Genomic DNA, 72,089 nt, shown 5'->3' with positions numbered 1-72,089 from the left:
GTGAGGAGAGCTCGTTTCCTATTGGTCTGGCTTTGCTATTGGCACACGGGGAAGAGGGAGAGGAGGGAGGGGCGAAATTTATGTGACTGACCTTGATCAGTTACCAGTGGTTTACTTGGGCGGGGGAAGGGGAGGGATAGAGGGGAGTGGAGGGTGTCCTTCATTATAACTTGGCCTATTTGAAGAGAGTGAGTCGAAACATTGCAAGATCACCTATCTTCATTCTCATATTCAATTCGCAAGTCTTGCCCAGTCACATTAAGGCTGGTATCCTACGCTTAACTGTTTGCCCACATTTCCCAAATCAATTGCAGTGTTTCAAGTGCCAAAGCTTTGGTCGTTCTACTGTGTGTCTAACGGTCATGCTACTTGTAGGAAGTGCGCCCAAGCAGCACGTAAGGCAGGTCGATAATGCACGTCTCCACCACTATGCTCTAGCACCTCCCAGTCACGACCGCTTTGGAGCAGGAAGCGTCCCGCCGGCAGGGTCGAAAAAAGAATTCCATAAATTACCACGGAGCGAAGATATTGTTTAAAGCCGTGCATCCCCCATCATGCGTTATCTAATTTGCTTCAGCAATGAAACAGCGCACAGTTAAAGTTAGCATGTCAGTACAGACGGAAGTGATAATGCTGCCACCAATATCTGCTCCCGTTGCTGCACATACCAAATACCAGGCTCGACTAAAGAAGCGCCTCCCACAGAACCAGTTTGGCAAACGTCTAAGACAATGAGCTGCCATTGCCCCCAACACATAAGACACCACCTGCACTGTCTGCTACACTCATTCACGGACCTTCCCGTGTATCTATCCCGAAAGCGGAAGTTACCACGAAGCCCAAGAAAGTGTACAATGGAATGGAACGTAAAGCAACTGTGTCGAAAACAGCAGCCTTCACTGCTGGTTTGGCTATGGAAGTGGTCCCTTCCGACCACACCAAGTCCCACTACTTCACTTCAAACGACCTTGCGCTAAACACACAGGAAATGGGAACGCAAATCTCACAAACAGTCTACAGTGAAAGATAAATAACTTCACAAATTACGTGGACGAACTAAAGCTCCCAACACAGTCTAGACTAGCGCGCCTATGCGTTTAGGGCTCTGGCACCACTGTACTAAGGGGCTATCGTCTATGTAGAAAAGATTACCTAGGTGGCGAAAGGGTTAAGGGAGGAGAGGGAGTGTTAGTCATTGGCACACTTGCCTCCTTAACAGTCACCCTCACCACCACACTACGAGCAGGTACCACTGCCTTCTATTTATCTCCTACCACAGGAGTCACTTTATAGGGAGGCACTTTAAGGCTAATCAGCCAGCGCCCCAGCCATTCCTCCTCCTTGGAGATTACACTCTAGAGGTATAATAGTTGAAAGTGTATTAAGACCTGAAACCATTTCCCTTTTGAATAAGGGCACAATGACACAATTTTGAACAGGAACGGGCTTATTATCTGCCATTTTCTGACTGTTTGCGTTTCAGCTCTCGTGGATTGTATCTGATGGGAGTTGGTGTATGACCTTCACTCTGGCGACCAATTCTCTATTTCCGTCCGCCTTTTTCTAACAACAGGGCCTCAGAGAGAACCACCCAAGCAGATTCTCTGCAGCTTTATAGCTAGTTGCCTGTACTTGAGCACAAGGACGCCGTCCGAAATTGGGTGCATCACATTACCGATGTTATCCATTCTGCTATTGTTGTATGTCTACTAAAATCGTTAGACCATCAAAGGAGGCTATCTGTTCCTCGGTGAAACGATCAGTGCTGTTTTGCTGTACGGGACAGGAAGATGCGCTGCCCATATTCGAGCACAATCCATCGGCAGAGAACCTTGTAATTTTTCAGCTAACGGGATCGAAAGCCCGAAGGACAGCGAAGGCGAGCAAGGATCGATCATATCACGAGTTTATGAAATACATTATCCAGTCATCCCCCTTCATTGCAGTATGAATATCAGTGAGGAAGGTATCTGGGAAAAATACGTCGCGTCCAATAGCTGCCATACAGGACAATGGAGTCGGTGGAGATCATACACACTTTGTAGCAGTACTTTTGCGCTGTAACATCATCCATGAGTCTTGTTCCTGGTTTTCACAACTGTCGCAATGTTGGGGTGCAGAAACGACTTAATTTCGATTCCAACAATGATATACGTGGGAACTGGACAAAGCATTAACTGCAGTTTGCAAGATTGTCCTCTCGCCAGACTTGTTTCATTACGGTATCCTACGACATCTTAACTCTCAATCTAAATAAATCCAACTTTTATTTTTAATAGGATGTGGAGTAATGACGTTTTCAGCGAATTCTACACTGAAGAGCCAAAGAAATTGGTACACCTGCCTAATATCGTGTGAAGCCACCACGAAAACTCGGAAGTGCCGTAACATGACGTGGCATGGACTCGACTAATGTCTGAAGTAGTGCTGGAGGGAACTCACACCTTGAGTCCCGCACGGCTGTCCATAAATCCTTAAGAGTAAGAGAGGGTGAAAATCTCTTCTGAGCAGCGCGTTGCAAGGAATGTCAGATATGTGCGAGTTTGGTGGCCATTGGAAGTGTTTACGCTCAGAAAAGTGTTCCTGGAGTCACTCTGTAGCAATTCTGGGCGTGTGGGGTGTCGTATTCTCCTGCTGGAATTCGCCGAGTCCGTCGGAATGCACAACGGGTATGAATGAATGCAGGTGATCAGACAGGATGCTTACGCAGTCACCTGTCGGACGTAGATATATCAGGAGTCCCATATCACTCCAACTGCAAACGCCCACATCATTACAGAGCCTCCAGCAGCCTTAACAGTCCCCTGCTGACATGCAGGGTCCATGGGCTCAAGAGATTGTCTTCATATCCGTACAAGTCCATCCGCTCGATACAGATTGGAACGAGACTCGTCCGACCAGGTAACATGCTTCCAGTCATCAACAGTCCACTGTCGGTGGTGACCAGCTCAGGCGAGTTGTAAGGCTCTGTGTGGTCCTTCGACTCTGAAAGCCCATGTCGACGATGTTTCGTTGAACGGCTCCCACGCTGCCACTTGTTGATGGCCCAGCATTGAAATCTGCAGCAATTTGCGGAAAGGTTGCACTTCTGTCAGGTTGAACGATTCCCTTCAGTCGTCGTTGTACCAGTTCTTGCTGGAGTTTTTTCCTTCCACTGCGATGTCGGAGATTTGATGTTTCACCGAATTCCTGACATTCACGGTACACTGGTGAAATGGTCGTACGGTAAAATCCCCACTTCTTCGCCACCTCGGAGATGCAATGTCTCATCGCTCGTGCGCCGACTTCAACACAACTTCGAACTCACTTAAATCTTCATAACCTGCCATTGTAGCAGCACTAACTGACCTAACTACTGCGCTAGACACTTTTTGGCACTTTTTGTCTTATATAAACTTTGCCGACCACAGCGTCGTATACCGCCTGTTTACATATCTCTATAATTTAAAAAGCATGGCTATACTGGTTTCTTTGGCGCTTTAGTGTATGATACGAGTGGAGTGCTGGATATTAATTCTGACGAGGTTAGTTTAATCATGATTTTTTAAATTAAAGCTCGAACGGAACATTTGACGCTCTCAAAGGCGACTGACTTTTGTGTGTCCCCTTGTTGCTCCGGATATGGGAAAGCATCTTTACCATACTGGTTGTGGAGGATCGGACACGTCAGAATCTCAATCTACCTCCCCCTGGGAAGCCTGAAAAATCTCCATAAATCGCTGCCACAGTCTTGACGATAACTGAGGATAGTCCCCGGAGCCCACTGCTACAGTTAAAGAAAATCATATTTGGCACTTTAATTTGTCTTTAAACGCGCTCGTATTAAAAGCCCAGAACATTTAACGAAATCCATCCCTCGGGCAAAACAGATAGTAAATACACCAACTGAGACTGTACAACAAGCCATCAAATTAATACCGCTATTTTTCCCACCACAAATAAAATAATTTCCCTAAAAATTACAAATGCAAAGGGGACATTATAACTCAGCAATAAGTTAAATCAGCCAGATTAGAGCTGTGGTAATAACTTTATCAAACAATTGATAAAATAATAACTTAGCTGGTAATAATAAAATAACTTCTAAAATTCCTAAGGTAACCTTGACAAACTAGTAACAAATAATAAATGAAAACTTGCGAGAAGACGATAAGATAGGCACTTGGACTAAAATACCGTTCAAATAAAATCGCTAGGTCTATTAAAAACACGATGAATATCAAGCTGGCAATGGTAACTTTCATCGAGTAATGCCCTTAAGCCTGGCGTGCACGGAACTGTGCGGTTTACAGCTCACAGTGCTAACGCAATATGGTCGTACACAGAGCCCGAAGATAACAGGACGGTTTCGCCACCTAACTACCTCGCGCCGTAATAAATTTGCCCATCTACGGCCCCTGTCTCTTGTTGCGTGCTGTCGAACACTCAGAACAACTATGTGGTGCAGGTTAAGCATCCTTCAGCGAGACCGTAAGCAGAATAACAATTATGGTCAAACCAGTAACTTAAATTTAATGTCTAATGCCTGTTCGGCGTCACTACTAGTTAAACCACGGATTAGAATAAGTACCACGCAGAATAACCGCTAAAGGAGAAGCTGTACGACCGCAGATCCTTTGAAATGAACAAATAGGGCGGATTCCACTCTATAACGACCAGCCCCAACTCATTTAGACGTACAGTTCCACTCCCGATATTATCTGACCATTCTGCAGCATAATTCAGACTGGCAACGATCCTTCCGCACTACAAGATCGGCTGATTCATAACCAACCTGACACCGAGTGATGACACTCTGCAGACATACTAAAATAGTCAGTTACAGAAAACGACCAAATAGATGATGTTAGAAGGTCGTTTTAACTTGTAGGTGTTATCAACGCCCTGAAACTCGGTTCCATAGCTCAACTACGTTGCTCATCACTCAGTCACAAGCAAAACCAATTAGACGCCAACTAACCTAGTTACTACAATCAGATATAGTAACACATAACATCAACGCAAAGCCAAATTTGTTCTTCGCGGCGGTGTAACCTACGGCACTTGTCTGCTTCTAAATTGATGTAAGCTGTGGCTGAGCCGTGAGTCAGTAAATTACAAACACCACTAACTACTCCGCCAGCAACGGTGTGAGGCAAATTCAAACACACCAGCGAACACTCACAACAACAGCACTATCCAGCAACTGATTACACTGCCCTGTAATTTCACTGTGGTCTGCAGACTAACTTGCCAAGCGGTGACGGTTAACCAATACACGCAATACAGTCTTTTTTCAAACTGCAAAATGCTGAAACGTCATTACGTCCTGATGACCCAGACGGTTACCAGTTCTACGGCAAACGCCAACTCATCATCGCTACCGCTGAGCCCCTAGACAACGCTGTTATTGTAGTCACCCATAGTAAGCCACTGGGAGCCTCCCGGGCGGCACTTAATGTCCATTGACCACTCCGGACGTCGACAGCGCCACGCGATAGCTGCACTCGCAACACCGATAATAACAGAACTCTTTCAGCTGGCGAAGAGTTCTCGGGCTTCCAGTATGTCACTCGTCGAAGCGTCGCAGTTTGAAGACACCGCCACCCGGCTGGAAGCCCGAGAACTCTTCGCCAGCTGTATACGCCGGGAAGGCATACATTCACATTTACGACACCTCTACGGGGAGGAGATTCTCTGTAGCTTCAAGCTGCTGCAGAAAGAACGCAACAGGAAAGCCAAATTGCTCAGCTCATTGGCTTTCCTCCAACGTTGCCGAGACAAGAACATCTTGCCACGATTTGCGGAAATAAGACATCCTGTGAAAACGAAGAAAACCGAACGTATTTTACGGCGAGCAGGGATGGCCATTGTAAGGGAACGCATTCACTACACACGGCAAGAACTGGACAAGAATGCATGCATCCTGATCGCATGTCACCTGAAAATGGCAGAAGCATTACCGGCACACACTTGGGAGTGGGTTGACTGCAGCTCTCACGCCGACAGTGAGGTGCAGAAACGGCATGTTGCCGCAAAACAGGTCGACGAATTCGGCAGACTCTCGGGAGCTCAGTCGACCCAGAAGGTGACAAATAGCACCAGAGCTATTGTAAATTTGACAGATAAGGTGCTAGATGCAGCCACAACTTCTGTCCTCACGAAAGGGTTGAACTTCGCACCTGTACCAAGGACCATACCGAAACGGGACATCATCGGCAGCGTAGAGGAAGCAATCCGGGGCCTACCCAAGGAGGAAGCTGAGCAGATCCGAATAGAGACCTGCAGGATCATCGACACGTCACGACTCCCTAAAGCCAACATTACTGCGCCGGAGCGAGAGGCTATCCGCGCACTGAGGGATCATGCTGACATCATGGTCCTCCCAGCAGACAAGGGAAACGCGACGGTGCTGATTCGCACAGTTGACTACCAACAGAAAATCTGCTCTCTGCTGCAAGACACAGCCTACAGGAAACTCAACAAGGACCCTACATCGACGATGACCAGGAAAACCGTGGCGCTACTGAAGGACTCAGATCTACCAGAGGCAGTGCAGAAACGGCTGTATTCCAGAGCGCTAACGACACCGCGCCTGTATGTATTGCCCAAGATTCACAAAGATGGGGTACCTCTACGGCCGATTCTGGACACTATCAACTCGCACAGTTATGGACTGGCCAAATACCTGGCGACACTATTGAAACCACTGGTGGGACACTGCAGTCATCACGTGAAAACTCCTCAGATTTCGTCAGAATACTGAAGGACATCTGAATACAGAGTGATGACCTACTCGTGAGTTTCGACGTCACCTCCTTGTTCACGAAAGTACCGCTACAAGACGCCTTGGCGCTCCTTAATCAGCACTTCGAGCCTGAAACAGTGAAGCTCTTTGAATATGCACTTACGACCACCTACCTCAAGTGCAATGGAGAGCATTATGAACAAGTGGATGGAGTGGCCATGGGATCTCCCCTTGCCCCAGGGATCGCGAATCTTTATATGGAACACTTTGAGGAGGGGGCACTACAAACTGCTCACCGTAAACCCAGGCACTTCTTCCGCTATGTGGACGACACTTTCGTGATTTGGCAGCATGGCAGGCAGGCACTGGAGGAGTTTATGGACCACCTAAACGGCATACATGAGAATATCACCTTCACGATGGAAGTAGAAGAGAATGGCTGTATTCCATTCCTGGACATACTGATCAGGAAGAAAGCGGATGGCACGCTGGGACATTCACTATATAGAAAAAAGACGCACACAGACCTGTCCTCCATGCAACAAGCTGCCACCATCCGGCGCAACGCCAGTCAGTACTGACCACCTTGGTACATAGGGCGCACGTCATTTGTCACAAAGAAAGCCTCTCAGACGAATTACACTACGTAAGAGAGGTATTTCGGAAAAACGGGTACAGTGAAACACAGATTGGCAGGGCCTTCAAGAGTAGACAGGCTGACAAATTTCAGGAAGAGGAAGAGGAAATTAACAAGAGACTCGCCTTTCTTCCATATTTGGGGCCCACATCAGCCAAAATCGGGAGGCTATTAAGAAAATCAAACATCGTCTTCCGACCACCGCCGACGAAAGAGCTGCTGGGCTCAGCTAAAGACCCACTCAAACTAAACAAACCTGGTATATACAGCATTGCCTGCGAATGTGGTGTGCAGTACATTGGTCAAACGCAGCGCTGCATCTCTAAAAGGTGCGAAGAACACACCAGGCATGTTCGACTTGGACAGATAGAGAAATCTGCTATAGCTGAACATAGCATCAAAGAAAACCACACCTTTGATTTCGAAAACACCAGGGTGCTGTGCCGAGCCGGGAGCGATTGGGATAGCGTCATTAAAGAATCAATAGAAATACGGGTCCACGAGAATCTTGTGAACAGGGACGAAGGCTGTCAACTGAGCGCGGCCTGGAATCCAGCATTAGCCGCAATACGCCAGGAACGCAACAAGAGCCGTCCAGCTCACGAGACGCGATCAGAATGCTCTGACGGAGACACGAACGGCACACCCCTCCCGCCGGCTCCTATGGACCCAGCCTCCCGCGGCCAGGTGGTGGGGGGCACACCGCAGGTATAAAGGGACCGGCATCCGCAAAGTCTCGGCACTTCGCCAGAAGATGATGAGTATGTCACTCGTCGAAACGTCGCAGTTTGAAGACACCGCCACCCGGCTGGAAGCCCGAGAACTCTTCGCCAGCTGTATACGCCAGGAAAGCATACATTCACAAAACTCTTTCAGTTTACAAACTCAGATCAAATCCTCTGTCCAGTAAGCAGTTTAGGTGGAAGTAGCTGGTGACATTTGGCAGAGTCGGGCGGAGTGGTCGTGCGGTTTGAGGAGCCACGTCATGTATTGCGCGGCCACTCCCGCCGGAGGTCCGAGTCCTCCCTGTTCCATGGGTGTGTGAGTTGTTCTTAGCATAAGTTAGTTTAAGTAGTGTGTAAGTCTAGGGACCGATGACCTCAGCAGTTTGGTCCCTTAAGAATACACACACATTTGAACGTTTTTGAACATTTGGAAGATGTTGCTCGTGAGACCATTTAGAAGTGAGCAATTTCCAAATGACTGTTCAGCACCTAGTGAGCACGTGAGTAGTACGAAAGTTCCTTACGACTGAATCATAAACATTAACAGACTAGGATTTCAATAACAATAAAACAGATTCAATTCTGACGTATAATCTTGGCTATTACTGCAATTTTTTAAAATATCTCATGGCCACTGGTGCACTTCGTAGTATTCAGTAGGATTTTAGTCGCAGTATAAATCCATCTCTCCGAGTTTTGAATCGATCTTTGTGCGTCGTTACTCCTAAGGTCAATGCAAGTAATTGAGAGGGCACGGTAAAAGATGCGAATTTCGAAATACTTACTAGGTCATCCAAACCCGCTTTAAAGTGCTGTAGTAGCATTGTGTTAGTGTGTGCTGGAACTTACTCTTAAGTTTGATGATATGTCTCTCTTAAGAATGACATGCTGTGTTCTGTTTACTAGGAACAGTTCAAGCCCATAACACTGGTAATCTGAAATTCCGTACGTTGATATTTCGTTCATTAAATGACTGTGCCAAATTGTATCATACGCCTTCGGGGAGTTAAGGAGTACTGCAACAACCTGGGTGCCGGCACCACGGACTTTTCGGTTGTGTGAACTAACAGTACGAGCTAGATTTCTCACGGTCGTTCATATCGGAATGCATGCTGGTTCCTGCGGAGGAGATTTTCCAGTCTCCAGAAATGTAACAATACTCCAGCATACAAAATACAATCGTTCTCCAGCAGCCGTACGTCAGCTATACAAGCCTATAGTTGTGCGCGACAACCTTTCCGCAAACTGAAACAGGAACAAGTTCTTTCGCATACACTGTGTAAAATCGTATTCTATCACATCGAGCAGCCTCTCCTGTGTTGAGCGATTTCAGTTGATGAACTTTCTCATGATCGTTTACTTCGACATATATATACCATTTTGGCGCCCTTGCAAATTAAAATAGGAACCGCAATATGATTTTCTTCAGTAAACGGTTCTGGAAGAAAAGGCTTTTGTATTTCAACCTTTGTGCAGTCCTCTGTTTTATTGACATTATGGCTAGGGGGTGAGCAGATGGCTTTGATCCCTTTACTTAAGACGTTAACTTCTCAGGATTTTCTTTCAGATTGGATGGTTTTCTCTTGGAATTCGTTGAGTGCTTCACGCATGGCTTTCCTTACAATCACTTTGGTATTGTTAAGTTTTTGTGAGCAAGATGTATGAGACTGGCGAAATACCGTCAGACGCCAAGAAGAATATAATAATTCCAATACCAAAGAAAGCAGGTGTTGACAGATGTGAAAATTACCGAACATCAGTTTAATAAGTCACAGCTGCAAAATACTAACGCGAATTCGTTACAGACGAATGGCAAACTGGTGTAAACAGACCTCGGGGAAGATCGGTTCGGATTCCGTAGAAATACTGGAACACGTGAGGCAATACTGACCTTACGACTCACCTTAGAAGATAGATTAAGGAAAGGCAAACCTACGTTCCTAGCATTTGTAGACTTAGAAAAAGCTTTTGACAATGTTGACTGGAATACTCTCTTTTAAATTCTAAAGATGGCAGGGGTAAAATACAAAGAGTGAAAGTCTACTTACAATTTGTACAGAAACCAGATGGCAGTTATAAGAGTCGAGGAGCATGAAAGGGAAACAGTGGTTGGGAAGGGAGTGAGACAGGGTTGTTGCCTCTCCCCGATGTTATTCAATCTGTATATTGAGCAAGCAGTAAAGGAAACAAAAGAAAAATTCGGAGTAGGTATTAGAATCCATAGAGAAGAAATAAAAACTTCGATGTTCGCCTATGACATTGTAATTCTCTCAGAGACAGCAGAGGACTTGGAAGAGCAGTTGAACGGAATGGACAGTGTCTTGAAAGGAGTATATGAGATGAACATCAACAAAAGCAAAACGAGGATAATGGAATGGTGATGCTGAGGGAATTAGATTAGGAAATGAGACACTTAAAGTAGTAAAGGAGTTTTTCTATTTGGGGAGCAAAATACCTGATGATGGTCGAAGTAGAGAGGATATAAAATGTAGACTGGCAATGGCAAGGAAAGCGTTTCTGAAGAAGAGGAATTTGTTAACATCGAGTATAGATTTAAGTGTCAGGAAGTCGTTTCCGAAAGTATTTGTATGGAGTGTAGCCATGTATGGAAGTGAAGCGTGGACGATAAATAGTTTGGACAAGAAGAGAATCGAAGCTTTCGAAATGTGGTGCTACAGAAGAATGCTGAAGATTAGATGGGTAGATCACATAACTAATGAGGAGGTATTGAATAGGATTGGGGAGAAGAGGAATTTGTGGCACAACTTGACTAGAAGAAGGGATCAGTTGGTAGGACATGTTCTGAGGCATGAAGGGATCACCAATTTAGAATTGGAGGCCAGTGTGGACGGTAAAAATCATAGAGGGAGACTAAGAGAGGAATACACTAAGCAGATTGAGAAGGATGTAGGTTGCAGTAGGTATTGGGAGATGAAGCTTGCACAGGATAGAGTAGCATGGAGAGCTGCATCGAACCAGTCTCAGGACTGAATACCACGACGACAACAACAAGTTTTTGTTGGTGAGCTTTTTACACCTTTAAATCAGGAGTGAAGCTGGCTTTAATTTTGAAACAGCTTTCTCATATGGCTGTCGATCCATAATGTGTCCTCGCCATCCCTCACAACTTTGCTCCGCACATACCTTTCTGAGGTATTCCAGTATTGTACAAACTCATGAACTTTGTGCTCAATATTTCAGTCCTGGAGATGAACCTCACATGAAGACCACTCAGATAATCTGAACTCTGATTTTCATCGCAGTTGCTAAGGAAAAATATCAGGGGTGTTCAAAGGAAAAGATACAGAACAACACTGGGGGTATAAATGAAGTATTTATTCAGAGTAATCACCAGAGGCCTCAGAGTAATCACCAGAGGCCTATGCTACTGTTTTACGAGCTGAATTATTCACGATTCCCAAAATTACTGTTGTTAACCACTAAGTCTTCGTTTCGCAGTCCAAGTTGCCGCGTTTCTCTTACAGATGCTTTTTTACGCAGTAAACAGAAGTCGCAGAACAACGTATCCGGGCTGTAGGGCGGATGCTGAAGCTGCTATCACTTAAACTTGGCTATTACACTTGGTGCGACCGTGTAGGTGTGTGGACGCGAGTCGTTGTAGAGCATAATCCCTCTCTCCGTGAGCAGCCCATGCCGTTTGCTCTTGATGGACTAGTGTAGACTACATAGTGTTTCACAGCACACGACAGTGTTAATGGTTTTTCCGATGACTATCACACATCGGACGTCGAAAAAAACGGTGAGTACAACCTTTGTCTGCAGAGAGCACAGCTTTGAAATTTTAAGGGGCACACTAGACACTTCCATTAATTTTAAACACAGGTTTGAGTCAATGCCCACTGCTGGAAGTACATCGGAGCCAACAGGGGACCGCTCGTCTTTTGGGAACGAGGTTATCCTCCTGAAAGGTCCCGAGAAGTGCTTCGATTCTCTTCTGTTCCGGTTTTACGACAGCCGATGTTTAATTATCACGCACTGCTGTGCTCCAAACGTACATCCTCAGAAATTTGTTCCTCAAATTAAGGCATATGTTTCATACCAGTAGACTCATCAGGAATGCCATTTTCGCCAGTGCTAGTCGTCTTTTTACGTCCTCCTTGCTGTGTCTAAGCTACTTTGGCGCCGAGGTATCAAAATTCAATGACTTGATCTACTTCGTGATCATCAGTTTTAATATTTTTATATATTCGGCTCGCGGTATCCGATGTCTCGATACAGATCAACGCAATTGTGGTTTATTCTGTTTCTTACATCCGTTACCTTTGTTTTTGTGGGAAAAACCTTCACCAGAGTGAGAGTGGCTGTGATATGGAATCACAAAACGTGCGACACAGAGTACAGAATAATGTAACAACGCCGGCCGCGGTTGTCTAGCGGTTCTAGGTGCTCAGTCCGGATCCGCGCAACTGCTACGGTCGCAGGTTCGAATCCTGCCTCGGGCATGGATGTATGTGATGTCCTTAGGTTAGTTAGGTTTAAGTAGTTCTAAGTTCTAGGGGACTGATGACCACAAGTTGTTAAGTCCCATAGTGCTCAGAGCCATTTGAACCATTTTTGATGTAACAACACTCGAACGATACACGCACATTGGGCTGTGGTTGCCGTCGTTGCGATGTCAGCTCTACATGCGTCACTGTCTCACTCTCCTACAGGATTCAGTGAAAGTTCACCCGAGGTGGATATTAGCGAGCTCTTCATCAGTAAATCTACCCGTACTGACGTACAACTAACACAGTCTGACAGGCAAACATGCGAGAGAGAACCGAGCAGTACTGAAAGCCAGTTCCAGAGCGAAGAGTAAAGCCGACGTCGTTGCTGCCAGTACCAAGTGACGTGAATGAACGGAACAAGTTTATTTCCACACAAGGTAGCGGCTCATAGCATCGATATTTGCGTAGGTATAATACAGATACTTTCAGTACCGCACAGATGCAAAGATAAATGAGAATAAGAAATCGAACGAAATGCGATCACTCTATAACGGAACTCTAGAGAAAACGAGTCTCTGTATGTATACCTCTTTAAACAGATGGTTTGGGGACCTCCGCTGTACAGTACAGAATGTCGAACCAATACTACTTTAATCGTCTAATTTTTCAATTATTATTTTATTGAGTAACCAGTATCGGCGGTATGTTACGTCATCTTCAGGCCCCTGATCGACGTGTAGAAAGATTCCCATCTCCAGTCCAGTGGAGATACGGACCAGCAGTCACTGATTGGTATACGTAGATTTTCTAACGGTGCGTCAAAACTCTGCAGACGCCAGTCACTGAATGCTGGCTCCTATTTTGACTGGACCAGAGGTGGGAATCTTCCTAAAGTCGGTGGGGTGACCTGAGGATGGTGTAACATATCGCCGACATTGGTTGCTCAAGAAAATAACGATTGGAAATTTACATGGCTGCAAGGTGTTTTGATTCGACATTCTCACTATTTACAACCTATCACTTTTATAAAATTACTCGTAAAGCTCCAAAATACTGTCGGTGGATTCAGGGTAATAACTGTAAGCAGTATGTAGGTGGTATTACTTCCAGCTAATTTGTGCGCTTGTCCCAAAATGTGAATTATTTGCATATTATAGCACGTAGAACACTCCATGCTAATTTGACATTTTCTGCATGCTGTCTACTTGATGTTGCAATTTTAATGGCCATCAGAGGACTTGTGCCATGAGATGTAGCAAAGGCGGCAGTTCGCTCTCCGTAAAGTTTCTCCAGAGGCCTCGTTCTTCATCTGCTACTCCCTACTTCATTTTTCTACGTCCGATTATATTCGCATGCATTATTCAACCATCACAGGTCAATTAATTTCAATGTTTTCTTCTGTGGGGTTGCAGTGGTAATTTTTTTTTATTTCCACGCACTGCACGCCACATACACATACATTAAGGCATCCTTCGCAACTTTGATGTCAATAACGTAACCAGTAGCGCCTAGTTATTACTGTAATCTTTGCCCATGCACTATAATCTAAAATTTTTCTTTCATCAGTTGTAATATGAGATTTTGCTCCCTAGCAGACTGCTTGCAGCATCTGCAGTAATATCATTCTCTGACTTCCTATTGTTTTCATTTTACTTCTCTTTTCCTGGAGGCCACATTCCACACCAGTACGTCATCCGTTTCATTCAACAGATATCATAGCTCAGCGTTATTGAATCAGAGGAGTTATGTTGCCTTTATACCTTAGTGTTTATATTTCTTACTCGTCAACTATTGCTCACTTCTTTATCTTCCGTTTCCTTAATTACTGCTTCGCCGTACAACAGTGGCGATGTTCGTTACTAACATGTCTTCCTCCATCTTCTAATTTTATATCCCATGATTATTATATCTTGATAGAGTGGCTTACTAGATACAGTTTATACCCATATGTCACAGAGTATCGAACAACTTTGTAGGTCATACAAAGTATGACAGTCCCAAATCTCTATTATACACTTCTCCAACATGAAAAGTACGGTAAGCAATAACATCTCTTGCATTAAATGCTTCCAAACCAGTAACATTCTTCACTTTATTACCATCAAAACGAACAACAGCAACTGTAATCCAACCATTGCCAGCTTGAGCTGCGTCTAATTGCGTAAGTGTAAAATTAATACTACACCCACAAAACACTGATGGACCTTGCAAAATAACTTGTGATCCTTTGTTAGCAACTCTTACTTCCAGATCTTCTATCGCCTTATAAACAGTTTGACGGGAACGTCGATATCTTCTGCTGTAGCGAGGCATCTCGGAACATGCAGTTGCACGCGCTGCTGCTCGCCGACTGACGTCGGCTATGACTGTAACTACTTATATACACGCGAAGCTCGTGACCTTGAACGGGACTTAGAAAATTCTGCACATTCGCAGACTGGCGGCTTATCCCGTACGCGCGCGGTAGTCATATTGAAAGATTGTTACTCTAATTTGCTTTGCTGAATAGCGTAAGATTGTGACTTGAATTTGGTATGCTGAAATCGGGTGCTAATTAGACCATGAAAGCGGTTTAAAACTGTGAGCTGTCTTGGGAGGTTAACCGAGCGTTTACTGAGCCACTGTTTCAGCAGGTAACTAGTCTAGGTTTACCACCTTACCAATCAGACTAACATTGATTATAATCTTTTACAGTCATACAACAACCGGTAATATATCTATATAAAAGGAGAATTTAAATAAAAAGAAAGAAATCAGTTTATATTTGCAAATTTATTTTAAAGATTGTTCATTGAAATTTCAGCATATTATACGTGAGTTATAACTGAGCTGGTGCCTTATTTACGATTGTGAGACTGTGAGATTGGAATATTACGGAACACATAAAATATGGAGTCAAGATTGGGAGACTGGATACAACACTGCATTCATAAAACAACACACAAAGAACATTGAAACGCATGCAAGAGAAAGTTAATCACTACAAACAGATTCAAATTTTTACCCAAAGAATTTCCGTTCGAAGCACAATCCTGTCCGTCATGTAATTACCACACACTGGTATACTAAATTCACATTAAATCTTTGTGAAATCTTCCCAAGAAGAATAGCTGATGGCTACTTTGGTGATTACACCACATGCTCCACGTGGTCAACTTGGTTTACAGAAAGCGTATAACTCCACAATAATTTAGATAATAAAAATACATTCGATCGAAAAGCAAATTACAAAAGAAAAACCTCGAACTGGTTACTAACGTCTTACTACTAACCTGATGGGTCAAACAGTTATATAAGCACGTGGTACTGGTCTCACAAAGTACACGCCACGTGGGTTGAACATAAAGAAAAGTTGGTATATTCAAAATCTTTTCAAGACGATACGTTATAATCACACAAGCATTTGCCTTTAAGACTGATCTTACTTAGAGTTACTGACCAACACGTGGTTCCACTTTACTCACAAAGTAGTAACAAAGCAACTACCGCAAATTAATCTGAACTGGACACGAGAATTACACTCCGCTGCAATTAAAGATAACCTTAGCTATTTTAAAGCTAACCCGAAATAAAATGATTAAATTCTCAGTTAACCTGAACTTAACAAATCCATTGTCCTATGGACTTAACAGACACGCGCTTGGCCGGAGATCTTACCACTTCAGACGCTCGCACCGCCAGACTGCAACTGCTGGACTGCCCTGCGCTACTACTGGACTCCAACTTCTTACTCTCCAGCTGCCAGACTCCCACCGAACTACCCAGCGTGCTCCCGAGAGTCGCTCACAAAGACCAACGGAAGGAGCCAGAGGGGCAGCTTCCTATACCAACATGACAGGGGACGGACCGGACCATACTAAGAATGGAAACCTCTCTGCTTTTAGGAACCGTAGCTACCTGTTTCAACGTTGGTCCTACTGTTCTCTAGCAGACAGCCTTGTCTGCTACCCTCAAGCATGCAGCTACAAACACATTTGATCATTCATCCTCTCACACAGAAGGGAAGGGGGATGACAGTATCTTATCATACACAGTATATAAAAGAAAGCGGATGTAGGTTCCGTATGAGACTGTGTGACATGAATTACATATAAGAATTACATATAAACTGTGCTTTAAAGTGTAGTAGTGTGAGAGATCGTTCTTGTTTACGTGTAAAAGTAACACGTTCCACTACTCAGTCTCCTCCCAGATAGTCAGAAACGCCACAGTAAATTTAGAAGAGGAATTTATTCCTTAAAAGACAACAAATTTGAGAAATTAAACATGAAAGGAATCCAACAGAGACCTTTCATAACCCCAACGCTCCGGGAAAAGACTGTGCAGGGAATTTTCTGGCCATGCTAGGACATTCCCAAGCAGGCTTCTCACACCCTACTTAAACCAAAAGTGTAAAGAAAAAGGCAAAAGGTCACCAGCTACTTGCTAAAACACAATAATTTCAAACAACTTTACAATCTACCAATTTCAAAGAGAGAAAAAAAAACACACAATCTGTGACATCTATTTAAAAGGTCGTGTAGACCTAAATCGGTCAGCAAGTAAAAACAATGGTTCCTGTGTCATTAATATGAAAACAATTTCTGGTTGTTACCCTTATGGAGTTCACCAGTATTTGCTCATTGCAAGAGCCAACTGATCACAGGCAAATTTATGACTGTTTATTAACAGGCAAAATTTATGAAAATAGCAAAGGTGCCACAGCAATTAAAAAAAAGAACATGAAATAACATCAGTATTATAAAGCAGAACTTTACAATGCACAATGCGCAAAAGCAAAAAAAATTGATAAGAGAAAAAACATGTTTTACAAAGCGGTTATCGCAAAAAAAATTCTATATCTTACAAAACTAATAATCTGTAGAATTAACCTAACTATGTGGCACTAATTTAATCACTCTACAATATTTCAGTTAGTTAGCAAACAATGAGCACTGTGTCATTATACTGAAACTACAATAATTGTGTGATTGTTACCCTTAAGGGGTTCCTCACAATAAATATGCCCCATGCAAAGGCTAATCGATCACAGCCCAATGAGAATGAATAGCAATCTGACTGATAAAGGAAGCAGTGCCACAGTAATGAATTTATGAAACAAAATATCACAAATCTAATACCTAACACAAGAACAAACATTGATCAATAAAACAGTACAATAGTCAACATCTAAAACAAAATACCAATAAATAAAACACCTGCAAAATACAATAGTCAAAGTTTTAAAAAAAATATAGAACACCTGCAAAATACATGAGTCAAAGTTTAATAAAGACCAATAAATCGAGTCCCTGCAAAACACACGAGTCAAAGTTTCTGTGACAGAAACACACGTATATGCATTGAACTAAGAACCGTATAATCACTGTTCACTAATACACTCACTAGTTCCACTGTTCCGCGGCACAATATAAGTGGAGGGGGAGGGGGTTCGTCGCCGCAGCTGTCAGTAGGGATTTTTGTCCATCTGTTGCGTGCGATCCCGCCGTCTCTGCCCTCTCATGAAGTTTCTCTTGTGTCACGTACATCTCGATTTTGTTCCATGTTTGTATTGTCAAATTCGTGTGGTATCCTCTATTGACATGCCAGGTTGATATTCTTGGGCAAGGATGACACTTCAATGGCTCTTCTTTTGTGTCACCCTTAGCGACCAGAGAACATCTAACCATGAATTACTGTCGCTTGACAGTAGGCATCCGTCAGGAAATGTCGATAGGCGTCGTTGACGTCTGCAAGTTTCTTTGGACAGTACCTGTCAAAAGGCTCCACGCCCTTTGTGTTGTTACACCGCAGCCGTCTCGTCACGGTCGCGTGCGTGAGGTGCGTTGCCAGGAGATGGATTTCCGCGCGGTGGACCGCTCGCCCATCTCAGGTCATTCCCTTCAGCTAGGGTCGCGCGGGCGGCCGCCCATTAGCTGCAGGTATACGGGAAAGTGTTTGCGGCGTAGGGTCTTTTGTTGTCGGCCGCGCTGTCGGCCTGGCTGACAGCGTGTCCCGCTGGGAAACCCGCCAGTTTACAACTAGCTGGCTGCTCCCGCTGTCTCTTAAGAGTTTTGCCGGTTCGCTTTCACGTTCTCAACTGCATTCACAGAAATTTTTCATCATCCTTATGTGATTACACAATGTCATACATAATACCACTTAGTATTGTCTTTCACAATTTTTAAGAACAAAGTTATATGAATCGACAATATAAAATTAAAAGTTAAATCACTTGACAATATAAAAAAATAAAAGTGAAATGACTTTACATTGTAAAAAAAATTAAAATTAAATGAACTGACAATATCATATTTAAATCCACATCACTAATGTGGTTCACTTGTTTTTTAATAAATCAAATGCCACTTATTAATTCACTAAAATGAATAGGGTTATGCCTTGCGCAAGTATAGGTTAGGAGAGCATGGGGTTCACATGTTATTTACACACACACATGCACACCTGTTGTCTATTCTACAAATTAACTACCCATAAACATGCATTACTCAAAATTCTACTTCTATCCACTACTAATTAATCCCACAAGCCACTTCAATGCTACTTCAACAAAGTGTTTACACTACTACAGCAATATTCTAATTCGTCCTCTTCTTGACGCTCGCGGCATACGTCTTGTCACATGATAAATGGAGAAACTTTCCTTAAACATACACAGTAAAAAGAACAATGGTTATTTACACGCAAAAACATTTATACCAGTTCGCACACCTGAAAAGAGACTCGCAATTATACATTTATCATACTCATAGATTCACACATAAAACAGTAAGAAAATTTCATCTAAAATTATGTTATGACAAGAATTAATCACACAGATGGCTCTGAGAAGGTAAAATATTTTAATTATACAGGTTATATTACATTTTCTTACCCATTTTGCTTCGATTTCGTTCCTTCTTTACGTTACCTTTCGCCTTCAAATCAGTTATTTCGCCTGTGGTGGTTATTCTGGATTCATTTCTCATGAATGGCAAAATTGTGGTCACCTCTATTCTGTAAAACAGTTTCATCTTTACATATTTGAACTTACAACAGACACAAAAGATCCGAATCCTCCTGTAGTTTAAATGACAAATGTTTTGCTTCATCCTTATTACCTTAAACCAAGCTTTCCTTCGTTCCCATAATCAAAATTATTTAATCCTCCTCTACCTTCAAGAGGGAAATTTCCTCAGTACAAACCATATAAGCTGCAGTGCATCCCGCACCAGCGAAAACAGTAGGCTGTAATGCTCACAGCATCAGCAAAACACATAAACGTCGCTTTTCTAGGACAAGTATTCACGCAGAATAATTTTTCAGGCTTTGGCTCAACATCAATTAAGACTACAAAAAGGATCCATATTTCCGTTCCATTCTCCATTTGCTGAAAAACTGCTCGTATTTGACTACCACAATAATATTTCAGAGCCACGTAAATTACACAAACCACAATTCTTCTTTCACCTTAAAGGGAATCAATATACTTACGAAATCCACAGACAGCACTTTACGTACTCAGCTATAAAGAACAAAAAAGACATATATCATCAATATTAACATATCATCTCATATTGGGAAGCCAATGGTTAAACAATCGTATTATCGCATCCTGTTTTCAAGATTCCAGATTTACTCATTCCTTTCTCAGAGTTCTCCTATCGTAAAATATTCATACAGCACGCATACTATAGTAAGAGATCCTCATTTATACTGACAGATATAGAATAGTAATAGAAAGATAGTAGCACTGAAAGCAGAAAATCGGAAACACGGCTACTAACAGCTGGGGACCTGGGTTTGCCAGACCCATAATACCCACAGATCGGATATTCCCCTGAGTTTTTGCAATTTCAGCAACGATCTTGCTTCTCTCAGGAGCGACTCTTTTCAATTGACACAAAAAAAAGCATTTCACTTGTTCACAAGGAAACCTTTTATCTTTACGTTTGAATCAAACTAAATCCTAATTGCACAAGGAAAGAAAACAATTAAAACATCACTTCAATCAATCACATAAAAATATCTTTATCACTATATTTACCATCATATTATTCAAAATGCCTACGCCATAAATTTAAACAATTCATTCTCCTCTCTATAAACCCTATGTACTCATTTGCCATGTCGCTCATTTGTTCCGATTTGGCGCCTTCTGGGCTGATCATTTGTCATTGCCGGTTTCGTTCATTCCCATTTGTTGGATTATGTCTGGGGTTGGCCGGCCGAATTTCGACATCATGTGGGGCTCCGCCTACAATTCTACTCCCACCGTGTTCATCGTAGTAACGATGCTGGTTGCCGTACCTGTTGCGTTCACGATCTTGTCCCCATCCTCTATCATTTCTGTTGCTCCATCTGTGTTCGCGACTGTTACCCCAGTTTCTATACGGCCTGTCTCGATTATTGTTTCGTTCGCGTCGCGACGACCAGTCACGCCGTTGATTAGCAATACGGCCACGACTGCGATCGCGCTGCTGAGCCCCGTAATAACTTTGTGCCTGATTAGGCGGGCATTCTGGTGTATTGTATTCCAACTCTTGGAGAAGCGTTTTAAACGTTTCCACGTCCTCTTTGCATCGTCCCGCAAGAATGACGTGCCGCAAGTGCATCGGCAATTTGGTGATGCATATCCTAATTAGTTCCGCAGGTCCGTATGGGTCGTATAAAAATTGATTTGCCTGCAGCATGTGGTCGAATAGGCGTGCAGGGCTGCCGAAACCAGACTGGTTCAAATTTGGCAGCATAATTATGCCATGTTTGACCCTATCTTGTGCCGCTTCCGACCAATAGGCGGACAGAAAGGCTTGTCGAAACTCCCGAGTGGAGTTGCAGTGACGCGCTGCCGACCTCATACGACTCGCCGGTTCGCCTTCCAAATAGCCACACATATACTCTATTTTATGTGAACTTGCCCAGTCGGGAGGAAGACAGAACTCAAATTGCTCGAGCCATGCTCGTGGATGTATGCCTTTTTGAGAATTTCGGAATATCTCAAACTTTCTTACCGTAAGGAAATGTTTGAAATCAAATCCCCGCATTTCCTCCTGGCGAGGCCCTTGAACGTTTCTATTTGTCTCATGTCTGCCCCTTAAATTACATTCTTCCCTGTCGTCACAATCTCCCTCGTGGCCGGAGTCCCTCTCTGCACTGTTCGTACGGCTATTTTTATTGCTATTGGCGAGTTCGGAATCACACGCCATGCGGTTTTCCAGATGCGCCACGCGTTCTTGTAAATCGCCTGTTACAGCTTTGTGCTGTCTGTTTACTTCAAACTGTCCCTTCTGGAATTTAAGAAGCGAACGCACTTCTTCGGTCTCTGCGGCCGCTACCTGTGTGATATTGTTCTCGCTTTCCGTCAGCTTCATCGTGCCTACAATGTCCGCTAATGCCGCGATCTTCTCATCTATTTGTCTCTTGTCCTCCGCCCCAGTCTGTTTCAATTGTTCGACCTGCTGTTCCAACGCGTGGATCGCTAAACTGTTGTCCGCTATTGTGTTGCTAACGGCCGTGGGACAATGCGTTTCAGCCTCTTGGACCCTCGACAGTACCTGCTGACGATCTCTTTGGCATTGTTCTCTCAGCTCTTGGAAATTCCTAAGTAGCCGTTCTTGGCTTTCTTTAGATTCGGCCTCGCCACACCGCTTGCTCTGTTCTAGGGCTTGCAGACGGTCGTCGATTTGTTCAAATGTACGGCCTAATTCTTTCATAATGTCACTTTTTATTTCACTTGCCAGATTGTTTATTCTTTGTGAGATATCATCGGACACTCTCTGCATCGACTTGTCAACTTTATTTGTCTGCTGGATTAATTTTTTGTCTATTTGTTCGCCTAGCTCGCGGATCGATTTTTCAGATTTCTCTGCGTTTTCTTTATTTTGTTGCAATAAGGCTTTCATGAATTCTGCCAAATCAATTTGTTTAGTTGGAGGCGAATTAATTTCTGGCTCTGATGTGACCCCGTTCGTGCTGTTTTGCATTTCGTCTGAAGTATTCCCCATTGCATTTTCGGAACCGCCCGACGCGTTAATATTGGAAATCAAATTATCCCCTTGGTCCATGTTGCTTAAGTTGTCGGACCCCTTACTTTTAGCTTGGTTACGTGTCAGCATTAGTGCAGTTTACACCCAGTACGCAACACACTAATCACAATAAATGTGTCCCCCAAAATTTACGACAGTCACACGAAAGATACTCAACCTAGTACGCACTTTTTCACACGCAAAACAAATTTTTATCTTTGTTCGAAACAGTGGAATTTACAAGCGAAAAAAAAACACACATATATAGAACAAACAAATATAGAAAACAAAACAAGACAAACAACGCAACGCCGATCAACAACGCCGTGAATCTTTTGAACGTCTGCTCAGAAACAATGCAAAAGTTGTTTGAGCGCTGTAGGGAAAAAAAATTAAGATTATACAACGCTTGCAATCTAACGTCTCAGAGATTCCAGAGTCTAGCGGAATCACAGAACAGGGTCGCCATGTGAAAGATTGTTACTCTAATTTGCTTTGCTGAATAGCGTAAGATTGTGACTTGAATTTGGTATGCTGAAATCGGGTGCTAATTAGACCATGAAAGCGGTTTAAAACTGTGAGCTGTCTTGGGAGGTTAACCGAGCGTTTACTGAGCCACTGTTTCAGCAGGTAACTAGTCTAGGTTTACCACCTTACCAATCAGACTAACATTGATTATAATCTTTTACAGTCATACAACAACCGGTAATATATCTATATAAAAGGAGAATTTAAATAAAAAGAAAGAAATCAGTTTATATTTGCAAATTTATTTTAAAGATTGTTCATTGAAATTTCAGCATATTATACGTGAGTTATAACTGAGCTGGTGCCTTATTTACGATTGTGAGACTGTGAGATTGGAATATTACGGAACACATAAAATATGGAGTCAAGATTGGGAGACTGGATACAACACTGCATTCATAAAACAACACACAAAGAACATTGAAACGCATGCAAGAGAAAGTTAATCACTACAAACAGATTCAAATTTTTACCCAAAGAATTTCCGTTCGAAGCACAATCCTGTCCGTCATGTAATTACCACACACTGGTATACTAAATTCACATTAAATCTTTGTGAAATCTTCCCAAGAAGAATAGCTGATGGCTACTTTGGTGATTACACCACATGCTCCACGTGGTCAACTTGGTTTACAGAAAGCGTATAACTCCACAATAATTTAGATAATAAAAATACATTCGATCGAAAAGCAAATTACAAAAGAAAAACCTCGAACTGGTTACTAACGTCTTACTACTAACCTGATGGGTCAAACAGTTATATAAGCACGTGGTACTGGTCTCACAAAGTACACGCCACGTGGGTTGAACATAAAGAAAAGTTGGTATATTCAAAATCTTTTCAAGACGATACGTTATAATCACACAAGCATTTGCCTTTAAGACTGATCTTACTTAGAGTTACTGACCAACACGTGGTTCCACTTTACTCACAAAGTAGTAACAAAGCAACTACCGCAAATTAATCTGAACTGGACACGAGAATTACACTCCGCTGCAATTAAAGATAACCTTAGCTATTTTAAAGCTAACCCGAAATAAAATGATTAAATTCTCAGTTAACCTGAACTTAACAAATCCATTGTCCTATGGACTTAACAGACACGCGCTTGGCCGGAGATCTTACCACTTCAGACGCTCGCACCGCCAGACTGCAACTGCTGGACTGCCCTGCGCTACTACTGGACTCCAACTTCTTACTCTCCAGCTGCCAGACTCCCACCGAACTACCCAGCGTGCTCCCGAGAGTCGCTCACAAAGACCAACGGAAGGAGCCAGAGGGGCAGCTTCCTATACCAACATGACAGGGGACGGACCGGACCATACTAAGAATGGAAACCTCTCTGCTTTTAGGAACCGTAGCTACCTGTTTCAACGTTGGTCCTACTGTTCTCTAGCAGACAGCCTTGTCTGCTACCCTCAAGCATGCAGCTACAAACACATTTGATCATTCATCCTCTCACACAGAAGGGAAGGGGGATGACAGTATCTTATCATACACAGTATATAAAAGAAAGCGGATGTAGGTTCCGTATGAGACTGTGTGACATGAATTACATATAAGAATTACATATAAACTGTGCTTTAAAGTGTAGTAGTGTGAGAGATCGTTCTTGTTTACGTGTAAAAGTAACACGTTCCACTACTCAGTCTCCTCCCAGATAGTCAGAAACGCCACAGTAAATTTAGAAGAGGAATTTATTCCTTAAAAGACAACAAATTTGAGAAATTAAACATGAAAGGAATCCAACAGAGACCTTTCAATATTCTGCGTGCAACTGCATGTTCCGAGATGCCTCGCTACAGCAGAAGATATCGACGTTCCCGTCAAACTGTTTATAAGGCCATAGAAGATCTGGAAGTAAGAGTTGCTAACAAAGGATCACAAGTTATTTTGCAAGGTCCATCAGTGTTTTGTGGGTGTAGTATTAATTTTACACTTACGCAATTAGACGCAGCTCAAGCTGGCAATGGTTGGATTACAGTTGCTGTTGTTCGTTTTGATGGTAATAAAGTGAAGAATGTTACTGGTTTGGAAGCATTTAATGCAAGAGATGTTATTGCTTACCGTACTTTTCATGTTGGAGAAGTGTATAATAGAGATTTGGGACTGTCATACTTTGTATCTAACCAGTCATTTTATTTAAGAACAAGAAATCATCGTAAAATAAGTGAACAAGAGAGTGTGTGTATATGGATGAAAGGTGCTGGAAGATGTGCTAAAGTGCAAGTGACTGGAGATGTAACACATTATTATAGAAATTGAAATAAATAACTTTTTTAATTATTAACTTCTTTTATTTCAAAACCTAATTTAATAATTATTCTAATTGGCTAGTTTCTGATCATCGGACGTACGCTACATTGACCGGAGGCCATAGAGTTGGAACAGTGTGATGCAATATACTCTGAGCTGTGACGCATAGCGAGGCATCTGTCGCTTGGCGCAGTTCCAAAGCGCAATTAGACGCAGCTCAAGCTGGCAATGGTTGGATTACAGTTGCTGTTGTTCGTTTTGATGGTAATAAAGTGAAGAATGTTACTGGTTTGGAAGCATTTAATGCAAGACATGTTATTGCTTACCGTACTTTTCATGTTGGAGAAGTGTATAATAGAGATTAATATTTTACATATTTTCAGGAACAACAAGATTTATAATTAATTTGATAACTAAGCGTAAAATACGAATTTTTCTCTCGTAGCTATGCGTTTTCTGAAAGCAATCAGATCTCTTTCCATCACCTTAATCCTTCTAAGTGTTCGAGTTTCGTTAAACTATAGAGTTCTCGTATATGAGCAGCTGTGAAGTACGGAATCTACGTGATTCAAGTCTATGCTAGATTATCAGATAACACTTCGAAGATAAGACAGGAAGTCAGTCACTTGTTTGCAAAATTGAAATTGCAAAGAATTTATAAAAGTATAAAATCATTCAGATTTTCATATCAAGCGAATGAAACCAACTTCTGAGAATCAGAATTCATCAGTCACTAATCTCTTAGCTATACTGAACTTTCAGCAGTGTTTGTTACAAGAAATGTAACCGACATTATTTTGCCTTAGGATCGTTAAAGAGAATGCAATCAAAGAAACGGCGATGAATGCATCTGAAGTGCCTCTGGCATTGTATTTGCTTCGTCTTCGTTTCTAGGTCCTCAGTTTTGCCTCCATCATCCGATGGATTAGCATTTAGAAAGCTCATTTGCATTTAGACCCATCAAGATCCGGAAATGAATAATACATTTGGTGTGAAAGTATTCCTAGCTTTTCTTGTCTCCTCAGTGTTACTGTAAAGAAACGTCCTCTTTAACAACGCATATTTGCCGTAAGCTACGCTAAAGCCTGACATTTCATAATTATGAAATTTAAATTCTCCTATACTTATGTTTACGTAATTTTCTTTGGTAGTTACCGCTTTAAAGAGATATGAACCAAGTCAACATATGCAGACTGCTAGTTACTCGACAGCATTCGTGCGGAACAGGTCCACATCATGGGCGCCACTGACAAGGGAACCTCCCCATCGCACCCCCCTCAGATTTAGTTATAAATTGACACAGTGGATAGGCCTTGAAAAACTGAACACAGATCAATCGAGAAAACAGGAAGAAGTTGTGTGGAACTATGAAAAAATAAGCAAAATATACAAACTGAGTAGTCCATGTGGAAGATAAGCAACATAACGGACGATGTTAGCTGATGAGCGCCGTGGTATCGTGGTTAGAGTGGGCAACTGCGGATCGAAAGGTACTTGGGTCGAGTCCTCCCTCGAGTGAAAATTTTACTGTCTTTATTTTCGCCAAGTTACGATCTGTCGGTTCATTCATTGACGTCTCTGTTCACTGTAATAAGTTTAGTGTGTGTGTTTTGCGACCGCACCGCAAACGTGCGATTAGTAGACGAAAGGACGTGCCTCTCCAATAGGAACCGAAAACATTTGATCGCAAGGTCATAGGTCAACCGATTCCTCCACAGGTAAACACGTCTGATATATTCTTTACGGCACTGGTGACGGCATGTGCGTCACATGACAGGAATATGTTGTCGACCCACCTAACTTGCACACTTGGCGAATGGGTAAAAAGATTCTTCTACCTTACCCGATTTAGGTTTTCTTGTGGATGTGATAATCACTCCCAAAAAGAGTGATGAAAACATAAGAGTTTGTCACATAAACTGCATCAAATGAATGCAACAGTTTCACAGTCGCACAGTTTCCCCTGTGCTCTGTCAAAACATACGTTTTTTTATGTTTTCAAATGTTTCCGTGCGTAGACCGTCAAATCCTGTATATGTCCAAGCAAATCTGAACATGTCCTGGAATTTTGGAGAGCGAAGTTGATTATGTGTGAGTGCCTGAACTTTGATAATTATCTGAATATAAAAAATTAAACTTTTCACTCGAGAGAAGATTTGAACGCAGGACCTGTCATTCCACAGATGCTCACGCTAACCACGGGACCACGGCGCTCGTAAGCTAACACGCTCCTTGATGTTGCCTACCTTGCGCATGGACTACTCAGTTTGTATATTTTGCTTATTTTTTTCATAGTTCCACACAACTTCTTCCTGTTTTCTCGATTGATCTGTGTACAGTTTTTCAAGGCCTATCCCTGTGCCAACTTATAACTAAATCTGAGGGGGGTGCGATCGGGAGGTTCCCTTGTGAGTATCAGGCTCTACCCCAAGATTTAACTAACTGGTAAGAGGAATAGTAGAAATACACGGGAATCTATTAATTTAATCGGATAATAACTGTAAAAGTAACGGCGGAAGTGTCATATACGTGTCGTGTACATGTTTGTCAAATTCCTGGACGAACAAAATTCTCCGTCAGATTTGAATAACCACATTTCAGCATATCATATTTCATTTATATAGTGGTTTAGAGAAGTTCCAATTCACCGTAGATTCAAATAATATATTGTATATTCGAGTACTCACATAGACAAACTAAGTATCCAGAGGATCTGTGTGTGCACCATTGTGCAATACTTGCCCTTGTTCTCATTGACGTCTTGCGGAGCATCTCGGGAGTTCATATTCAAAAAGCGTGCTCAACATTTTTAAGCAATTGTCATCCGTTTCGTAGTGACATTAAGCCACATAATTATTCCCCAAATAGCTCTCTTACCTGTTTGGCAATCTGAGTTGTAGTTCCGTTCTGCTGTAATTATACGTGACCAACGAATCTCCTGTCTTCGACCTGAGGTATTTGATCACGTTTGAGAACATATTTAATCCAGAATTTCCATTCACATGCTCTTAAAATACATGGTCCAGGCAAGTATCGTAACGTCTTCGCCACATACGAAGGGTTTCCTTCCAAATCTCGCTCATAATGTGCACCGAGAATCAAATTCCTCCTCTGTGAGCTGACACGTATCGCACACTCGTCAGGTAATAACACTCTTGAGCGCGGGACTACACGCTGCTACTAGCTCGTATGATTCAAATGGCTCTGAGCACTATGGGACTTAACATCTGAGGTCATCAGTCCCCTAGACATAAAACTACTTAAACCTAACTAACCTAAGGACAGCACACACATCCATGCCCGAGGCAGGATGCGAGCCTGCGACCGTGGCAGCAGCGCGGTTCCGGAATGAGGCGCCTACAGCCGCTCGGCCACAACGGCCGGCTGCTACTATCTGCTCCATAGAGATATCAGATAATTCTTTCGAAGTCCAGCCTAATCTTTTTTATTTTCAAATCGTTATTTAATGTGGTTATGCATTTTTGTTCGCGGTTCTTCAAGTCCATCTGCCCTTTTGCGAATGAATTTCATCGAGAGCTGATTAACTGATTCAGCTACGGTATCAGACATTTCCTCACGATTTTTCTTATGTACGATATACAGCTTGCCTTTGAAACTGCCTGAAACAAGAACACACCTTTCCTAACTGAGCGAATTTTCTTTATGCGGTATGGCGCTGCCAAGTCTATCTCTAAAGACACTCACTACTTTCGGCATTATTGACGTTGTGTGGGACCGTTCGTGCACCCACACTCCACTGATAATTCCCTAGTTTATTTCCAAAGTCAAAAGCGATACGGGGACTTCGGAGGCAACGAAATATAATGCTACTCTAGAATGTGTGCATTCCAATTTATCAGAGGTATGTTGTCTGTACAGGGATTAGTTCAATAAAGAAGGGATACATTCATAACGCTTATGGCATTACCTATACGTTATTAATTATATTCGCAGACTGCGGATACGGTACCACAACACCTATACAATTTACTGGAAACATGGGAAAATTTGTACTGGACGGGGACTGCAATCCAGGTTTCCTGATAGTCACAAACAGTCACATTAACTACTTCGGCTATGAGAGCATGCTTCCTCGATTTACCTAAGTCTCCATATTTCCAGTGTCTGCTACCCATAGCGCTCACACAATTATGTGACGCCAGCACAAGGAGAGATTAATTTATTTTTCTCACCAGGCTGAACTGGTTTTAGCATGAAATACATTAGTGCAACTTCTGTACTGGACAGCTTCTGTGTAATTCGATGCAATGTTCCCCCTCCAGTGGTCTTGTTTCGATTTAGGTCTTTCAGAATTCTGCCAAAATCTTCTCGCAGCATCATACTCACACCTCATCTTCATCTATGTGCTCTCCCATTCGTATAATATTCCTTCATCTCCCTCATACTATCCCTCCGTTTACTCACTCCATCTTTCAGCTTTCCCATATATGCTTGGAACTGGTTCACCACCTGAGCTCTTGAATTTCATGAAGCTGCATCTCTTTTCTCCAAAGATCTAATTAACTTTCCTATTGACAGAATCAGTCTTTCCTCTAGTGATATATGCTTCTATATCCTTACACATCTCCTCTATCTATTCCCGCTTAACCATTTAGCACTTCCTGACAATCTGTTTCGTTTTTTAGACATTTTTATTCTCTTTCGTCTGCTTCAATTGCTACATTTACGTTTCTTTTTCCTTTCATCAGATTTCTGCTGATGTTTGTCTTTATGTCTATTTGATTCTCTACTGCCTACATAACTACATCTCTCAAAGCTATAATTCTTCTTCTGTTGTATTGCTTTTTACTGTTGCGTAATGCTTCCTCTGCAGCTCTCAAAAACTTTTGTTTCTTTCAACCTATTCTGCTTCATTTTTTATCTTTTTAATATTTAGTTCAAAATATCAACTCCATTATTCTTAAAAGTGTCCCACTTCATCATCCGTTTTTCTATTTGGGATTGCTGGTGTTGCACCTACGTGTGCTGCATCTCACGGAAAGAAATGTTTCCTCTTGCAATGAGAATAGAACTTACCTGAACGCCGAAATGAAATAGCAACACGTGAGACGTTCTTTCTCCCCTACGTTGGTTCCACATTTTGCTGAAATCCTACCAAATCTGACCGTATCTGTCACTCAGAAAGCAATTCTGGGAGGATCTATATCCCATTTATACTTCAATCGGGAAGGATTGCCTTCGCGAGTCCGCCGTTCCGTAGCTTTCTTCTCTTTCACGTTCATCGGAAAGCCTTCGTCCCAGCAGCAGACACTTGTGTTTCGTTCGATCAGGTGTGACATATCTCTTTGATTGGTCGTGACATGTTTCGTGTCTTTGCAGCTTCCACGTCTGTTTGCCGTACACAAGGAAATGGCGAAATTTTCAGTGCACTTCCGTAATGGGCGAGAAATTTTATCTCCACGATGTACCTCGTGGCCTACGTAAACCACACTTCGTGTAATTTACACCAACATCTATTTCTCTACAGACCAAAGCTAATGCCCTTAAGCGCATGTTCTTTCGTTGAAATAATTGTTACCTCGTTTTTGTAACACGTTCTTCTCTTTGATACTCATTTTATTCGTCTTCATATGTTTCAAGAACTATATACCATCTACAGTGGACATTTCTGTACCTCTATGGAGAATGTAGTAGAAGAATAATATATTTTAATTTGTTATCACACGCTTAAAATCTAATATTTACGCGTAGTTTGCTCTGATTGTTCAGTTTCAGGTGCATCATTTAGGACTGGAACTTAAGAAAGTGGCTTATTGATGTATGCCATGACAGCAAGAGAAATCGTTTACGTAAGCCTACAGCCATAATCCCAGATTAAATTATGTTAAAGTCAACGTTTCCAAATCTAGTCTGCACAAGTTAGATTCTACGAAATGTGTGACGGCCTGATTGATACCAAGGGTGGGAGATGGAAGATCAGAATACACTTCCAGCATACAACTATCTAGCTGCTGTTGGACAAATCATAATAACAAAAAATTTTCGGAAACAGCACAAATTCTACCATCAGCAAATCTGGCCTCGCTGTGCTGGTATTGCGAATAGCTGAAAGCATGGAGTTCGGTTCTCCACGCAGGGCAACTAACGAGAACGTCATCATTAAGAAAAACTAAACTGGCATTCTGTGGCTCGGTGCGTGGAATATTAGAGCCCTTAATTGGATGGATATATTGCAGAAATTTAAAATAAAAATGAGTGGGTTGAAATATATAGGCGAATTAGTGAATTGCCGTAGCAGGTAGATCAGGACTTCCGGTCAAGTCAGTACAGGGTCATCAAGTAACAATGAAATGTAGGTAATAAGAAAAAGAACACAGTATTGTGGGTCAACTAATGTAAAACACATTTTGTACGCATTACGTAATTAATTACAGGCTACACAGATCCGTTGAACTATATTGTTTGTCGAATGATTTTCGACGAGACAGTTTAAAGGATATATATATGCGTGATTGTGTTTAACTTCAGTAAACATATTATTGTTTAGTCTTACTTATACAATTTCACTTAATAAGTAAGGTTTCTAATAGTCTGCTATTTTTTAAATAAAAGTTCGTCCATAGTGTGAAAGTAATTATCAAGCAGAAATGATTTTTTATTACATTTAAAACTTGCTTTGCTATCTATCAGTTATTTTATGTTATTTGGCAAATAATCAAGAATTGTTTTGTTGTATATTGGAAACATTTCTGCGCCACTGACAGCTTTAATAACGGGCAAATCAAGGTGGTATTTTTCCTCTAGTTTCGTATGGATGAACTGCATTATTCTTCTCAAATTGTGACGCGTTACTTAAGACAAATTTCATTGGCGTATATTGTGATGGTCCAGTCGAAATGCCTAAAATACTTAATCTTGAAGAGGTACTTCCTTAAAGGGATACCTATATCGCTACCGCAGGTGAACACACATTATTCTTATTGCTCACTCAATCATTGCTTCATTTCTAAGTGCTGTTACCCCAAAAAATAATTTCCATTAGACATCATTGAGTGTAAGACGGCAAAATATGTCAGTAGGTTGATTCATATGTTTCCAAGACTAGCAGGTATACGAGGAACGAAACGAGCTGAACTTAGTTATTAGAGCAGCTCAACAATATGCTTCTTCTAATTCAAGTTTTCACAAATATGTACATTCAAAAATCTGGAGCATTCTAGCCTGTTTATTGACTCTTGTTCATGTGCTACATCAATTGTTGAGATTACTCTATTTGTTGCACAGATGTACTTCAGCTATTAGTGTCCGGAGTTGTCAATTTTTTGGACCAGTACTGGGCTAAGTCAAAAGCTTCACGCTTGCTTAGTCAGAGTTGGTCTAGAGATCAACGTGTAGGAGAATTTCAGTGAATTAGAAGATGTTCCATGTTTTGTATTTCTCCACAGTCACACTTAATGTCATCAGGTTCCAATATGCTCCATTTTATTGTCATTTTGTAGTGTGTGGACATACAAGGTGAGAATGTGGGTCTCGCGGGAGGCGGGCGCTAGATAGTCCCTGCAGTCTCGCTATCCTCTGTGCCCTCGGTGGCTCAGATGGATTGAGCTCCTGCCATGTAAGCAGGAGATCCCGAGTTCGAGTCCCTGGCGGGGCACACATTTTCACCTGTCCCTGTTGATATATATCAACGCCCGTTAGCAGCTGAAGGTATAAACATAATTCTAATTTCGTTCTAGACGGCTGCAGGTCATCAATGGGGTCTGTTCTTTTGGACACATCCATATAAGTATATATTCGTATGTATGTTCAAAAATGCAGGGGCTAGAACACTTCACTTAGCAAGGCCATACTTTTGCTTCATCCAGTGACATTTTTTCCTTTGCAAGATGACGGAGAACTGTCGGTTCTGCAGCAAAGGTTCTATATATTTTACTAGTTCATGGGCTCCAGTAATGTCATAGATATTGAGTAATAGTTTTCGCTAGCGTACTGTATCGTAGGCGCCACTTAAATCAACCTGAGCCAAGACCGTTATTAATTTATTTTGGTATCCCTCATTCTATGCTCAGTGAATACCAAAATTTGGCCTGTAAAAGAATTAATTGGCCTTAATCCTGCTTGCTGAAGGATCGACTTTGAATGATGTTATTGATTCGACTAACGATCAGCCTTTAATGCAGTCTGAAGATGTAGCACAGAAGGGATATGGGTTGATAGTTGCTTAGTGAGTCAGGCTCTTTTCCTGGTTTTATGAGCAATTATCTTGTACTTCCGACATAGTTTAGCGGTTTTTAAGATATCTCGTGAGTGGTCAGATAGGTTTAACACTCATTTTTTTAAATTTGGTTTGAAATACATTACCTATTCCACAAACATGGCATCAACACCAGCCACTTTTCCGTTTCATAGGGTTTATGCCGTCTGGAACGTGCTATTTGCTTCAGTAACACGACAGGAAGCAGCAGGGTCATAATTACCAAACATACACAGCTTGTGTTTAACAATGTTTATTACATTCCTCAGTTTAAATACAATAAAACATATAAATTAAACAACCATACTGGGGCATAATAAAATTTTTTCTTATACCACTGCTAAAATCTGCATAACAAATGCATAAAACATCAACAAAATTTCTGTTGGTGTAAATACTTAATAAAATAAAAACTTGCTTAACTGAACCTGCAAGACTAGACCCGTACAATTACCTCTCTTTTGCAACATAAATTCATACCATGGCATAAAATTAAGGCATAACGTAAGGTACACAAGTAATAATAAAAGCAAGTTCTAAAACTTCAACGCTTGGCGATGGAGACCCCGGGTACACTAACTTCTGGCTAAGAAATATTCTAGTTGATGCCAATACAGGGAGGCAACAGACAAATAATTAATAAAAAAAGTGCCTCAGTATCTAAACATTCCCTGAGAGAACATACGCTCACGAAACCCTACTTTATAAAAATTAAACTTCACAACCAGCACACAAGGTACAAATATAATAAACAAATGGCTTATAAGGGAATACAGAATTAATAAGGCGTAGCCTCCAGCAATCTAATCGGACACTAATTAAGGAGTGAAACCCAATTTTACAGGGTTAAATTCATATTTCGAGCAAAAAGTGCATACGCCAAAGCGGCCGAGGAACAAGCTACAAACGACGACCTGACAGAGCCAGGAACCAAGAAAACAGGAATACTCAACTTAAGGACAAGATCGAGACAGAAGGCCAGCAACATGGAGTCCGGTCTAACGAATCGCAGTTCGACTGGCAACGGCCATATCGTCAAACCCCGGTTCCACGCCGCCCCGTACCGGACGAGATACACTGCGCTCCGCACAACTGAAACATAAATCAACTACAACAACACCCCTGCAATTGCACATTCATATTACATAACAGAATAAAACATAACATTAAAACTAGGGGAAATCGCAAAATACTTTTTAAACTCAACACTTAAGATTTCATTCAAACACTGCAATACACGCATAGATAAGATTGTCCCTTGTAACGTGATAGTAACAGCTGAGTGTTATTTTAAGTTATTTTAAAGGGGCAAGAGCCCCCCCCCCCTCTCCCCCGCCGCCAGAACTACACTTTCATGAAATATGATGTGGTTTTCGAGATAACATAGTATTTCGTTACTCGTAAACCAAGGTGCAAATTTTGGTACTTAATCAAATGGCTCTGAGCACTATGGGACTCAACTGCGGAGGTCATTAGTCCCCTACAACTTAGAACTAGTTAAACCTAACTAACCTAAGGACATCACAAACATCCATGCCCGAGGCAGGATTCGAACCTGCGACCGTAGCGGTCTTGCGGTTCCAGACTGCAGCGCCTTTAACCGCACGGCCACTTCGGCCGGCTGGTACTTAATCACAAAGGTTACAACTACTGTACATATTGTACATATACAATCTGTAATGAGCAGCCCACCGGGCTTCCTTACATATAGCTGCAGGTCTTTCATCCATTGGTAGGAAATTAACAAGGGAAGCCCAAGCCACGTTATAATGCCACGTGTGACATAACTTTGACGTATCAACCTCGTCACCAAATTCACACATGTGCCCAGGCGAAAAGTTTATGCCGGTCGGCACTCCGGCAAGCTCTTCTTTTCAACACGCACTGCGCGGTGAGAATAGCCAAACAACACACCTCGAGCAGGAACACAAACCTTTCCGCCGTCTCCGGCCTCAGCACTCCAGTAATACCCCGCACAATAAGCATGGGCAAGTAAGTGCCAACCCTCAAACCCGTTGCAATCGCAACCGACGGACTTCATAGTGAGAGCCTCCTGCAGCTGTCTTCAGTAGTCGAACAACTGACTTGTGGCCAGCCAAAGCGAAATCGATGGCAAAGATGGCACTACAAGAAAGAGGTACTAGTTACAGCCGCGCGACGTATCACCGCCATTGAGTTCTCTCATTATGAAAGAAGAGGGGAAGCTGTGGATTTCTCTATCGATATCACATTATAACTTGCTTTTTCTGGTATCCTGGTCCGACAATTTGGACAATTCGCCAGAAGGCATGGACATGGACGACAGCCGCCAGGCGATGCTCGTATAACGAGTGAGCGCTGCAGTCGCCGCCACAGCACTGTGCGCGAGACATGGCCCCCCTCACCAGCCTATCGGCAGTCACGGGAGCACTATTAAGCCAGCAACGCAGGGGCTCAGAAGTCACTAGCGTTCCGACTGCGCTTTTGTATTTTACGTCGGACCCATCGTTGTTCGGTTCCTGATCTTGCTGCGTCTGGGCTCTCGATTTGGTTCACTCTTCGGTGTTGGCCTTCCTCTGTATCCGTCCAGCTGTCATTGTCGTCCTAGTTGTTGTCTGTCTGTAGTTTTAGCGCCTCGCCGTTGACGCTCTCGGCCGCTCGCCATACGCCTCCTGTTTATGTCGCACCCCGTTTCCTAGAATTGGCGAAGAGGAAAAAGATTAAACGTGCGTTATGGGCGCAAAACTCGCACAGCTCGTGAAACAGCAACAGCTGCTCCTGCAGCAGCAATTGCAACAGTACTTCCGTCAGCAGTTCCAGCAGCAAACGGACCTTTTGCGCCAATAAATTCGGCTGCTGTCAGGGCGATTACAGATACAGCGTCCACAAACTGTCTCGACTGTGGTCACCCACCAACATATCCGCCGTTTAACGATACCAGGGAGAGAATTGTGGCATGTACATGTATTTGCAGAGACTGCAGCAGCACTTAGTCGCTTATCAGATTTCTGATGACGTTCTCCAAGGGTCTCTCTTCCTGACTTGGGCCTGTCTGGAGACATTTTTCTTACTTAAGAAGTTGGCTCCCCTCTCAAACCCGGTTGCACTCACTTTGGATGAAAAGTGTTCGTCGCTGTCGAACTATTATTCACAATAGTTCCACGTGTTCGCATCTCGTGTAGAGTTCCGACAGTACCACAAGCAAGCAGGCAAGTCTCATCGGTTGTGGGTGACGAATTTCCAAAGTCTGAGTCGTCGTTGTGATTTTACCTGTGCCAACCTGTCTTGCAAAACCTCATATGCCGATTCCCTGATCCGTGACGTAGTGGTCCAATTGACTGCCGATCCACAGGACCGCACTGCAGCCCTCAAGCACAACACCCACACAGTCTTTTGAGATCGTACAGACCCGCCCTAGATTTCTGCGGTTCAACCACCGCCGTGGGGACTGAATTGTTGCAAATCTTCTTCCCGATGGCGGTGTCGTGATTCATCACTTTCGGACGTGTCAATGACCTGTGAGCAGCCCGTCCAACCGCGTCAGCGGACACAGTTGGGTCTGCCTTCTTGTCCTGACTGTGACGCACAATTTGGCAGATTGCCCTGATTGTTGGGCGCACTCCATCCTTTGTGGCAAGGATGGACATCTCCGAATTTTCTGCTGTCAGACGTCATGTCAGTCTACCTGTACTGTCATGGGACAGTGCTTGACCTTCAGGTCATCTTTCCCCAGCGTATTCCTTGCGCCCCTAGTTGTTTATTGATCTCACAATTTCTCTTCAGAACATTCGTTTCCAGGTCGTCACGGGAGTGACGGTTTACCTGGTCAAATGGTTCAAATGGCTCTGAGCACTATGGGACTTAACATCTGTGGTCATCAGTCCCCTAGAACTTAGAACTACTTAAACCTAACTAACCTAAGGACATCACACACATCCATGCCCGAGGCAGGATTCGAACCTGCGACCGTAGCGTTTACCTGGTCAAATTCTCGAGATACGCTCATTTGGTTTCCCCGGCGTTGTCCCCGCCCTCTCGTAAGCTGGTTATTTGTGGTGAGATCTCTATTCGCCTCAGGGGTCAGTTCAGCACTACGGCAACTACAAGATGGTTACATGGCCACTAACACTGCATGTTGACAACAGTCATTAAGCTGGCAACATTTTCGGCCTGTATGCTTTCACGCTGTTTGGGTTCTCCACCACGGACGGAGTTCAGGTCGTCTCAGACACAATCCACTTGCAGAAATTAGGTGGTCTTTATCTCTCTTTCGCGTCTCTGTTTGCGCCTGGCCTGGCGTGCGCCACCAATTTTGAGGCCCATGTTTCTTTATGTGCAGATGCAATGGCCCATTTGTGTTGAGCACATCTACTTCCAGTCTCCTTACAGACGGCTGTCAAGCTCGAACTCGATCGCCTTTACGACGCTGGGGCCAAACTAATGCTTGGGTCACGATGCGTGGTCGTTTTCTAGAAACCGAATGGTTCCAATCGGCTCTGTATCTGGCATCCAAGAGGGTTGTGCCCCAAACGCATGTGCCCAAACAACCGAACCAGGAGGGTATCTTCCAGCATGTCAGGTCTGGGGTTCGTTGGGTTGGGTTGCCAGGACAAGGAGGAGGTATGCAGCTGTCGAACATGTAATACTGCTGGGCTGTGGTCATGAAGACGGGTGGACCGGCAGGTGCTCAGGAACATCGTGAGTGCCGCTGTCGTGGTAGATGTGCCCATGGCCTTCAACATTTGTTGCTTAAATGCTGCCTCTGTAATGAACTTAGAATAATAATTCACTTTCCCAAAAAAGGCCTGCATCTCCTAGGGGTTTCGGGGTTGCGAGAGAGAGTCAACAGCGGAAACATTACGGTCAATGCACTGAATCTCGTCTTTCGTGAGTAGATGGCCGAAGTAGTCCACTTGTTCCTGGAAAAACTGGCATTTCTGCAGACCGCACTTGAGCTCTGCATCACCCATCGTAGTAAACAGTCTATATACGTTAGGAAGGTGATTTTGGCACGTAGTACCCGTAACAATTAAGACATTAAGCTAATTTGTACGGGCGTGGATGGACTTGGTTAACTCTGGAAGATCGGTGGAGCAGAAGAGTTCCCAAAAGCCAAATGCTTATATTTGTATAAGCCAAAAGACGATGGATTACAACAATCCGCGACAACTCATGGGCGGCGCCTTACAATGGTTGATACCTTGAAAGTTTAAGAATGTTGGCACATGAACTATCTCTGTCCCTATCTCCCGCCCACCCCTCCAGCAGTGGATCGTTCTGAGTTTGCGTCCCCACCCTCACATGTCCATCGACCTCATGAGTACCGTTTGTGCTCCAGAACGCTGTCGGCAGCCCCTGTAGGCACGGGTATGGAGGTCGAGACATCACCACAGACTCCGTCTGCTCCACGGTCGTCCCCCACACTGCAGTTCCCAATTGCAGTGCCCCAAGTGCCGTGCTCCTTGTCCCGTGTTCCTCCTCCCAGCTGGTGATCTTCACTGATGACACACCACCAGTTCACCTCTCAAAACATCGACCAGGACGGTTGAGGCTCTATGCGCCCATTTAGGGGGGAGGGGGTGGATGGGAGAATGTGGTATCCCAGTTCGACAGCTCACCAGAATGCATGGAGGTAGACGACAGCCACTGGGCGGCGCACTTATAACCTGGGGGCGCTGCTGTCGCTGCTACAGCGCTGTGTGAGGCCACGCAGTTCCCATAATTGTTCAGTAGTTATCTTTCTACGTCTAGGCTCTCGATTTGGTTCACTCTTCGGAGTGGCCATTCTGTCGTATCCGTCCATAGCTGTTGTTGTCGCCTTCGTTGTTATCTATAGCTGTTGCGTTTCTGTGGTTTTGGCACCTCGCCGTCGACGCCCTCAGCCTGCCGGCCTGCGTCTCCTGATTGTGTCGGACTCCGGTTAGTAGACTTTTCCCATACCTTTGTTTTTGCGAGTGCTATTCAGAAATAGCTGACGTGCAATTTCGTTAAGTGACACTGTAGCCATTTCTCTGCTTTCTTTTGGGTCCTCATTGAGCTGTCATCAGGTTCCATGCAGTTTTGCTGCTAAGTGGCATGTCCATGTTCTCCATGTTTTCCACCTGTTTCTTTTGGCTTGTTTCACTTACTGCCGTCATAAGAGGAAGTCAGGTTTAATGAAAATTGCGTTACCATGTTTAATGTGATTCTCAGAATTGACTATAATGTGTTATTTCAAAATTTATGGGTGATATACTTTCATACTACCACTTAATAATTGTTTGAAGAACATGATTTTAAATTTCTTCTCTTGATTTCTCATAATGAGGTTTATTATAGTACTAGTATCATCTGCAACAAGGTACTAAGTCAGTTCAGTGACCGTTAAGCGGAAGGTCATTCACGTAAATAAGGGGTTTCATTGGGACCCCCTTTATTGTTTCTCTCCAGTCATTAAAATGTCCGATCTTTTCAATATCGTGTTAATGATGCAGCAAAACTTGACTAAAGGAATCGAATGACTTGAGAAGCTCCCGAAAAATTTCAGCTGGTAATATTTTATTATTTAAGACTTTTAATAATCGGATGAGCGACTGTATAATACCATTTTCAGTCGAGCAATCCATATGGATTCGAAATTGTGCTGTGTTAAGTAAATAACGGATCTTAGAGTACTCTTGAGAATATTACTTTTTCGAACTTTTCGGCAAAAAATTGCATGAGGGAAATTGTATATAAACTATTTTAGTCTTTCATGTCACCTTTCTTGTAAAAGTGTTTAACAATTCCATATTTTAATCTCTTTGGAAACATTACGTGCTCCAGTGGTAGAGATTCAAATTCCATCAACATATAACTATTGCTTTTCTTAATTTGAATTTCTATGATTCCATTAATGTCAGTGAAGGATGCTGGTGCTACTTGCTTAATGTTTTGTGGAATGAAGTGCTACTTGCTTAATGTTTTGTGGAATGTAATGTTTAGTATGTTCTCTTTCTTGTCCAACTGCACATTTTAATCCTGTTTCTGCTGTTACATTCAAAAATAGATTGTTAAAACGTCTTCCAGTTTCTGAATTATCAGTCACAACATCGTCATTTAGTTTGGCTGTTATAGTATTTTGTACACTGAATAGTTATCCTGTCTCGAGTTTCTCAATATCCTGTATCTTTGTAACTTAATTATCTACATTATCAATTTCTGCCAGGATGTGGAAACTTCGAGACATTCTATCGACTTTTCTGAAAATATTACTGTATACTTTTTAGAATGCAAGTAAAGTCAGATCTTTATTTTTGAGGCCTTTACATAAGTTTTATTTTAATTGTTAACTGAGATTTTAATCCCTCTGGTTACCCATGTCTTAGGAGTCTCTCTGAAGTTCGGTATATCATTATAGTAGAGATGCTTTCAAATATCGACACAACCTTAATGTTGAATATATTTAATTTAATTCTATTTCACATACCTCATCCAATACAATGTCTTTTAAATTATTGTTAAATCATTGTAACCTTTTCTCATTATCAAGCCCCGGTGCTTTGTATGAACATTCTAGTAATCACAGGAATTTTGACTTTTGTTCTAATGGCCCCCTTATACTTTCTGCAAGATATTCAGCTAACCTGTTCTTCCGTCTCTTATTTACACGCAGGCAGTTATTCTTATATCCCTATCACACAAATGCAGCAAGAGGTTAAGCAGAGATATGATTCTTTGTTTCAGTCAACGGTAATCCAATCCACTCAGCACTTTGTGCACGTGACTAACAGCTCCGTTAACTCAGATTGGGTTATGACGCTACAAAAACTCCAACCTCGAATACGTGTGGGCTGTTTTTAATCCTTATTCCTACAAGTAACCTTAAGCACACTCTAAAGCAAGAAAAAGCAACGCACCACGAAGTAAACACCCAAATGGGACGCAAATCGATAGGTTAGCGTACAAGTACAGACAAACAAATGACTACAGTTTCAGAAAAATTAGATGAGTTATTGAAGACAAAAGGCTTCATAAATTGAACAAGACAATAACGTGTAGCGGCATCTCTGGTTCTTACGCAAGCAGTTATCGTCTTGGCGTTGTTGGACGACTTCCGGACTACTATTGTGACAAATTCTAACAGATTGTGGTTTTTTTTTTTTTTTTTGTTAGAATCCCGAGCTGGTAAGATGGCGCTGCCAAATAATTCTCGAAACATTCTCAACTGGGGAGAGGTCCGGCGTCCTTGTTGGCCAAGGTATGGTTCGGCAAGCACGAAGACAATCAATAGAGGCCCCTTCCGTTGACTGGCGGGCATTATTTTGCAGAAATGTACGCCCAGGATGACTTGCGATGGAGGGAACCAAAACGAGGCGTAAAATATCGTCGATGCATCACTGTGGTGTAAGGGGTGCTGCTATGAAATGAAATGGCTCTACTGATCACCACACCTGGTCGTAGTGCCGTATGGTGGGTGACAGTAAGGTTAGTATTGCAACGCTGTCCAGGGTGTCCCAAGACACATATTCGCTGGTTGTTGGGCTCAATTCGAAGCGGAGCTCTTCCCTGAAGACAATTCTACTCCACGCAATGGGGTTCCAGGCCGAATGTGCCCGACACCACTACAAACGGCCATGTTGTTGTACGGAGATCAGTAGTAGTCGGCGTAAGAGGAGTCGTGAGCTCAGCCCGCATTCTGTGAGCCGACTATTAAACGGTCCTTGTGGCCGGTGAACCAGCAATCGGATGTGCAATCGATGATAATGATGAAAGTGGAGGTCTAAGTGCCTCTGTGACAATTGCTCTACCCTCGTGTCCTCTCGTCTCTCCAGGTCGACAGCTTCTTCCTTGAACCATGTGAAACCGGGTAATAAAGGTTGGCAGGGTTCGGTTACGATTGTGGACGGGGCCGTAATCATTTACTGTTGGTTCCCTTTTGCAATTACACACATTTAATTTTAATGATAATTCCAGACTCAGCAATAAATAAAGATATCACACGTTATTAATGAAGGAATAAAGAAGTGTGTAATTAATAGTGCTTTCAGTACGTTACAATTTACCAAATGACCATAAAATACAGACAAAACAAATAATGTTTTAAAACCAAGCCAATGTGATCACGGATGAGGGTCTTTAGCTCCAAGAACGGCAATTATAAAAAAATTTAACAAACATACTGTAAAATAGCATTGCAATAGCAATTAATTTAAAAAGACAGGCAACTGATCACCAAACAGTTGAGACAAAATGATGGTAAGCTTCGAAGCACAACCATTGAACCCTGCTGTAACGCCAAGAATGGCAATTATAGAAGGAATTAAAAAAATACAATAAAACAGCAAATACAACAGCAAATGTTAATTTAAAAGTACAAGCAACTGATCACCAAACAGGTGAAACAAAATGATAGTACACTTGGTAGCACAATCATTTAAACCTGCTGTAACCCCAAGAATGTCAATTATATAAAAAGTTAAGAAACTTACAATAAAACAGAAAATACAATAATAAAACACAAGGGCCAGTCACAGATGGTGCACCAGGAATCGACCTCTGAGTACGTCCGGCAAAAAACACTTTCGCGACTGATGAGATAGGCTGCCAAGTGTTGAATTCACTTTTTCAGATGGTAGCTCAGACTTGTGGCAGTCCAACGAATGACTAATAATAATCTTGCTGAGGCTACCTCACGTCCAATAAACCAAATGCAAAGATGTAAAAATACACCAAAGCCAGAACCAGTGGTCTGGACTCTGCCTGCAGATTACTGTGCTCTGAGCGCCCGGAACGGGAAAGGAATGACTACCACCAAATTAAAAGAATCGCCAACCATCCTACCATCAAGAAAGCTGTCAAAACTACACACCTCACCGGACAGCAGCGACAAGGCGAGAAGATGTACACTACAATTACATACACTAATCCCCAGGGCAGGTAACTGGGTCATTAGTGGCCACGAGGTAGGAGAAATACCATTGGTGGAACTTAACAAATGGTAACAAACTGAACGCAATACATAGTAATTAGAAGTCCGGGAAAGCTAATCACATCCTCCTTCCCCAAGCACTCCACTCACTGCTCTTTGCCTCGGCAACGCTAAGAGCAGCAACACGAACCCAATTCACCAGAGAATTGCAAGATTTCACTCCGTTGGAGGTTTCTCTACTTGAATCCAAATGAACTCAAGTTAAAACTTGCAGCATCCGGTTTACGATGAGGTGCACCCTCGTGATCACAGGCCTTCGATCCGGCAGTCCATGCACGCCACCAGCAGTCCTGGCGTGTTCTCGCACTGCGCGGACCTGGCTCCTCCTGTGTTCTCAATCGAACTGCACACTGACACAACCCGGAAGAACCACGACGTCGCCCCAAAGACAGGGTCACAGTTGCTACGCATCGATAACTGACGCTGCTGCCACTTTCGGGACAGGCAACGCTTGTGAAACCAAGTGGTGCTAGTCAACACGAGAAGAAGACCAACAACCGCAGCCATGTCAACTAAACGATACGGTCTGGCCTCCAACAGAGGAGAGAAAGCTACAAACAGCACCAACGCGGGCCGCAGCAAGGCTCACTATAATTTGCCCTTTGCAGGCAACACCGTCGTAGAGTAGCATCACTTCTATAGAGACGTCGACCGATTCGCCAATTTCTCCACCCAGATTCCTTGAGCCGAACCTACTGACTTACTTGTTTTCAAACTCTTTCAGTTGTTTCTCTACACCGGGGATGGTGATTGCTAGGTCTTCCATAAGGGAATCATAGTCATACTTCATCAAAACGTGCAGATGAATAGAGTTCGAATGCAGTGGTACAAACAATATAGTTGGCAGAACGTAGTCCTTCAACAAGCAAACGCCGAATTTCAACACGTATTTGTAGAATACGGCAAACATTAGAAGTGCACTGTCTTTATCCGCTTTATTAACAGCACATCCTGCACCATCGAGCAGCCGAGGAAGGTAGACGGCTGGAAATTTATTGCAAATCGTAGAGTAATCTAAATAATATTGTTTACGGGTAAAGTCGCTTCCACAAATGATGGTGTCAATAACATACGTAACGCAGATCAGTGGTCCCACGAATTCACAGATGTCATTGTCATAGAGATTTTCAAGAATGTTTCTCTGTAAATATGTGAGGCGATACGAAAGACAATCGGTGGGACCTGTTGTCTTAACGCACTGTCTTACAGGGTGCCGTTATCTAGACATTGGAAAGAAAGAGGTTCCAGCGTTATCGGAGGAGGTTCCTTTGGTATAAGAGTGGGTATGTTCTTCCAGCGTGACGCCGCCACCGCATTATAGTTTTGGTTGACGTATAATGTCAATCTAACATTCTGCGAAAGACGGACCGATGGAAACGGCCACGTTTCTTCGTCAGCTATTTCTATGGACCTTAAAGCTTTACATTTTTGACTGTGATAAAGGTCGGAAGGTGGAGTTTTAAAGGAAAAGTATCGGCTCACGAATAATGCCTGCCTCGTCAAAGAATGCCAAGACGCCGTCCGACGACTTACAAGTGGGGTTGCCAAAAGAATTCGAAAATGCATTGAAATCAGTGGTGTATTTTATGAAAATCAACTCCCAGCTTTGCCATTTCCCTTTGCTTAATACTTCCTGTGAGTATTTATTCGGGCTACATTGTAACAGCTGTATCTCGGTAAGCTATAATTATTGGACACATGTCGTGCGGAATGTTTTATCTTAATTTGTTCATACTATCACCACAAAAAATATTTACCATTCCTCTTGAAACGTCCCCTATATAACAGCGCATCGGCTGTAGGTTGGACGCTCCTGTATTTATGAAGCAGCTACTCCGCGGTACACATTTGAGTGCTTGACAGACAATTTTTCCACCGTTCCACTCTCGAACAATCTGCGGAAAAAAACAAGAGTTAAATCTTTCTGTGTGAGCTCCAAATCCTCTTATTTTACTACTATCATAATTTCTTCCTTTTCACTTGTGCGTCAATAAAATATGAAGACGTGCTTAAAAGTAATGCCTCCGAATTTTTTTGTGAAAACTCTTAAGGCTTATAAAATAAAGCCAATGTTGCTACTATTTTATAACTTTGTTCTTCCTTCTACACATTACTTCTCAACATAGTCACCCTGCCGACGAATACATTTCTCCCACCGAGAGACCAAGTTGTTGATACCGTCACTGGAGATTGTATGACGTTGTTGAGGGTGCCACAACCATTGCTTGCACCACCTCATCTCTGTCACAGTGGCGTCATCTATGGTGTTCTTTGAAAACAGAAGAAAATGACAGGGGCCAAGTCGGGACAAGGATGATCGGTGACTTCTATTTTCTTTCTTATGTATTGGTGTGACGTGTGCTACTTCCCAGTCTTTAAGTACGCACCTTCCTTAAAACGAGCGGTTGTGTGTGACTGCTGAGTATAGAGCTACAGTGTCAGCACACATAGGGTATAATGGTACAAATTCTGGAATCAAAGGCTTGACGCTATCGACTACCTGAGTACCTTGTGTTGCATGGGTGTGTACTTATTCCGGAGTTATGTTACTCTGTCCCCTCTGTCTATCAACTGCTTCACCTCTTTTTCACTATCACCTACGCCCTTCCCTCTCGAAGTTCATCTCCTCACGGCCTCTATCTCCTCGCCCCCCTTCCCCCCTTCGTCAAACTCTCCGTGCTCCCTCTATCTCTGTCTCTTAGTTTCTTAATCCGTCTGTCCCTATTGTTCTCCTCCTCTCCACACACACTGTCCATCTCCTCCTGCCCCCACCCCCTCAATTTCCCTGTCTATTTCCTCCCCCTCCCTACATCGTTTTGTCCACTTCCTACTTCACTTACCTGTGTCCATTTCAACAGTCCCAATCAACTCCTCCCCAGCTTCTCCTTTCATAAGTAGGTTATCACCCCCAACGTAATAGCAGACTGTTGGATCCTACCCCACAGAATTTCTTTCCAAGTAGTAAGTGACATATGTATCAAACTTGGTTGAAATCGGTTCACGGTTTTGGAGGAGATATTTACCCACTGCTTTACCAGACCACGCAAATATCATAAATATTTTACATCCATTCCACATACACTCCTGCAAATTGAAATAAGAACACCGTGAATTCATTGTCCCACGAAGGGGAAACTTTATTGACACATTCCTGGGGTCAGATACATCACATGATCACACTGACAGAACCACAGCCACATAGACACACGCAACAGAGCATGCACAATGTCGGCACTAGTACAGTGTATATCCACCTTTCGCAGCAATGCAGGCTGCTATTCTCCCATGGAGACGATCGTAGAGATGCTGGATGTAGTCCTGTGGAACGGCTTGCCATGCCATTTCCACCTGGCGCCTCAGTTGGACCAGCGTTCGTGCTGGACGTGCAGACCGCGTGAGACGACGCTTCATCCAGTCCCAAACATGCTCAATGGGGGACAGATCCGGAGATCTTGCTGGCCAGGGTAGTTGACCTACACCTTCTAGAGCACGTTGGGTGGCACGGGATACATGCGGACGTGCATTGTCCTGTTGGAACAGCAAGTTCCCTTGCCGGTCTAGGAATGGTAGAACGATGGGTTCGATGACGGTTTGGGTGTACCGTGCACTATTCAGTGTCCCCTCGACGATCACCAGTGGTGTACGGCCAGTGTAGGAGATCGCTCCCCACACCATGATGCCGGGTGTTGGCCCTGTGTGCCTCGGTCGTATGCAGTCCTGATTGTGGCGCTCACCTGCACGGCGCCAAACACGCATACGACCATCATTGGCACCAAGGCAGAAGCGACTCTCATCGCTGAAGACGACACGTCTCTATTCGTCCCTCCATTCACGCCTGTCGCGACACCACTGGAGGCGGGCTGCACGATGTTGGGGCGTGAGCGGATGACGGCCTAACGGTGTGCGGGACCGTAGCCCAGCTTCATGGAGATGGTTGCGAATGGTCCTCACCGATACCCCAGGAGCAACAGTGTCCCTAATTTGCTGGGAAGTGGCGGTGCGGTCCCCTACGGCACTGCGTAGGATCCTACGGTCTTGGCGTGCATCCGTGCGTCGCTGCGGTCCGGTCCCAGGTCGACGGGCACGTGCACCTTCCGCCGACCACTGGCGACAACATCGATGTACTGTGGAGACCTCACGCCCCACGTGTTGAGCAATTCGGAGGTACGTCCACCCGGCCTCCCGCATGCCCACTATACGCCCTCGCTCAAAGTCCGTCAACTGCACATACGGTTCACGTCCACGCTGTCGCGGCATGCTACCAGTGTTAAAGACTGCGATGGAGCTCCGTATGCCACGGCAAACTGGCTGACACTGACGGCGGCGGTGCACAAATGCTGCGCAGCTAGCGCCATTCGACGGCCAACACCGCGGTTCCTGGTGTGTCCGCTGTGCCGTGCGTGTGATCATTGCTTGTACAGCCCTCTCGCAGTGTCCGGAGCAAGTATGGTGGGTCTGACACACCGGTGTCAATGTGTTCTTTTTTCCATTTCCAGGAGTGTATTTCACACATATTTGTACACATTTTTCAGCTGCATGTGTAGCGAATTTTCCAGCAGCTAAATTTTTCTGACGTCATATCTTCTGCACAGTCCGTCGAACGCCGATGTAATTTTGCAGGTACATTCAGTGGCATATTTGGATACTGTCCGTGACATGTGTTACGAACAGAGTTAGTAGTAAAGAAGTAAGAAATTAAAACGTCATGATGATACGGCTGTTTTTCAGGCAACATGTGTTATGGCATTGTCTTCTCCTGTATTGCGTGTCTTACAATGATATAATTTTGCAAGTAAATTTAAGGGAACATGTAAGTACCGTCTGCAAAATGTGTCGTGTACGCAGTAAGTACCAAAGAAATAAGAAATTAAAAGTTATGCCTGGTGTGGGAATTTCACAGCACAAACAGCAGAAAGTTGGTAAGCGATAAACTCTCTTCCTACCATCTTTTTATGGGGGTTGTCAGCGAGAAAAGTTTCGTAACTTTTTAAAATTATTTCTAAAGATTGTTGAAAGCCCCTAAGCGGCCTCATTCTTTAATATTCTAGGTATTCGTGCATCGTGGGATAGACTGATTGTTCACCGCCGCCCCTTTGATAGCTCGATAGCCGTCACCACCACAGCGACTTTTTCCAGACAGTAAGTAATATTTGTATCAAGTTTAGTTGAAATCGGTTCAGTGGTTTAAAAGGAGAAGTGGAACATAGAGACAAACATACATGCATACATACACTGAGGTGGCAAAAGTCATGGGATAACGATATGCGCATATACGGACGGTGGTAGTACTACGTACACAAGGTATAAAAGGGGAATGCGTGGCGCAGTTGTTATTTGTACTCGCGTGATTCATGTGCAAAGGTTTCCTATGTGATTATGGCGGCATGATGAGAACTAAAAGACTTCGATCGCAGAATGTTAGTTGGACATAAACGAGTGCGACATTCTATTGCAAAAATCGTTAGGGAATTCAATATTCCGAGATCCGCAGTGTCAAGAGTGTGCCGAGAATACCAAATTTCAGGCATTGCCTCTCTCCACGAACACCGCAGTGGCCGACGGCATTCACTTAACGACCGAGATAATGGCGTTCCATTGAGGTGTCAGTGCTAGCTGTGTGAACTAACTGCACACATCTATTTGGGACGTACGACGAACGTATCCGTTAGGACAGAACGGCGCAATTTGGTATTGATGGGCTCTAGTAGCACACGATTGTTGCCCGTGTTTTCGGTAACAGCACAACATCCCTTGCAGTGCCTCTCCTGGACTCGTGAGCATATCGGTTGGACCCTGGGCTATTGGAAAACAGTGTCCAGTTCAGATAAGGTCCGATTTCGGTTGCTAAGAGCTGATGGTAGGGTTCGAGTGTAGTGCATGGATTTGGAGACCATTTTCAGTCATTCATAGACTTCATGTTCCCAAACCACGAGCCGGCCGAAGTGGCCGTGCGGTTAAAGGCGATGCAGTCTGGAACCGCAAGACCGCTACGGTCGCAGGTTCGAATCCTGCCTCGGGCATGGATGTTTGTGATGTCCTTAGGTTAGTTAGGTTTAACTAGTTCTAAGTTCTAGGGGACTAATGACCTCAGCAGTTGAGTCCCATAGTGCTCAGAGCCATTTGAACCATTTGAACCCAAACCACGACGGAATCTGTGGATGACAATGCGTCATGTACCCGGGCCACAAATGGTCATGATTGGTTTGAACAACATTCTGGACAGTTCGAGAGACTGATTTGGTCACCGAGATCGCCCGTGATGAACCTCATCGAACACTCATGGGATATAATTTGGAGGTAAGTTCGTGCACAAAATACAGCACCGGCACGCTATCGCAAATGTGGACGGCTATAGGTCAGGATGGATCATTATTTCCGCAGGGACTTGCAACAATTTTTGGAGTCCATGTCACGCCCTACGTCGGGCATAAGGCCGTCGGCACACGGATCGTGCTGTCAAACGTTAACGTTGAGCGTGCCGAGTCAACGTGCTGCTGAACGCTCAGGAACGATGCGACTTTTGCATACGGTACGTGGGCCTCAGCGTGGTATAAGCGATCGCAACGCACTCCAGCGGCAGTTACCGGAAGTTTCTAGTTCGTAAATCACACTGTTTACTCAACAGGCGCGCCTAATATTCCCACGTTAGCTCTATTAAAACGCACATTTCCTCCATTGCTCATATCCTAGTCACGTTGTTCTATATGTAATGTACACAAATAAAAATTTCAATACCGATGTACATGTTTCAAGACAAAAATGGAAGTACCATGTCAAATCAGTAAGGATACAGGCTTATAAAAGTTCGTTTACAAACAGTGAGACATAAATTTGCAATGTTCTCCACATAAGATAAACAATATTTTATCTTTCCCACATTTTAGTAAAACCCTAAGGTCTCTTACTTGATCACTGTACCTACCCAGTAGCAGAATCTTTACAACGTGTAAATTACGAAACTCAAAAGAAAAATGAACAAAATATCTTTATACAAGTTGCGCAAGCTGTCCTGCAGATTAAGCCAATCGATAAAACTCACACCTCAAAGAAGGTGTACTTATATTTACATAACATCAAATATTGTAGTATATACTTACATTAAATTAATAATAAAGCATCAGATCCTATTGTATACGCGAATGGTTAGGAAAAAAGTTACAATTGGCGAGACGCGAATCGTCATCAGCTCACGTTTCACGTCATTAATCATCAACGCAACTCACTACGCTTTTTTTTTTTTTTGTCCGTGTTGATCGTTGAGTTTGGTCGTTGCCGACGTCACATGACATCCGTTAAAGTTCTTTTGTTGATCCTTCCACTCAGTTTTTTTTTATTACAGAGGCCAACCAGCTCCTGACCGAACACGCTGAGGTACCGTACCGGCACGATAAAGTTACAACAATTGATTTATGGCCAATTCTGAAATGTTGATACGTGCTAAATGCTTTAATCGTAGCTATGTTACTAACTGAAATTTAATTATAACAAACTGTACCAAGAACAATGTGTTTTTGGTGGATCCTCAGTGTGTCGCTACCGTCAAATGACATACTCTCATAATACGCAAGTTAGAATAATTCTTTTGCCACGAAGATGATGTCTCTCATTATTTTATTGCAACGAATCACGCTGTTAACAACGGATTTTGGAGTGATTCTCAGTTTACTGGTGCTCAGAAACGACATACATAAGTATAGGCTAGAAACGACATACATAAGTATAGGCTAGAAACTGAATGCCAATATGGCGCCTCACAACTCAATGCTGAAGGGAGATGGCGTGCATGTGACGTTGTGCCATCTGATTGGTCAACGCTCTAACGCACGCCGAGAATATCTGATGTGCTAGATATTGCTCTGCACGTTCGGAAAGACTCCCGAACGTGCTATTCCATGCTATGACGTCAGAAAGTCGACACGCTCAACGTACGGATGCACGGTCCATGTGCCGACGGCTTAAGGAGGTGCGACACGGGATTAGGAGGTATTCCACGACTCGTGTTTGTGCTCTCACTCTGAGAAGTTGTGTTATGTCCACGCTCCGTCCACCTGCATCATCCTCAACCAACGGTAGAATAAAGATCAAGACTAACAAGGGGAGGCCACGACGTTTGGAACGCGGATTTACTGCAAACGTCGTACACATAATGTGTAAGCAGTAGCGCGTACTTCTCAAGCGTTATTGAGAAAAATCGCAACATAATTTGGCACGGTAGCTCAGCGTGTTCGGTCACTGGGCTTAGCTACCCTCTGTAACAAGAAAACTGAGTGAACGGTTCAATGAACAACTTGAACGGGTGTCATCGGACGTCCTCCACGAACAAATTCAACGGACAATATAGAACAAAAAGAGACCGAAAAAGAAGTGGTTAGCGTTCAAGCCCCGTAATCGCTGGATCGAGTCCCGTTCGTCAGTTTTTTTTTTTATTATTATTTTCAACACAGTCATTCTCTTTACTATTTATATTCCAATTGTTATATTGGAAAAGTACGTGTAATCGGATGAACTGTTATTAAATTTACAATGTTATTTGGCAGTTTGCAAATTTTTATTGTCACAAATAATATAAAATTCATAACTATCGACTACTAAACGATCAGACGCATAAAGTGATACTGAAAATGCATGCTTGTCCGTGTCTTCAAAATTGTTCGTATTACTCGAAAGAGAAGGAGAAATTGCTTCTCGTGAAGATGCTATTAATATACACTCGGTACTGCACGACCGATTATCAGCGCCGATATTTAAGGAAATACTGCGATATGCATGGTTACTTCCAATTTATCGGCTGAAAGAGAGGTTTTTGAAAATGTTAACGAGGTTTGTTTTTCCACGGAAGACCTCAAAAGACCTTTCGTATGAGGAAACATATAATATATTCATTGCAGCTGGTGCCGTTTAACTTTAAGTACTCCATTTTTTTACGAAAAATACCATCCTGCAACTTGTACTCGTAATGCCGGAAGCGTCAATTAATTGTACATCTTTTGAAAGCCGTCTGTGCCGGTCAAAACTTGGAGGTAACAAGTCGTTTCGGGCTCCTTCCAGGTATAAGGGATTTCTCAAAACACGGACAAGCATATATTTTCAGTATCACTTTATGCGTTTGGTCGTTTAGTAGTCGTTAGTTACGAATATTGTATTATTTGTGATGATAAACATTTTTAGACTGGAAAATAACGTTGTAAATTTAATAAAAGTTCATCCGATTACACGTATTTTTCCAATTATATCAATTGTTATATAAATGGTAAAGAAACTAAATGTGCAGAAAATAAAATAAAAACAAACCTGACGAACGGGACTCGTTTCAACGATTACGGGGATTGAACGCTAACAACTTTTTTTGCGTTTTGGTTGGTATTGTTCGTTGCATTTGGTCTGGGCGGACGTCACAAAACATCCGTGCAAGTTGATGGTTGATTCATTTACTCAGATTTTGTATTACAGAGCGCAAACAGCCGTCTGACCGAACAAGGTGAGCTGTCGTGGCGGCACCATTCGGCTGCTGCCGCTTCGTGGTAAACATGGCCAGGCACAGGTATAGATTTCACGACCGAAATTATCTTGCGATTTCCTCAATAACGCTTGAGAAGCACGCGTTACTGCTTACACATTTTGTTGTCCTCATGCAGTACTACGAGTGGACGAAGTTTGCAGTAGATCCGCGTTCCTAACGTCGTGGCCTCCCCTTGTGAGACTGCCGAGACAGTGTGAGAGGTTAGGAGGTGACGCCGGCTGGGGCGCGCCGGCCCGGCGCTGCGCGGCGGAGGGCGGTGCCGTCTTTCGGCAGCCCATTCACACTAATGAATGAGCAATTACCGGCCAGCAGCCGCGGCTCTGGCGCGTGCGCCGGGCACGATGCAGGCCAGCCGGGCCGGGCCTTAAAGCGGAGCTCCCACTGTATGCCAGCTGGGCAGGCAGCGGCCGCCACAGCTCTGTCCTGGCCACTTACCCGTATGTTTCGCTAAAGATACGACTCCAGAAAGTAAAAATGTACAGCATGTCCATAAAAGAATTTACCAGTTTCAGTAGCGTATCATAAAAATTTAATGTAGACCATTTACAACGAATTGTACATCAAAGTGGAGGTAAACTAATCTCGTCTTGCTCGCTAAAGTTCAACATGTCCACTTTTCTTTTATAAAGCGCAATCCAAACAAACAAAAAAAAAACAGTTCTTCCTACTCTTCGGTTAGCAAGACAAGTGTAACGAAAGCAATAGGCCGAGCCTCTGCAGTTCAATTCCGGTGGCCTGGGGGTAGCGTCTTTGATTAGAGATCGAAACAAAAAAAAACATTTCCGAGTTCGATCCCCGCCTCGACTTAAATTACGACTAAAAATAATCAGTACTGGCAGCCGAAGCCTTCTGGTATTGGAAGTTAAACTCATTCTGCCAACGGCTTTCTCAAAATAGGATAGAAGCAGCTGACAGAGGTATAGGGCGCTTTCTTAAACTTGGGGTGGGAAATTGTACCTAAATCCGGCAGAATAACCAATGATGAACACTACGAAGGCTTTTCCGGCGTAATAATTGATAATATTCTTCTCAGGTGTGCAGCCGGATCATAACGTCATCTTGACACAATATTTCCGCGGTCCAACTGGCCGCCATCTTCAGGTGAGAGTGCTGGTACACGATCTCGCCGGAACTGACTTCTCAGCGCAAATGGTGGCCCCTATATAGACCGCCGAAGGCCCACAACCCGCGCGCGAGAAGGTGCCGTAACTGTCCTCTAGCGCAAGTAAACATACCGCGCCGCCAGTGTCAAGATGACGTTATGATCCGGCTGCACACCCGAGAAGAATATTTTCAATGATGAACATCTGGAGGATCCCGAAAGCAATAGAAACCATTGTATGAAAGACACGCAATATGTATCCGTGGGACATGTGACCTGAAAGTGAAAGAATGTCATTATCATCTCTCCATTGGCGAAAGGCTCCGAAATAGTCCCCATTCGGACCTCTGGGAGGGGACTGGCTAGATCGATGTGATCGTGGGAGAAACATCGAATAACCATTGAATGAATAACGTTTTACGAGTCGAGGCGTGGAATGTCAGAAATTTTATTGTGGTAGGGAAGTTTCAAAGACTGAAAAGGGAAATGCAAAGGCTCAGTCTAGATGTAGTCGAGGTCCTTTAAGTGGAATGAACAGAAGAGAAGAACTTGTCATTAGATCGTCTTAGGGTAATATCAACAGCAGCAGAAAATGGTATAACGGAACTAGGATTTATTAAGAATAGGAACGTAGGGCGGACGGTGTGTTACTGTGACCATTTCTGTGACTGGATTGTTCTTGACAGAAACAACAGCAATCCAACACTGACAACAATAGTTCACGTGTACATGACGACGCCGCAAGCTGAAGATGAAGAGACAGAGAAAATATGTAAGTATATTGAACGAGTAACTTAGTACGCAAATAGACATGAAAATGTAATAGTCATGGGAGACTGGAATTCAGTTGTAGGTGAAGGAGCTGAAGAAAGGATTACAACTTGGTATTAGGAACGAGAGAGGAGAAATACTAATTGTTTTCTGCAATAAATTTCTCCTCTGAACAGCGAATACTCTGTTGAGGAATCACAAGAGGAGGAGATATAATTGGAAAAGGTCGGGGGATACAGGGAGATTCCAGTTTGATTACATCACGGTTAGGCAGTGATTCTAAATCATATACCTGATTGTGAGGCGTACCGAGGAGCGGATATGGAGTCAGATGACAATTTAGTAGTGATGAAGAGTAGGCTGAAATTTAAGAGACAGGTCAGGAAGAATTATTTCTGCAAGAAATGGGATAGGGATGCAGAAAGGAATGAAGAGACACGGTTCAAGTTCTCTAGAGCTATAAACACTGCGATAATGAATAGCTCATTAGGTAGCTAGGCTAAAGACGAAAGGACATATCTAAATGGGCAATTACGGTACTAAGAGAAAAACATTGGTACAGAGAAAATAGTTGTGAGGAAACCATGGGTAACAGAAGAAGTACTTCAGCTGATCGATGAAAGAAGCAAGGGAGCAATGGCAAAACGTTGCATGAATAATGTGAAGAAATCGAAAAAGAAATGATCGTCAGAAGGACTGACTCAGGATGTAGAAAACTCAATACAACCTTCGGTGTAATTAAAAGCAGAGTGGTAACATTAAGGGTACGATAGGAATTCCACTGTTAAATTCAGAGTAGAGAACGGATAGATGGTGAGAGTTCACTGAAGGCCTGTATGAGGGGGAAGGCGTGTGTGAAGACGTGATAGAAGAAGACACAGGAGTTGACTGGGAGAGACAGAGGATGCAGCATTAGAGTTAGAATTTAAAAGGGCTCTGGAAGTTTTAAAATCAAATAAGTGAGAAGCGATAAATAACATTGTATCAGAACTTCCAAAATCATGGGAGAAGTGCAAAAAAACGATTATCCACGTTAGTATGTAGAACATATGAGACTGACAATATACCATCAGACTTCCGCAAAAGCGTCATCCACACAATAACGAAGACAGCAAGAGCCAACAAGAGCGAGATTTATTGCACCATCAGCCTAATACCTCGTGCATCCAATTTGCTAACAAGAATAATATAATCATAACATGTAAGGTTTCACGGCCGGCGTCTTCATTAATTAAAACTTCTGGGCTGAATTGCCGTGGTCCATATATAAACTTGTTCTCCTTCCTGACGTTTCGTTGCCTACAACGGGTAACATCTTCTGAGGTGAGTCGGCGACTGGCTGCTAGATGTTTTTTTTTCTTTATTGTTATTTTGATCACCTTATACAAAGGCGGGCTGTCAGCAGCATATTACGCCGCTCTTCAGCCTTGAGTGGTACAATAAGTATTAAATAGAGGTGGCACAGATAATACAACAAAAACGGCGGGCAAAAACTGTAGACAAGAAAAACAATAAACATGGAGCCGTTCACGCTCGACGAGAAAATCACTAACACTAGTTGACACGGCGTACATAACACGGATGACGGCGACGGCACACGAGAACAGTGGTGGCGTGACGGCGAACAAACACTAAACACACACGAAGGCACACACACGAGACACTGATGTCGATGATCTCCGGCGCGCGAAAGTTCACTGAGCGTGTGCGAGTCCGGGGACCTGCCAAGAGAAGAGGAGGGGGTGGGTGGGAGAGGGAGAGGGGAGAGCAGAGATGCCATGGGCAGGGGAGATAGGGGGAAGGGAGGAAGAGGGAGGGGAAGACCGGGGGAAGAGGGGTGGAGGAAGGGGACAGGGGAAAAGGAAAGAGAAGGGAGGGAAGGTGCCTAAAGGAAAGGACACAGGAAGTGGGGGGGAGGATAAAAGTTGATAGGAGTGGTAGATGGAGGGGAGGAGGACATCATCAAGGAGGGGGAGCTGGCGGAAGCCACCTTGGGAGACTGTAAGGAGGGTGCAGAGATGGAGGCCGGGTGGGACGTGGGAATACAGGCGCGGCAGCGGGCGGGAGTGGGAGGGGATGGGCGAGACGAGTGGGTGAGGAGGATCGAGTTTGAGGGAGGTGTACAGGATCCATATCCATTCAAGGAAAAGGAGGAGGTGGGGGTACAGAATGAGATCATACTGGATCCGCGTGAGGGAGTGGAGACGGATGCGATAGGCGAGACGGAGAGCATGGCGTTCAAGGATTTGAAGGGATGTATAAAAGGTAGGGGGGGGCGGAGGTCCAGGCCGGATGGGTGTAACAAAGGATAGGGCGGATGAGGGATTTATAGGTGTAGAGGATGGTGGAGGGGTCCAGACCCCACGTACAGCCAGAAAGGAGCTTGAGGAGATGGAGTCAGGAGTGTGCCTTGGCTTGGATTGTCCGGAGATGGGGGGGTCCAGGAGAGGCGAGGGTCAAGGGTGACGCCAAGGTACTTGAGGATGGGGGTGAGAGCGATAGGACGGCCATAGATGGTGAGATAGAAGTCAAGGAGGCGGAAGGAAGGGGTGGTTTGGCCTGCAATGATCGCCTGGGTTTTGGAGGGATTGACCTTGAGCAACCACTGCTTGCACCAAGTGGTGAAGCGGTCAAGATGGTGTTGGGAGCGCTGCAGGGTGGGGGCAAGGGCAAGGAAGGCGGTGTCAGCGGCAAACTGGAGAAGGTGGACGGGGGTGACGGCAGCGGCATGTCCGCCGTATACAAAAGGTACAGAAGGGGGGAGAGGACGGAGCCTTGGGGCACACCGTCGGAGAGAAAAAAGTTGTAGAATCCGTGTTATGGATGGTGACGTAGGAAGGACGGTGGGAGAGAAAGGAGCCGATCAGACGGACGTAGTTAATGGGAAGGGCGAAGGTTTGGAGCTTGAAGAGGAGACCGGAATGCCATACACGGTCATAAGCACGTTTGAGGTCCAGGGAGAGGAAGATTGCGGAGTGACGGGAATTAAGCTGTTCGGAAAGGAGATGAGTGAGGTGAAGGAGAAGGTCGTCGGAAGAGAAGGACGGCCGAAAGCCACATTGGGTAACGGGAAGGAGGCAGTGCTGGCGGAGATGCTGGTGGATGCAGCGGGTGAGGATGGATTTCAGGACCTTGCTGAAGACCGAGGTAAGGCTGATGGGATGGTAGGAGGGGATGGCGGACGGCGGTTTGCCAGGTTTAAGGAACATCAGGATACGGGAGGTTTTCCACAGGTCGGGGTAGTAACCGGTGAACAGGACTACATTATAGAGCCTGCCCAGGGTGGAGAGGAAAGAGACAGGAGCTTCACGAAGGTTGCAGTAGGTGACACGATCATGACCAGGAGCGGTGTTGCGTTTTGTGCGGAGTGTAGCAATGAGATCCTGTGTAGTGATAGGGGCAATGAGTTCTGTGTGTGCAATGTTGTCCAAGTACTGGAAACCAGGCGCGAGGGGAGGGACAGAGGTGTCAGTTCGATTGCAGACATCCGGGAAGAGGTAGTAATCGAACTGGGGATCATCGGGGATGGAAAAGACATCGGAGTGGTAAGAGGCAAAGTGAATGGCCTTACTAAGGTTGTCAGGGAAGGGGTGATTATCATGGAGAAGAAGATAGTAGGGTGAGGGTTTAGTTCCAGTAAGGCGGACCAGAACTTGGACGAGTTTATAGGTAGGGCAGCATTTAAACAGGTGCATGTCTGTCGCCAGTCCCGGCGTTTTGTAGCCGCGAGCAAATTTCGAATGTGTCGCTTGAGTTGCCAGTGGTGTCGGAGTGTGTTCGGGTGACGCGTGTCGAGGAAGGCACGGTAGAGATGGGACGGCGGGATTCATGGAGGAGTAGGATGGTCTTTGGAGGTAAGGTAGGTTGGTGGGGGTGGATGGCGACAGTAGGGACGTGGGCCTCCACGGCCTCAGACAAGGTCTGCTGGAGAAAGGCGGCGGCATGGGTAACATCGTCAGGGTGGTGGTAGGTGAAGGGGTGGCTATCGATCTGGGTGGAGAGGGTATCCTGGTAGGCATTCCACTTGGCACAGGAATAGTCATGGACGTACTTTGTGGGAAGGTCATTACGAGGATCGGCGCAGGGGCGACGACCGTCTGAAACGGTGAGGAGGACAGGGAGATGGTCGCTACCAATAGGCTCCAGGACATCCACCGTTATGCGGACAAGGAGGTTAGGGGAGGAAAGGATAACATCGGGAGTGGAGTTGGATTTGGGACGGGTGTCCTGGGGGATAGGGATGAGGTCGCCTTGAAGGGAGGAGAGGAACCGATGCCACCGCCGTAACTGGGCGGCATAACGACTATGGGTGTTGAGGTCGGCGGCGATCACGTAGGAGGAGAAGGTACGGTCAATGTGGGAGAGGAAGTCGAAGGGAATAGGGGCGTTAGGGAGGACATAGATGGTGGTGCAGGTGACGGTAAGGCTGAGGAAGAAGAGACTAAGGATCAAGTGTTCAGTGGGGTCAGGAAGGAGAGGTTGAAGCCGAACGGGGATCTGACGGTGGTGACCAATGGCCACTCCGCCACACGCAATCGGGAGGGGATTATCAGAGTGGTGAAGGAGGTAGGGCGAAGTGTGGACGGTGTGGTGGGGTTCGAGGAAGGTTTCATTGAGGAGGAAGGCATCCACGCGTTGAGCGGCAAGGGTGTGCAGGAAAAGGTACTTGTTGGCAGGAAGGGAGCGGATGTTGTTGAAAAGGATACGGTGCTGTCGCGCCATGACAGGGATTTAGACGAGGGTGTCAAGACAGGAGAAGGTGAAATGGGCCTTGTTGTTGGAGTAGGTGGCGTACATATTTAGGTGGGAAACAGAACGGGTGGCGAGGGATATATGTTGGAGGGTGTGGGGGCGCTGAAAAGGAAGAACATTCTGAAGGATGATGGTGAGAAATCTGATGATGTCCTCAGCGGTACGGGGTGGGTGAAGGGAATTGCCGGGTGGGGTTGGGGCGTCCAGAGGGCGGACAGGAATGGTGAGTTCAGGAGTGGTAGGAGGGGGTCGGGCCTTACATTTCTGGGAGTAAGTAGGATGAGGGAGGTTACAGGTATTACAGGAGGGGGGGACTGGAGAATGGGGCACTGCCGTAAGAAGTGGGCTTGTCTACAGTGCGGGCAGGTGGGGGCCTTGCGGCACTCAGATGTCGTGTGTGCATTATACCGCAAGCACCTCTGGCAGTGGAGGGATTCGGTAGGGGAACGGGAAGGGTCAACAGGGTAGTGTTGGTTAAAAAGAAGGGCACCCTCCTTCAGTAGACGGTCTATGGAGGGGGCGTGTTTGGAAAAGACCCGCATAAGGCGGGTAGGGCCGGCTGAGTTGTGGATGTGGCGAACCGCACGCACCTCCAGATGGGGCTGCGCCTTGAGCTCCGCCAACACCTCCTACTCCGTGATCGTCGGACTAAGCCAAGTGATCACGGCGGTGAGGGTCGGCGGGCGACGCGGGGTAGGGGTTGGCGGGAGGGTGGCGGGAAAGTAGCAGGGGTGAGGGAGGCATTAGGGCCAAAGCGCGTGACAGGGATGCGGGAAAGGAGATCTGTGTGGAGGGTAGGGCTGGGGGAGGAGATGAGCACCGAATCACGGTGAGGAGTGAGGAGGGAGATGGGGTCATCAGTAAAATTCTAGTGAAGGAAGAAGGTGAGGTTCCGGGCCTCAAGAAGGGAGGGATCAGGACGGGAAAGAAGATAGCGGTAGGAGGAGGGGGTGGAGGAAGAGGGCGCAGGGACAGGTGGGGAGACATCCATGGCATCACGGGCTGGGGAAGGGGGACGAGGCGGAGCCTTTTTGGGAGTAGAGGAGGCAGGGGTGCCACTGGGGCACTTGGCGGCGGAGGAGGTTTGGGGGATGGGAGTGACTGGAATGTGGCGGGGAGTGGCAGGTCCCAGTGCTGGAGTCGGCGCCGGAGCTGGTGAGGGCGATGGCGATGGCGACGGTGAAGACGATGATGATGAAGGCAAAGGGAAGAGTTGAGTGTATGCCGTAGCCCTCCGGGCGACCACCCTAGTGGGAACCACAGAATCGGAAGGAGGGAGGGAGTGGAGGGAAGGGATCAGAGGAGGCGCGGGAGTGAGGAGCCGGGTATGGGGCGACAAATAGTGAGGGAGATGGGAGAGTGAGGAGTGGGGGGATGGACTGATGGGGGAGTGATGCGGCACACCACGTGATAGTGGTGGCGGCAGCGGAGGGGGATGCGTATATGATGACAGTGGTGGTGGCAGTAGTGGTGGTGGTGGGGGTCGACATTATGAGAAGGGGAAAGCCACAGGACAGGACAAAGAAGCATACAAGGGATGGCAAGACGACGAGAGACACAGAGTAAAATGGACGGAGAACGATGAAGGAGACTGGGGCTGAAGCCCCACTCTGCTGCTGCTGGCGGGGGAGGCGACCTGGCTGGCAGGCCGGTGGAGGCGCTGCTGCTGCTGCTGCTGCTGCTGCTGGAGGCTGGCTGGGACCGCTGCTGGACGCTGGCTGGGACCGCTGCTGGACGCTGGCTGGGACCGCTGCTGGACGCTGACTGGGACCATTGCTGGACGCTGGCTGCTGGCTGCTGGCTGGAACCGCCGCTGGCTGCTGGCAGGAACCGCTGCTGGCTGCTGGCTGGACCGCTGCAGGCTGCTGGACGCTGGCTGGGACCGCTGCTGCACGCTGGACGCTGGTTGCAGGCTGCAGGCTGCTGGCTTCTGACAGGAACCGCGCTGGCTGCTGCCTCTTGGGTGCTGGCTGCTGGCCGGAACCGCTGCTGGCTGCTGGCTGGGACCGCCGCTGGCTTGGACCGCTGCTGACTGCTGACTGGGCAGCTGCAGAGTGCTGGCACCTGGAATATACCTAACACTTCGATTAGAAGGCCAATCGAAGGGTGGTAACCTTGCGGATTACCGCCGGAGATGGCTGCTAGACGCTGGTCGTCCCGCTTATATAGAGCGCCACCACTCATTACGTGCTTTCGACTTTAAAACTATCGCTTGCTAGTGCCATCTCCCTCGATTACAGGTAATCGATTGTCACCTTGTTGGTACAATGTCGACTACCATATCTTGTCTAGTTTTAATCCTTCTTCTTTTTTATTTAAATTATTTTCGTGCTTGTATACCTCTATAGCTTCTCTATACATGCGGGTATAATAATGTGAGGTCCTAGCTATCACGTTTGTCTCACTAAATTTTATTTCGTGGACACCGTCTTTGAAAACATGTTCCGCTACGTCTGATTTCTCAATTTGTCCCAATCTACAGTTCCTTTTGTGTTCCGTTAGGCGGGTATCAACACTCCTTTTAGTTGTTCCAATATAAACCATGCCACAGCTACACGAAATTTTGTACACATCTGGGATACTTAAGGGGTGTCGTGGTCTTTCACCGATCTTAAACTTTCACTAATCTCCTTGGTAGGTCGAAAGGTTGTCTCCACATGAAACTTGGCCAAAACTTTCCCAATATGATCCGTGATGTTATGAATAAATGGAAGAAAAACTTTTCCAGTCGGCGGTTGTTGTCGTGTGTTTTCGGACACTTTTCTTCTTGGGTGGAGTGCACGATTTATTTCGTTGTAAGTGTACCCATTTCTCTTGAAAGCTGTTCGCAAATGGCTTAATTCATCTTGCAAGTAAATTGGCTCGCAGATGTTATTAGCTCTGTCTACTAAAGATCTTATGACTCCTCTCTTCTGCCTAGGATGATAATTCGAATCCTTATGTAGGTAACGATCGGTGTGTGTGTCTTTCCTATATAACTTGTGCCCTAACGTCCCATCTGCCCGTTTAATAACCAATACATTTCAAAAGTTTAGTTGTCCATGACTCTCTTTCTCCATGGTGAATTGTATCTTTGGATTGAAACTGTATATGTGCACCAAAATATGATCGGTGAAAGACGCAAGACACCCCTTAGCTACCCCAGGTGTGTATAAAATTCCGTGTAGCTGTGGCATGGTTTACACTGGAACAACTAAAACGAGTGTTAATACCCGGCTAACGGAATACAGAAGGAACTGTAGATTGGGACAAATTGAGAAATCAGCTGTAGCGGAACCCGTTTTCAAAGACGGTGACTACGAAATAAAATTTAGTGAGACAAACGTGACAGCTAGAACCTCACATTATTATACACACATGTATAGGGAAGCTATAGAGTTCTACAAGCACAAAAATAATTTAAATAAAAAAGAAGTAGTATTAAAACTAGACAAGATATGGTGGTCGACTTTGTACCAACAAAGTGACAATCAATTACCTGTAATCGCGAGAGATGGCACTAGCAAGAGATAGTTTTAAAGTCGAAAGCACGTGATGAATGGTGGCGCCATCTAAGCGCTCTATATAAGCGGGACCTTCAGCGCCTAGCAGCCAGTCGCTGACTCACCTCAGATGATGTTGCCCGCAGTAGGCAACGAAACGTCAGGGAGAAGAACAAGTTTTATATATGGACCACGGCAATTCAGCCCGGAAGTTTTAATGAATGAAGAGTAATATAGTTAAGAACAGGAAAGAAAACTGAGGATTAGTTATATGACAATCATACCGGCATTAGGAAAGGTAAAGGTAACTGACGCAGCTCTGACTCGATTGATGATGGAAGCATGACTAAAAGAAAATCGAGATTCGCAGGATATGTCGACCTGGGAAAGGCGTTCGATAATGTCAAATTCAAAATGGTTCAAATGGCTCTGAGCACTATGGGACTTAACTGCAGAGGTCATCAGTCCCCTAGAACTTAGAACTACTTAAACCTAACTAACCTAAGGACATCACACACATCCATGCCCGAGGCAGGATTCGAACCTGCGACCGTAGCGGTCGCGCGGTTCCAGACTGTAGCGCCTAGAACCGCTCGGTCACTCCGGCCGGCGATAATGTCAAGTGGTTTAAGATCTTCGATATTGTGAGAAAAATGAGAAAAGACGGAAATAAGTAGGAAATAACAAGGCAGGACGACCAAGAACGAAGTGCTCCGATTAAAAAGGATGTAAGACGGGGATGTAGTCTTTCACCCCTACTGTTCAAATCTATAAACGCAGAACCAATAAGGGAAACAAAATCAAGGTTCAAGAAAGGAATTAAAATTCAAGATGAAAGAATTTTAATGATATTGTTATCCTCAGTGAATATATGGACTGAAAATAAATCGAAGAGAAGTAGCAGAAATGAGAACAGCGAGAAACTTAACATCAGGATTGATGGTCATGAAGTAGGACATGTTGCAGAGTTTTGCTGCTCAGGCAACAACATAACTCGCCATGACTTGGAAAGGAGAAGAGAAGAAATGAAAACCACACTACACTTGACAAACGGCATTTCTCGCCAAGCCTTAATTTGAGGACAAAATTTCTGAGAATGTACCTTTGACGCACAGTATTGTTTGCTAGTGAAACATGGGAGTATGGGAAAAACGGAACATAAGAGAATCTAAGCATACGATATGTGCTGCTACAGACGAATATTGAAAATTGGGTGGACTGCTAAGGAACGAATGAGAAGGTTCTGCGCAAAACCGCGGGAAAAATAATATATGAAAACACTGACAAGATGAAGGGACAGGAGTAGAGGATAACTGTTAAGACATCAAAGAATAACCTCCATGGTACTAGAGGGAGCTGAAGAGGGTAAAAATTGTGGAGGAAGGCAGAGATTGTATTGCATCCCGCGAATAACTGAAGACGTATGTTGAAAGTGCTAGTCTGAGATGAAAAGGTTGCCTCAGGCGACGAATTCGTTGTTCGTAGCGGGCTGCATTAAACCAGCCAGAAGACTGATGACCAGTCTTGTGTCTCAAGTGCGGAAATTTGAGCGGTCCTGGTGCACGAATATGACCACCACGTATGTTCGACGTCAGCGTGCAATAACAACTCAGAGATGGCAGGTGGCAGCCTTTCGTAAACGGCTAAGTTCGTAAACTGTTCGCATGCCATCGTGCTTAAAGTATACAGTGCATGACACCATGCGGCTGTACAAAATCGGCGCAAAGGCAACTGCGGTGTACCTCGGGCCAGATGACGGAGTGAACAACGGTTGCTTGGATTGTTGGTGGGTTTGGGGAAGGAGACCAGACAGCGTGGTCATCGGTCTCACCGGATTAGGGAAGGATGGGGAAGGAAGTCGGCCGTGCCCTTTCAGAGGAACCATCCCGGCATTTGCCTGGAGTGATTTAGGGAAATCACGGAAAACCTAAATCAGGATGGCCGGACGCGGGATTGAACCGTCGTCCTCCCGAATGCGAGTCCAGTGTCTAACCACTGCGCCACCTCGCTCGGTGGTTGCTTGGATGTGCAGCGGTTGATCAAGTGACCGCCGAGATTAACCAAGGGGCTGTCAATAGTCGATCCTCGTTGACTGTTAAGCAGACGTATCTATGTATGGGTCTCCACAGCAGGCGCCTGTTTTATGCACCCAAGCTGACTGCTGTTCATCAGCGATGAAGGATGGAATTTTTACGCCAATATGTTGACTCGACGTCCACCGATTGGCGACAGGAGTGCTTTTCAGATGAATAACGTTTTGTGCTCCATTGTACAGGGAGGGTTCAAGTCGGAGGGAAACCGTTTTGGTCTGGAGAATGTTTCCGTAGCATTCCATGTATTATCTCTTCATTCTGAGAGGCACAATGGATCAACACAACTATGCGTCGAAACTTGACGACCATTGCCACAGCCAGTAACAGATTCGCTGTGGGGAGCCATTTCCTAAAATAAAAGTTAGAACTACGGTCATTCAAACGTTGACTCAACTTTATGCCCAGCATAACAGGGTCGGACGAGCGAGTGTTGACTGCACAGAGCAACTTCTGTACTATATTCATATAGGCGAGTTACGGCTGATAAAGCTCAGAGACGGTACTACTAAGAGACGGCATCGAGAGTATGTCTTTCATTATTCATAACCTTTTCTGCCTGTCAAAGTAACGAAACGCTACAGCATGAGTTAACCCACAATCAAGATAGTGCCTAATTATATCTAAGGCATAGTTCATCTTGGAATTTACAATACAGGCAAGAAATTTCAGAACATTTTCATAATATTTGTTGATGTATAAAGGGTGTTCGATAATGTAATATTATGTTGAAATCATCAGAACATTAGGTATAAACCATATGGAAAGAACGGTAGTATACAATGTGAGCGAGAACTAATAGGGAATAACACTAACGGAAGACCATGAGACCGGCAGCGAGCACCTGTTATCCCGCTTTACGTTGGTCCTGGGGTGCTAATACGCATATAATGCGAGTATATAGCCTCTCACATCCATCTGCTAATCTTGCCTCTCCGCACTGCAACCTGCCTAGCGTAAGAGGGTCTGACGAGCGAGTATTGACAGCACAGAGGAAATTCTGTACCACATTCACCTAGGTGAGCTACGGCTGGTAAAGCTCAGACGGGGCAACTACATTAGCAGCCTTAGCTTCCACGAGTCAATATCTCTTTCAAGGACCCAGTAATCTCTTTAGCCTCGCAAACAGAGGATTACTGGGAAAACTTATGGGCAAGAAATAGGAAGAAGAGAAAATTTTTTAATGGAGCTTGAAAAACTGCCACCTGCAACTTCAGGGTAATTGCTCTTAAAGAAGTGGAATTAGCCAAACAGTTTAAAGAAAAGAAAATAGATTTTCCGACAGTTAATGAAAGAAGAGAACATTTGCATGTGAATACGGAGATCACTAAGTTATTACCGACAGCGGAATAAAGGAGAAATAAAAAGCAAGTAAAGCTGCTGCCATTTACATTCATATAAAATTAGAACATAAAAGGCTGGACTACGAATATGGAAATGAACTCACTGTACCAGCAGGAATTTAAGCTACAAGAGGAATCGTAAAAAGCAACTTATGCTCCAGAATATGGAAAAACTGACCATTCAATGGTCTTATACAAACATCTGCAAATGACGTATAACATGTATAATAAAAATCACTTTACCGATGAAAATATGTTTCTGTGGGCCTGTGTCAAGCAAAAAACGATGATTGACATAGCATTTAACCCAATATAGTGCTTGATGACATTTATAAGTTGGGTCGTCTGTTGTTTGACATAGATCTACATGAACGTATTTTAGTCGGTGAACTGATGAAAGTTTGTTATGTTAACACAGACTGTACGTTCTTCATCGATGACTGTTTTTATCAATTGTGGAAGGCTGGGAACTTTGCCTAGACACGACAACTGCTACTCCATGGCATTCTGTAACAACTCCCTATACCATATGACATAACATTTATATTCAACTGAAGATGCAACCTAAAAGTTGCGAAATCGGTTGTGTGAGTCTCTAATCGACTTAAATAAATACAGCCAAGGCGGACTAGTGGACTTTTCGTTCAGTTTTATATTGCAATTGTTTTAACACCTGTAAATAAACACCTCTTACGCTGTATAAATTGGCCAGTCCTTTATGTGATACTATGCTTCTTTAAAAGATGCGAAGACATATCGAAAACTACTTAGGTGGTGCAATAAGACGCCGGAGACGTGTTCTTATGTATATAGATGTCAGTCTCCTCTAGATGATTCAATCTGCTACCCTTACCTTTAAGTCGATAAACTCTGCAGGATATTCCCTATATTATTTTATGATTATTTTCTGCAAGAAGAACGGGAAATGCTGCTTTGTTTAAGTTGTTAAATCACAGGGCATCGTGGTGTTCAAAGTTTCTTTCAGTTGTTCTACTTGTTTGGGTAATATAGAATTTCGCACAGTCATTACAGCTCCCTTTAAAATTTGTTCATATTCTATGGGGTACCGCTAATGTGTCGAAGTGTGTGTACAACTCTTTGTCGAAGATTGTTATTGGAGGAAAAGCTGATTCTGACCCTCTCCTTTCTACACTACTGGCCATTAAAATTGCAACACCACGAAGATGACGTGCTACAGACGTGAAATTTAACTGACAGGAAGAAGATGCTGTCATATGCAATTGATTAGCTTTTCAGAGCATTCACACAAGGGTGGCGCCGGTGGCGACACCTACAACGTGCTGACATGAGGAAAGTTTCCAACCGATTTCTCATACACAAACAGCAGTTGACCGGCGTTGCCTGGTGAAATGTTGTTGTGATGCCTCGTGTAAGGAGGAGAAATGCGTACCATCACGTTTCCGAGTTTGATAAAAGTCGGATTGTAACCTATCGTCGCGTTGGTCAAGATCCAATGACTGTTAGCAGAATATGGAATCGGTGGGTTCATGAGGGTAATAAGGAACGCCGTGCGGGATTCCAACGGCCTAGCAGTCGAGTTGACAGGCATCTTATTCGCACGGCTGTAATGGATCGGGCAGCCACGTCTCGATCCCTGAGTCAGCAAATGGGGACGATTGCAAGACAACAACCATCTGCACGAACAGTTCGACGACGTTTGCAGCAGCATGGACTTTCACCTCGGAGACTGTGGCTGCGGCTACCCTTGACGCTGCATCACAGACATGAGCGCCTGGGAAGATGTACTCAATGACGAACCTAGGTGCACGAATGGCAAAACGTCTTTTTTTCGGATTAATCCAGGTTCTGTTTACAGCATCATGATGGTCACATCCGTGTTTGGCGATATCGCGGTGAACGCACAGTGGAAGCGTGTATTCGTCATCGCCATACTGGCGTATCACCCTGCATGATGGTATGGGGTTACATGTCTCGGTCCACTCTTCTTCGCATTGACGGCACTTTGAACAGTGGACGTCACATTTCTGATGTGTTACGACTCGTGGCTCTACCCTTCATTCGATCCCTGCGAAACTCTACATTTCAGCAGGATAATGCACGGCCGCATGTTGCAGATCCTGTACGGGCCTTTCTGGATACAGAAAATCTTCGACTGCTGCCCTGGCCATCAAATTGTCCAGATCTCTCACCAACTGAAAACGTCTGATCAATGGCGGCCGAGCAACTGTCTCGTCACAATACGCCAGTCTTGATGAACTTTGGTATCGTGTTGAAGCTGCATGGGCAGCTGTACCTGTACGCGCCATCCAGGCTCTGATTGGCTCAATGCCCAGTCGTATCAAGGCCGTTATTACGGCCATAGATGGTTGTTGTGGGTACTGGTTTCTCAGGATCTATGCACCCAAACCGCATGAAAATGTAATCACATGTCAGTTCTAGTATAATATATTTGTTCAATGAATATTCGTTTACCATCTGCGTTTGTTCTTGGTGTAGCAATTTTAATGGCCAGTAGTGTAAATAGGTCGGAAATTTTATATGAAATTGGGCGTGTATATGGTATAACTGAATATTTAATTCATTACGTGACCCTCACAGTTGCTGAAGATATTATTTGTAGCAGTTTCTGGCTTCATTTGCTGAGAGAGCTTGTCCGCTATTGACACTTCTTATCCATCTATTATTGTGAGTGACTGGTTTGAATATCATGAGTTCTTTTTTTGCTTTTCGGTGGAGGTGAGGGGAGTTTATGCATTTATTCGGCAGAATTTACCGAGAAAACTAAAACTACCCAAACAGAAGCCAACGGCATTTGCCGCAGCACCCGTGGTAACACCGGGTCCCAGCGAACCAACAAAGTTAAGCGCTGTCCGGCTTGGCTTGCTCTTGGAAGGGAGACTTTCCTGTTGGGAAGTGGTATGCACTCAATCCTTGTGAGGCCAACTAAGGAGCTACTTAACTGAGAAATAGCGGCTCCGGTCACGAAAATGGACATTGCCCTGGAGAGCCATGTGCTGACCATATGCCCCTCCATATCCGCATTCAGTGACACCTACCGGCTGATGAAGATACGGCTATCGGTCAGTACTGTTGCGTATTCCGAGGCATGTTCGCACAGACGAAGAGAGAGAGAAACTATCCCAATAGACCTAGTATCAGACATTCCTCTAACATAAATTCGGAACCTCATAATCATGATCCAAACCGCACAGAAACTTTAACAACATAAGATCCTCGAAGGACACAACAAGCTGTAAACTCGACACATGGTCCAGCATACATAATAAGTAGGAAACTGAACTTCCAATACAATGACATATTCGTTTTTAATGTATACAATATTAGATAATATTTCCACCTACAAATTAATTTAATCACTCTAGCAAAGACACGTTTTATTGTTGTTACACATGCCATACAGCACCTATAATGTAATATCTTTATTGTTCTAATATATAGGAAACTATTGTAATGGTTACTCATCTGAATCCAGGCCGAATTGTTTGCTGCCATAAAATGGGGAATGATGGGTGTTAAAGCGATTTTCAGGTAATTTGATAGGATCGCATTGGAAAATGTGTTAACTTTAAAGAGCATAAGACAAATGCACAACGAAAGTGTTCTACAGAAATGTACACCACGTAAGATTTTACATTTCATGTTTTGTTAGTTTAAAAGTCATTTCATGAATGTTTCTGTATAGTTAATAAATAAAAGATATGTTGTAAGTGTATAGAATTTCGAACCAAAACCTTTTTATTCATTACAGCGCACAAATAAGTAACGAGGATAAAACGATACACTAGCAGGAAAGCAAGGAAATTCCCATCTAAATGTGGATTTTAAAAAGATGTGAACCAGGATAATGGTTTGATTAAAATAAATTGTTTGAAACTAAATCTTATGAAAATGATGTTCTTACAGACTGGGAGATGCACTGAAACAAATTGTTTGAATATGGTGATCAATAATGAAATAATATCTAGTGAAGAGGCACTTCGGAAAAAGTCTGTTATTTCTTGAAGTTTGAATATAGGGAAGACAAGGTATTCCTGCACAAAATGGAGTGGAACACCCCCATTTCACAATGAGAAATTACATCTATATAACGATCTTGATTGTTCCAGGAATGTAGCGGCTGCAGCAACTGGGATACATCGCCATCGCTTGCCACGGTAATGATGCATGATACCCATACTAACAAATCCAACCTCACATGAACTATCGCGTTTCGTCCACTACCTATCACCTGTTGGACCGTGTTAATGCGCAGTCTTACCCAGACGCACGGATAACATCACAGCCCGGCATCCTGTGATCCACTTACTAGATAACTAACATTTGGTTACCACGTTGGTGCGGGCGCGGAGGCGCCCCATCTCTTTTCTTTTTTAAAAAAAAGTATGAAAATATTCCATCAAATGAAATATAGTTATAGTAGATGCGATTTGCAAATTCGAATTATTTGTGAACATTTATCGAAATTAATGCTTGATATATCGCATAATTATGACACAGCACGCATTGTAGGTTGGCAACAAGCAATGAAAGATCGTATTCAATATCAGTGGGGGATCTAAAGGTAGAGGCAGGGCTCCATAGCCAGTACTGATATCCCATCACAGAAGGTGTACGTCTCTGTGAGTCTCGCATTCTTCGTTACGTGTGGAGAGGTTAGCAGATGCAAGCACGTGTTATCTAAACGATAATCAGCTGTCACAGGTGTATCTTATCTTGCCAACACTCACGTCAGCTGAACCGCATGTCCCTGGTGCAATGCCCTCCACTGGATACAAGGGCCAGTCCCAAAAAGAATGATGCACAGTTCCTGGAAAATTATGCAATAGCATACAGAAATTACGGAAATGTCTAATAGAAGCTGTGGTGTCACCGCCAGACACCACACTTGCTAGGTGGTAGCCTTTAAATCGGCCGCGGTCCATTAGTATACGTCGGACCCGCGTGTCGCCACTGTCAGTGATCGCAGACCGAGCGCCACCACACGGCAGGTGTAGAGAGACTTACTAGTACTCGCCCCAGTTGTACAGCCGACTTTGCTAGGAAAGGTTCACTGACAATTACGCTCTCATTTGCCGAGACTATAGTTAGCATAGCCTCCAGCTACGTCATTTGCTACGACCTAGCAAGGCGCCGTATTCAATTAATATTTACCTTGAAGCATGTACAGTCAAGAGAGATGTACACCAATTATGGATTAAAGTTAAGTATTACATCATCTACGTACTTTATTTGCAATTCTCAAGACATTGTCCTGTTCCAGACCTCACGCCAGTCTGCGTGAGATTAAACGCGTGCCTTTCGGCTACCCGTCCCTGTGGATTGGCTGTCTTGCCAGTCCACAACAGAAGCCATCACAGCAAGAGCAGAACAATGTCACCGTACCACATTCATGCTTTTCATAAGAAGCTGTCGGAATGGGTCCTTCATTTTTATGCCAGTACATGTTTAGCTGTGATTCGGAGCGATAAATATGCATTTATTATAACACCACTGGCGAATTACTTCAACGAGACCCTGCTATAGCCTTGTTCGGAGGTCTCTGAATGGCTGTTTC

The sequence above is a fragment of the Schistocerca nitens genome, chromosome 6, assembly GCF_023898315.1.
Source record: "Schistocerca nitens isolate TAMUIC-IGC-003100 chromosome 6, iqSchNite1.1, whole genome shotgun sequence".
Classification (NCBI taxonomy): Eukaryota; Metazoa; Arthropoda; class Insecta; order Orthoptera; family Acrididae; genus Schistocerca; species Schistocerca nitens.
The sequence above is the reverse complement of the archived record's forward strand: the minus strand, read 5'-3'. Positions refer to the sequence as shown.